General features: G+C 37.1%; 3 protein-coding genes across 3 annotated transcripts; 1 reads left to right on the top strand and 2 right to left on the bottom strand.

Annotated features, from left to right (window-relative positions):
• Positions 1 to 18,487: 18,487 nt before the first annotated feature.
• LOC112779249 (uncharacterized) lies at positions 18,488 to 20,992 on the bottom strand. Its single transcript, XM_025823497.3, has 2 exons — positions 20,787 to 20,992; positions 18,488 to 18,845 (listed from the first exon to the last, which is right to left on the bottom strand). The coding sequence occupies exons 1-2, from the start codon at positions 20,895 to 20,897 to the stop codon at positions 18,711 to 18,713; spliced, it is 246 nt and encodes an 81-aa protein (XP_025679282.1). The 5' UTR covers positions 20,898 to 20,992; the 3' UTR covers positions 18,488 to 18,710.
• A 29,876-nt stretch (positions 20,993 to 50,868) lies between these two features.
• On the bottom strand, positions 50,869 to 59,627 carry LOC112779633 (long chain acyl-CoA synthetase 8). The gene is made up of 12 exons (XM_025823963.3): positions 59,280 to 59,627; positions 57,343 to 57,930; positions 57,154 to 57,234; positions 56,769 to 57,032; positions 54,819 to 54,950; positions 54,573 to 54,746; positions 53,270 to 53,499; positions 52,951 to 53,068; positions 52,632 to 52,763; positions 52,393 to 52,527; positions 52,069 to 52,275; positions 50,869 to 51,398 (listed from the first exon to the last, which is right to left on the bottom strand). Exons 2-12 carry the CDS (start codon positions 57,877 to 57,879, stop codon positions 51,234 to 51,236), a joined length of 2,175 nt encoding a protein of 724 aa, XP_025679748.1. The 5' UTR covers positions 57,880 to 57,930; positions 59,280 to 59,627; the 3' UTR covers positions 50,869 to 51,233.
• A 2,795-nt stretch (positions 59,628 to 62,422) lies between these two features.
• On the top strand, positions 62,423 to 64,212 carry LOC112778027 (protein MAINTENANCE OF MERISTEMS-like). The gene is made up of 6 exons (XM_025822397.1): positions 62,423 to 62,572; positions 62,967 to 63,161; positions 63,250 to 63,420; positions 63,519 to 63,715; positions 63,814 to 63,904; positions 64,045 to 64,212. The coding sequence occupies exons 1-6, from the start codon at positions 62,423 to 62,425 to the stop codon at positions 64,210 to 64,212; spliced, it is 972 nt and encodes a 323-aa protein (XP_025678182.1).
• The last annotated feature ends 7,877 nt before the right edge of the window (positions 64,213 to 72,089 follow it).

Below are 72,089 nucleotides of genomic sequence, written 5' to 3'. Positions count from 1 at the left end.
AATATACCGCAGGTATGCGAGTCAGGCCTCTACCAAGCACTCAGCTTGCAGGGCTGGTACTACTCTACCGCAGCCTGTCTGGGAAGCAACATCTCAATACGGGCGTTCCCGCACAACATTCACAAGCATTGCCCAAAGGCTCATAATTTACATATAACCATACTCTCCATCACTTAGCAATCATCATAAATCAAGCATTAGAACATCACAGAAAGCTCATTTTACAATTCTCTGTTTACTCTGTAAGGTCAGGTACACAGCTATATCACTTTTAACTCCTTTTCTTTTTAACTTAAACATAGGTTTCAAAATCTTATTTCTTTACCTCATATACCTCTATATCTTCTCTTATACCTCTTCTTAGGTGTTTAGTAAAGAAAATTAGAGAATTCTGGACTCAAATCTGCCTTCCTGAGGCTTTCAGGGAAAACTGTCTTTTTATCAATATTTTATTATTATTAATAAAATAATATATTAATATTTTATTATTAAAATAATAATATTTTATTTAACTTTCAAAAATTGCATTTTGACCCCGGACTTCTTGGAAATTGCACTTTGACCCCTATAACTTTTAATATTTGCACTTTAGCCCCTCAACTTTTGATTAATTAATTTTCAACCTCAAACTTTTTAATAATTGCATTTTGACCCCAAAACTCCTTGAATACACATTTTCATGTTCTTCCAAAAACCAAAAATTTTTTTTTTCCAAAAGTTCATCAGATTTCTGCTTGATTTTCAGCTAGTTTTTCAATCTTTTCGGAAACCGATTTGAACCCGATTTTTATCAAACCAAAGAGAAACTTTTCAGACATCAAATACACATCAAATAAGCATCAAAAATCATGATATTCATGGCTGGAATGTCACGTTTTCCAGCAGCACCAACAGCCACTTCAAAACCATCATAAACATGATTTTCAAGCATTAAACAACAAGTTTCTATGATCAAACCCTCACACATACACCCAAAATCAAATCTCAAGAAACAAGATCTGGTTTAACACTTCAAGAACACAGCCAATCATTGATTAATTTACCAAACCTTATCTCCTTTGTTGCTGTCCGAGATTGCACCAAAAACAAGCTTCCAGAAGCACTTTTACGCCTATTTTAACATCAAAAACAACTTTAGAATCTTATGAACCATGAAGGCTGAAGCTTCATGATGATGAAAAGAAGGTTTTCCTCACCTTAAGGTAACTAGAAATCACGTTTTCTTGGAGCTTTTGGTGATTGAATAAGAGATCCTAAGAAAGAACATGAAGAAAACATCATTAACTTAAGGAACCACCATGGCCGAATCTTCAAGGAGGAGGAGCAGCCTTCATACCTTGATTTACTCCATGAAAAGTGACATATAAATGAAGAGGAAGAAGAGGTGAACACTTTGGTAAGATTAGATTTTTGATAGGGGTTTCGGTTTGAGAAAGAACGGAGAAAGTAGCTCAGGTGTTCATGGAAGCTTCATGGTTTTCTTTCATGGTGTTCTAAGCTTTTCCAAGAACAAAAATGATAGCCAAGCTGTCCTAGGGAGGCCGTGGCTTTTGGATGATGATTATCCAAAAGTTACTTGTCAAAATATCTCAGAAAAGGATAATTACTAAAGCTAGATGTATTAGAACTTAAGTAATTACACTACTAATGGATAAACATTAAGTTACTTAGTGTAAATGACACTAGTAACTGGATAATCATAAGAATAAAAGATATATGATGAAGCATTAGCAGTGCTAAGTTCATCTAAGAATGTCGGTATTATCCGTTACCGGTAGATGTCAAGCTCAGTTATTATATTACTAAACATAGATCAACATTAATCACAGTAGATAAGATAATAATATAATATTCTAAATAAAATAATAATATATGAATATTATATTAATATAATTTTTCTCTCGAAATTCGTGACCGGCTCGTCACATAGAGACTAACCACGAAAATCAGAATTTTGAAATTCGGGCCCGAAGTGGCTCAAAAACGCAACTCTTCGCGACGTGCCTACTTAGATTAGGAGAGGTGTCCTGTGCAATCAAGCTGCTGACTTAGCAGCTTGATGACGCAGCACTTGTGCAGTGGAGGTGCTTATATACATAGAAATTCCTAAAAATTCTGTAAAAATTCGTTTGATCCCGAAAAAGCGCCGTTTCTTCGGGGCTAGGCCGTTACATTCTACCCTCCTAAAAGAAAATTTTGTCCTCAAAATTTCAATTACCTGAAAAGAGAAACGGGTAGTCTGTTCTCATCTTGTCTTCCAGCTCCCATGTGTACTCTTCAGTTCCAGTTTGTCCCCATGCTACCTTAACCAATGATACTGTCTTGTCTCTAAGCTGTTTGTCACTTCGTTCCACAATCATGACTGGTAGGGTTTGATATGTCAAGTCGGCTCGCAGCTGTACTGTCTCTGGTTGTAAAACGTGGCTTTCGTCGGGATTATACTTTTTGAGTTGTGAAACATGAAAAACATCATGAAGGTTTGACAAATAAGGAGGGAGAGCTACTTGGTATGCTACTGGACCGACTCTTTTAAGAATTTGAAAAGGACCTAAATATCGTGGATTCAATTTCTTAGTCCTAAGAGCTCTACCTATTCCAGTCGTAGGTGTCACTCTTAAGAAGATATGGTCACCTTCGTTAAATTCTAAGGGCCTACGCCTAATATTTGCATAGCTCTTTTGTCGACTTTGGGCAGTTTGAATCTTCTCTTGAATGTGCTTAATCCGTTCGGTAGTTTCTTGTACCAAGTCTGGCCCCAAAATCCTGCCTTCCTCCTTGTCATACCAGCATAATGGTGATTGACACTTTCTTCCGTAGAGGGCCTCATATGGTGCCATTCCGATACTCTGTTGATAACTGTTGTTGTAAGCAAACTCAATCAATGGCAAGTATTTGTCCCAGTTACCCTGTTGGTCCATTACGCAAGATCTCAACATATCTTCCAAGGTACGAATTGTTCGTTCTATCTGTCCATCAGTCTGTGGGTGATATGCTGTACTTAAGTGCAACTTCGTCCCAAAAGCTTTCTGTAGAGCTCCCCAAAATCTAGAAGTAAACCTTGGATCTCTGTCTGACACAATTGATGAAGGTATTCCATGCAATCGTATTATCTCCTGAATGTATAACCGGGCGAGTTTCTCCAAGCTGTGACCAATTTGAATTGGTAGAAAATGCGCTGATTTTGTCAATCGATCTACAATTACCCAAATTGCATCATGCCCGGCAGAGGTTCTTGGTAACCCAGTAACAAAATCCATCGTAATCTCTTCCCATTTCCATTGCGGTATCTCCAATGGTTGCAGGGTTCCAGGTGGTTTTTGATGTTCCACCTTAATCTTCTGGCAAGTGAGACACTTTGAAACATACGTTGCTATATCTTTCTTCATTCCCGGCCACCAGAACATCTTCTTCAGATCTTGGTACATTTTAGTCGTTTCGGGATGGATAGAAAATCTGCTTTCATGAGCTTCGGTCAGAATGTTCTTTCTCAAGTCCTCCTGAGCAGGTACACAAATTCTGTTCCTATATCTCCATATTCCCTCTTTATCTTGGCGTACCTCTTCCGGCTGATCTGCCTTCATCCGTGTTAACAATGTCAGCATTCCTGAATTCTGGGCTTGAGCTTGCTGGATAGCTATCTTAAAGTCAGATGTTAATTGTAGTCGCGCCATAACAACTCCTCTTGATGTCTCTCTCATTCCTAATTTTAAGTTTTCAAAGGCTGAGATCATTTCTTCTTCCTTGATCATCATCCAGGATATGCCCAAACTCTTTCGACTCAAAGCATCTGCGACTACATTTGCCTTCCCAGGATGATAGCTCAACTTAAAATCATAATCTTTTAAGAATTCCATCCATCGCCTCTACCCCATATTAAGGTCTTTCTGATCAAAGATATACTTCAAACTCTTATGATCAGAGAAGACTTCAAATTGGACTCCGTACAAATAGTGCCTCCAAATCTTAAATTCAAAGACCACTGCTGCTAATTCCAAATCATGTGTCGGATAGTTCCTTTCGTGAGGTCATAGTTGTCTCGAAGCATAAGCTACCACATTCCTATGCTGCATCAATACACATCCAAGTCCCTTAGAAGAAGCATCACAATACACCTCAAAAGGTTCCTGTGGGTCTGGTAACACCAAAACTGGCACCGTCGTCAACTTTTCCTTTAAAGTTTCAAAGCTTTCTTCACACTTCTCTGTCCACTCAAACGGAACTTCCTTCCTAGTAAGGCGAGTCAAAGGTAAAGCTATCTGTGAAAAACCCTTGATAAACCGCCGATAGTATCCTGCGAACCCCAAGAAACTACGAACTTTTGTAACTGTCTTGGGTTGCTTCCATTGTACTACGGCCTCAATCTTTAAAGGATCTACAGTTATTCCATCTCGTGTGATCACATGTCCCAAGAATGCCACTTCTGTCGCCCAAAACTCACATTTCGACAACTTCGCATATAGCTTCCGTGCTCTTAATATTTGCAACACAATCCTCAAATGCTCTCCATGTTCTTCTTTTGTCTTGGAATAGATGAGGATATCATCTATAAAGACTACCACAAACTGATCTAGATACGGACGAAAAATGCGATTCATATAATCCATGAATATAGCAGGAGCATTAGTCAGTCCAAAGGACATAACCGTATACTCATAGTGACCGTACCTAGTTCGAAAGGTAGTCTTAGGTATATATGATTCCTTCACCCTGATTTGATGGTAACCTGACCGCAAATCAATCTTCGAGAATACTGTCGCACCTTTCAGCTGGTCCATCAGATCATCTATCCTTGGGAGTGGATACTTGTTCTTGATTGTGATCTTGTTCAATTGCCGATAATCCAAACATAACCTCATTCCACCATCCTTCTTCTTTACTAGTAACACTGGAGCTCCCCATGGTGATACACTCGGACAAATAAACTTCTTCCCCAGCAATTCATTCAACTGCTTCTTTAACTCTGCTAGTTCCAACGGTGACATCCGATACGGTGCTATAGAAATTGGTCCGGCTCCAGGAACCAGATCAATACTAAACGCTATCTCTCTCTGAGGTGGAAACTCAGGTATATCATCCGGAAAAATATTCACCACTCGGATTTGCTCCAAGTCTTGTTCATTAGTTTCTGAGCTAGCCGATAGTAGAACATAACCCTCTAACCCACTATTACTAGAAATAACTCTTAGGGAATTTAAATAGAAAGTACAAGACTCAACTGGTTCAGTGTGTATTTCAGATGATGGAAATGTAGCAATTCGTTTAAAACAATCAAGGAAAACATGATGCTTGGACAACCAATCTAGACCTAAGATAATATCTAAACCACAAAAAGGCAAACAAACCAAGTCATGTATAAAAGTCCTAGCCTCAATAACAAAAGGCACCTGTTGACATACTTGACTAGTCAAGGCATTTTGAGATGTGGGTGTACGAACAATTAGATTATAATCTAACATGGTGAAATCTAATCCCAACTCATGCGCAACAGTCTCAGAAATAAATGAATGTGATGCACCAGAGTCATACAGTACAGTTAAGAGTCGAGATTTGACATAACACTGACCTTGAATTAGGGAGTCTGATTTCATTGCGTCATCAGCAGTCATAGCAAACACACGTCTTTGCTGTCGCGGCCTATCTATTCCTTGTACTGGCTTTTTCGGACAGTCCTTAGCCATATGTCCAGGCTGACCACAAGAAAAACAGATAACGCCTGTAAGCTGACAAGGTCTACCTCCATGCTCCTTTCCGCATTGCCTACATACTGGTCGCATCTGCGCCTGCTGAGGTCGCTTACCAATATCCTGTCTCATTCTTCCTCCATTCCCTCTTGTAGGACGTGCATGAACATTTCTATTCTGATTGTACCTTCGTGAAGGCATTGCTCCCTGCTTAAAATTCCTTCCCTGAGGAGCTGTATACCGATTATAATTCTGAAAAGAAGATCCTGGGTGATTCATCCGAGCTGCAGCTATCTTCTTAGCACAGTCCTCTACTAGCTGACTCTTATTAACCAACTTCGCAAAATTCCGTATTTCCAATGGAACCACTGAGTTCAACAAATCTTCACGGAGTCCCCCTTCAAATTTCAAACATTTCCACTCTTTGAAATCTGCTGGATTCCCTTGACAAACCTTGGAAAAACGACATAAATCTTCAAACTTCCTTGTATACTCAGCAACAGACATACTTCCCTGTTTTAACTGCATCAACTCCATCTCCTTTGCCTCACGAGTAGCTCTAGGAAAGTACTTCTTATAGAACTCTTCTTTAAAAACATCCCACAAAATATTACCCTCATCTTGCTGCAGTAAACGTTGAATGCCCTGCCACCAGTGCTGAGCATCCCCTTCCAACATATAAGTAGCAAATTCTACATACTGTTCATCCGGGACATGCTGTGCCCTCAAGGACCTTTCTATGCCTCGGAACCAATTATCAGCTTCAGTTGCTACAGTCGTACCCTTGAACTTCAGTGGATTAACTTTCAAGAAAGCAACTAATGTCATAGGCCTATCATGATTCATGTTATCTCCATCACCGTTCCCACCATTCTCACCATTACGGTCATTGTTACGCTCTCCATTACGTTCCCCCAGACGGTTAACTGCTCGGGTAGTAGCAGTCGTCGTTTCACGCACAGCCTCAGCCATAGCGTGAATCGCAGCAAACAGATTATCATCGTTTCATGGCGGATTGTTAACAATAGACCCTTCCCGATCGCTACGTCTCCGTGGAGGCATCCTGATTCTGTTCATACCAAACAATCAATACCAAGGTGATCAGTCTTAATACCTCAAGTTGGGCGTGAACATTATCAGAATGAAAGCACAAAGACATTCATGCAACACATATCACATAGATACCCTATAAGCATGAGACACACCACAGAGCATGCAATAAAGCATGATTCAGTCCATTCACCAGGCTCTAACAGGAAGAACCGCTCTGATACCAAATTGTAACGACCCAACTTCTAGCATGTCTAGATCATACTAGAAATCGAATGTTACCAACTTGTTTTTCCTTTTTGTATTATTAATTAATAAATATAAGCATGTACGTTGTTAAAACCCCGCGAATTTTACAAGTAAATTTTTTTTAAAACAAGAATAATTTAAAGTCGCATACCTTCCATATATCAAGGGATAATTAAACGTTCACATACATAAGACAAAAGATAACAGAATATGGAACAACACACTATAATATACATCATGTTACAAAAGTGGCTCAGTTATATAAGCATAGAGCTATAGTACAGCACCCCTAAGTCAGTGACTCATATAGTATATACATATATGTACATAAGACGCCCCAGGGCCTGGCCTGACCAAAAGCCCCTAAGTTGGCACCCAGGCTAGCCTAACGCTATGATATGCCTATTCCCTCTAATCATGCTAACAAAAGTGAGGGAGACACTCTAATGTACTGAAGTTAGACTAGGCGTCTCAAAAAGTCTCCTCAATCCTGGTCCAGAGTACCTCACGGAAAATCACCGGGCGAATGGTGATGCTCGCCTGCTGGCGCCTCGCCTGGCTCATCGTCATCGCTGTCAGAGGAGATAACTATGAAGTTAGGATCTTCCTCTGGATCTTCTTCTTCCTCGTCCTCTTCTTCTGTCGGAGTGATAGCAGAGGAACCACTGCTGGCCACAGGAACCATAAAAGGATAGCTACCAAACAAAATACAGTCTGGAGAAGGAGGTGGCGCCTCCATGATCTGATCATACTCATGTCCCTGCTGCTCATCAAAGACAGGAGGCTCGATCGGCTCAGGTAAAGGATCAAGCTCGGGTGGCAACACAAGAACACCCCACTCATCAAGGACAAAAAGTGCAGGAGGTGCCTCATGGATAAGCTGGGCAGGTATAGGCTCATCAGGTAGAGGAGGTTCAGGTGGAGGAGGATGGTCAGGTGGAGGTGGCATCTGCTCCTCAGGATGAGGTATCCCAGGTCCGCCGGGGTGTAACCAAGATAAAGGAAAGTCATAGGGTGCATCAGGATTAAAGTATGCTGTCCTAATAGGGTACTGGAAAGGTCTACCACGAACTACATAATTACAGATACGAGGTACCGCACAGTAGATGTAATACTCGCCATGCACCGGGTCCTCGTGGATGTACGGTGGATCAATCTCGTAGAATAGGACTCCCGTGTCCATCTGTAGAGGTGTAAGGGGTAAGAACTGGGGAGTTCTTAGTAAGGTCGGGGTTTACAGTTAAGTTCATTTATAATGTCCGTGGTCATAGAAGTATAAATAAATGTAGAGTAATATGTACATAACAGCAACATAAACTAACACATGAACAAGAGAGAAAATAGGAAATAAATGCACATTCACACATTAATATGCAATCACACAGTTATGCTCAAACAAACAAGGAATAGAACAAGAACACAAGAAGATTAGCAATAAATAATGCACAAACAAGTATGATGCATGTCTGTCCCTACTGCAGGTAATGAGCTCATTTGTCGGTTTCGACCCGCACCCGACGCAATCCGACCCTCCAGGTCAGATAAGGCCTTCCCAGAACTTAATCCCAGATTAAGTACCGCATACCCTCTACCAAGTACTCTCGACTTGCAGGGCTGGTATTTGCTCAAATCTCAATATACCGCAGGTATGCGAGTCAGGCCTCTACCAAGCACTCAGCTTGCAGGGCTGGTACTACTCTACCGCAGCCTGTCTGGGAAGCAACATCTCAATACGGGCGCCCCCGCACAACATTCACAAGCATTGCCTGAAGGCTCATAATTTACATATAACCATACTCTCCATCACTTAGCAATCATCATAAATCAAGCATTAGAACATCACAGAAAGCTCATTTTACAATTCTCTGTTTACTTTGTAAGGTCAGGTACACAGCTATATCACTTTTAACTCCTTTTCTTTTTAACTTAAACACAGGTTTCAAAATCTTATTTCTTTACCTCATATACCTCTATATCTTCTCTTATACCTCTTCTTAGGTGTTTAGTAAAGGAAATTAGAGAACTCTGGACTCAAATCTGCCTTCCTGAGGCTTTCAGGAAAAACTGTCTTTTTATCAATATTTTATTATTATTATTTATTATTATTAAAATAATGTTATTAATAAAATAATATATTAATATTTTATTATTAAAATAATAATATTTTATTTAACTTTCAAAAATTGCATTTTGACCCCCGAACTTCTTGGAAATTGCACTGACCCCTATAACTTTTAATATTTGCACTTTAGCCCCTCAACTTTTGATTAATTAATTTTCAACCACAAAATTTTTAATAATTGCATTTTGACCCCAAAACTCCTTGAATACACATTTTCATGTTCTTCCAAAAACCAAAAACATTTTTTTTTCCAAAAGTTCATCAGATTTCTGCTTGATTTTTAGCTAGTTTTTCAATCTTTTCGGAAACCATTTGAACCCGATTTTTATCAAACCAAAGAGAAACTTTTCAGCCATCAAATACACATCAAATAAGTATCAAAAATCATGATTTTCATGGCTGGAATGTCACGTTTTCCAGCAGCACCAACAGCCACTTCAAAACCATCATAAACATGATTTTCAAGCATTAAACAACAAGTTTCCATGATCAAACCCTCACACATACACCCAAAATCAAATCTCAAGCAACAAGATCTGGTTTAACACTTCAAGAACACAGCCAATCATTGATTAATTTACCAAACCTTACCTCCTTTGCTGCTGTCCGAGATTGCACCAAAAACAAGCTTCCATAAGCACTTTTACGCCTATTTTAACATCAAAAACAACTTTAGAATCTTATGAACCATGAAGGCTGAAGCTTCATGATGATGAAAAGAAGGTTTTCCTCACCTTAAGGTAACTAGAAATCACGTTTTCTTGGAGCTTTTGGTGATTGAATAAGAGATCCTAAGAAAGAAAACATCATTAACTTAAGGAACCACCATGGCCGAATCTTCAAGGAGGAGGAGCAGCCTTCATACCTTGATTTACTCCATGAAAAGTGACATAGAAATGAAGAGGAGGAAGAGGTGAACACTTTGGTAAGATTAGATTTTTGATAGGGGTTTCGGTTTGAGAAAGAACGGAGAAAGTAGCTCAGGTGTTCATGGAAGCTTCATGGTTTTATTTCATGGTGTTCTAAGCTTTTCCAAGAACAAAAATGATAGCCAAGCTGTCCTAGGGAGGCCGTGGCTTTTGGATGATGATTATCCAAAAGTTACTTGTCAAAATATCTCAGAAAAGGATAATTACTAAAGCTAGATGTATTAAAACTTAAGTAATTACACTACTAATGGATAAACATTAAGTTACTTAGTGTAAATGACACTAGTAACTGGATAATCATAAGAATAAAAGATATATGATGAAGCATTAACAGTGCTAAGTTCATCTAAGAATGCCGGTATTATCCGTTACCGGTAGATTTTAAGCTCAGTTATTATATTACTAAACATAGATCAACATTAATCACAGTAGAGAAGATAATAATATAATATTCTGAATAAAATAATAATATATGAATATTATATTAATATAATTTTTCTCTCGAAATTCGTGACCGGCTCGTCACATAGAGACTAACCACGGAAATCAGAATTTTGAAATTCGGGCCCGAAGTGGCTCAAAAACGCAACTCTTCGCGACGTGCCTACTTAGATTAGGAGAGGTGTCCTGTGCAATCAAGCTGCTGACTCAGCAGCTTGATGACGCAGCACCTGTGCAGTGGAGGTGCTTATATGCATAGAAATTTCTAAAAATTCTGTAAAAATTCGTTTGATCCCGAAAAAGCGCCGTTTCTTCGGGGCTAGGCCGTTACACTCTTCATGCAAACATGTTGAAACCTGAAAGTTCAGCAAATGGGGAAGAACATATCAAAATTTACAAACCCTTGGATTTCATTCAATTCCTCAAAACTTTTAGCTCCGAGCTCCGATCGCCGCACTGTTTGTGGCCACGCATCTATCGCGTTGAGCTCTACAAAGTCCAGTAGTCAATTTGGTAAGAAAATTTCAATCTCAATCTTAGTTCTTCCTTCCCTAATTTTTTAAAATTCTATGAATTGGATGTTGAGATTTTGTTAGTTTTAATGTTTAGGATCAAGCTAGCTTAGTGAGCTTGCCAAGTTTTGACCCAATTCTCCATTGATGAGGTGAGAACTCTCAAATCCTATTGAATTCCTTGATTATATGTGTTTGGGTATTGAGTGTGTATGTATGGATATAATGATATGAAATAAGTAGTGTATATATGTGATTTGAAGCATAATTGAGGAGATGGAAGCTTGATTGGGAGCACTGGATGCTGAATTTTGGTGGTGGAGCTTGTAAACTTGCTTAGTTGAGTTGTCTTTGGGTTATACGAGGAAATGGGCCAAGGTATGATTTTGATTTCTTGTATATAATATGTACGGTGTCGTAAAAACTTAGGCTAGACGACTTAGGATAAGTTGAACATTCTGAAATTGATAATGTTAGTGGTTTTGGTGAAAGATTGAATTTGTTATAATGTATAATGATGATTGATGAGAATGACGACTTGCGTTATAGATGTTGCTGTATTTGTTGAATTATATTGTTAATTGAGAATGGGTTGATGATATTGAAATTAGTGAATTATTGATAATGATGAACCATGATGATGATAGCTTGATGAATAATGAAGTATGTTATATAGATTATGGTGTACTTGAGGTGAGAATGATGATAGTTGAGTATATGATTGTGAATTGAATATGAATTTTGAGGTTGAGTTTGATTAATTGTGAGTTGAAGATGTTAAGATTATTGGAGCTGTGTATTGGGGTACTATGAAATGAATTGAGCATTGGAATGTGGATTTTTATGTTTAGATGTTGTTAAAAAGCTTAGAGTTATAAGATTTGTGAAAATAGAGGTTTGATAGATTTTGTGAAAAATCGATTTTTGACCGATCTTCGGCGAGCCATAACCCGGCTTCCGGACTCCAAAACCCTTTCAAACATATTTCGTATGAAAATTGGGTCCAGGAAGTTTACACCATTTGAAGAACGGATGAAAAATATTTTAAAACGAAAAAGTTATATGCGTCGAAAGTTCGGTGCGTAAAACTGAAATTCTGCAACACTTAAAAATTTGGCCTACCCTGCAGAATCCGCGTATGCAGACACTCGCATGCGGCGCGGCCATTCCCTTCGGGTTTGGTGTCTCGCGTACGCGAGCAGGTGTATGCGTACACGAGAACTGAATTTTTGAGGGGTTGTGTACGTGAATGTTAGCACGCAGCGCGGCCAATCCTCTCGGGTTGATACCCCATGTACGCGAGACCATGCCCACGTATGCGGAACCCTTATTTTCAGCAAAATGCATTTTGTATTTTAAAACATAATTTTGAACTTTTAAACCTCTATTTATACTCTTTTAGCCTCTAAACCTTAGTTGTATGCTTAGTGATGAGATGAAGTTAGGAAGGGGTGGTAGCTTGGAAATAAAGTAAGCTTGAAATATGATAAATTATGTATTAGAAGTGCAGAAATATGGTGTATATGTGATGTTTATGGCCATAATGAATGATTATGAATGATTATGACTGAATATAAATGATAATGTGGCTTATGCACTTCTTTTATCTGAGATACGAGTTTTCCTGGGTAAGAGCAGTGGCTTGCCACCACGTGCTCCAGATTGAGACTCGATACTCTGTTGACCTTATGTTGCAAGTGGTGACTGGGCACTTTAACGCCCCGAAAATTCTCCCAATGAGCAGAAATTAATTATGAATGAGAAAAAGCTATGCATAGACCCTTGGGGATGCGCGCACGGGGGACTGTCCAGGGTTTAGCAGCCGAACATGTCAGGTTAGCTTTATAACCGACATCAGACTCATCATTCATAGGACATGCATACATCATATGCATATGTTTGATTTGCTTTTGTGTGCATTAATTGGGAGTGCCTTTGTGTATTAGTATGCCTAATTGCTATATATGCTATCTGCATTACCTGTACTCTAATTGTGTTTGTCTTGTCTATTTGTTTGTCTGTGTGGTTCCACCGGAGTTGGAGGATTGGAGGAAGGTGAAGGATTAAGGGTTTTGGGCTAGAGTTTGGTTAAGTTTAGGAACCTTAGAGAACCACCCATGTTTATGGTTTCCGTTTTAAATCCTTAAGTTTTATGATTTGAGTGTCAAAGTTCTAGGATTACCTCTGGCTTTTCTGGGACCTTATATCTTATATATGTGGGTACCTTTACCATGTTGAGAACCCTCGGTTCTCATTTCATACGGATGTTTGTGTTTTTCAAATGCAAGTCGAGAGGCACCTCACTAGGCGTTTGGAGTTCTCTGCAGCGAAGTGGGACTTTTGGGATATTATATTTTGTTCTGTTTATATATATCCATATGTATAGAATTCTCCTTATAAACTTGTTTTACTTTTGCACCTTATAGAGGTTTTATGGAGAACTAAGGTTTCTTTTTGTGTATTTTGGGACTCAGATTTTATATGTATGTATGTAAATATTCTCCAGCCAACCTTAGCTTTGCAGGTTGAGTTCGGAGCTTGATTATTTCGTATCCTTGACACCCTGTTGCTAGTGTGTGTGTGTGTGTGTGTGTGTGTGTGTATTATTATTATTTTAGAAGTCGTAATACCACACCACCTTTATTTTACAGTTTAAACGTAAAGTTCTGTATGATAGAGTGTTACAGAACGTTTGGAAGAGGAGGTCACTTTTTCAATCAAGGAAATTGACCTCTGTCCCAACTTTGTGGTCGTCAGGGTCATGTGATTCAAACATGTTTTTATCGTATCAATCCTAATTTTCAAGCCTATGGGAATGGATCCCAATTACAACAGTCTGTATATGGCTACTCCAACACACAACCACCACTTCCATCTTCCTAATTTCATCAACCCCGTGCCTACTTCTCCAACCCTAATCCCTATCCAGAATCTGTTTGGTACCCAAACTCAGGGGCAAGCCACCATGTGACACTAGATTTGCTCAATTTACTGACTTTCCACTCCTTCTACTTCTGATTTGAACAATTGTTTGTAGGTAATAGCCAAGTTACACAAATTCTTGCCCAAGGAAAATCTATTATTTGTGATAAAAATTGTAAAATCGGGTTTCTTTTACAAAAATTACTTTATGTTCCTCAAATTACACAGAATTTATTAAGTGTCTCTCAATTTGCTTTAGACAATCATGTGTATTTTGAATCTGGCCTTATGATTGTATTGTCCGTGACCAAAATTCTCAAGAAGTTCTTCTCCAAGGCAAAGCTAAAAATGGAATATACTCCTTTACCAATTTGTTTGTTCCTATTTCTGATCAATCTTTAGTACTTGGTTCTTTGAATAATTCAGTTTTTTGTAATAGCAGTGACACCAAACCCCCTCCTCAAATAGCATTTGTAGCTCAAAGCAATAAGAATGTAACTATTGACCTTTGACATAAACATTTGGGTTACTGTTCAATGCAAACTGTTAATTCTGTTTTGAAAACATGTGGGATTTCGCTTCTTTTGATTCTAATCTTGTTCAAATATGTGAATATTGCACTATGAGCAAAATGCACCAATTGCCTTTTACTAAATTTGAATATGTTTATGCAGCACCTTTAGATCTAGTTTTTGTTGATATTTGGGGATCAACCCCTATGCGTTCTAGAAATGGATTTAGGTATTACATATCATTTATTAATGCTCATACGAAATACACTACTATTTTCTTTCTGAGTCATAAATTACAATCTCTATAAGCTTTGAAAAATTACAAAGTGTTTATGGAAACACAAACAGGATTGTAGCTTAAAGCGTTACAAAGTGATGGGGGTATGGAATTTAGGTCTCATTCCTTTACTCAATTTCTCACTGAACATGGTGTTATGCATTGAATTTCATGTCCTCATACACACACACCAAGAAGGTAGTGTGGAGAGAAGACACAGGCACATAACAGAGGTAGGACTATCTTTATTAGCTACTGCAGCATTGCCAATGTTTCTTTTGGGAAGACTCCTTCACTTCTGCAGTGTTTATTATCAATAGATTACCCAGTTCTACATTAGAAAATAAATCCCCTTTGAAACTCTTTTTGGTAAATTACCAGCTTATCATAATTTGAAAATATTTGAGTGTGCCTGTTTTCCTTACTTAAGACCTTATAATAAAGTTAAATTTGCCTTTAAATAAGAAAAGTGTTTATTTCTTGGCTATGACAATCACTATAGGGCTATAAGTGTATGACTAAGGATGGTAAAGTTCAGCTTTCAAGGCATGTGATTTTTTATGAAAGAGATTTTTCATATATTTCTCTCTTTGGCAATAAATTTACAGCTGCAGATACGACCATCTCTAGTGATCTATCCACTTTCACTTTTAGCATTTCACCACCACCTCAGAACTCCTCTGCAGCTGTGATGGTTCATCCACCAATCCTAACACCCAATCGTTAGACCATACCTCTTCTCATACTAGTCTTAGGTCCAATCCTTCTTTTCCAATTTTTGGCCCTGAAGTGCCCTTACCCTTAGATCTTCCTACAAACACAACTAATACTACACCTTCTAATACTCATAATATGCTAACAAGATCAAAAACCAAAAGTCAAAGACCTCAAGATTTAGTTGCTAGTACAGAAGAACCTTATGATTTGATCAATAACATTCCCAAGAATGTTAGGCAAGATCTTCAGTGGGAACACTGGAAGAGTGCTATGGATGCTAAAATTCAGGCGTTGGCCAGATGTAACACTTGAGATCTAGTTAATTTACCAAAAAATAAAATTGCTATTGGATCTAAATGGGTCTTTGCTATAAAAAAGGACCTTTTGGTAACATAATTAGGTACAAAGTCAAGGTTGTTGCAAAGGGTTTCTCGCAGGTCAAGGGCATCGACTACAGTCAAATATATAGTCCAGTTGTGAGGCCAACAGTATTGAGAATTGTGATTACTGTGGCCCTATCTCTCCCATGGATACTATGGCAATTCAATTTTGACAATGCCTTTCTTAATGGCATTCTTGAAGAAGAGGTATACATGTCTCCACCACTAGGTTATCAATTTAGGAATCCAACTCAGGTTTGCAAGTTAAACAAAGCAATCTATGGATTAAAGCAAGCTCCGAGAGCTTGGTTTAATACATTGACTGCAACTCTATTACAATTTGGCTTTACTAGAACTAAAAGTGATATTTCACTTTTTCTCAAACATACTACTCACAATCTTCCCCTTGACCTATGTCGATGATATTGTTGTCACTGGCAGTGACAGTGGTGAAGTCAATAAACTATTTTCTGATCTAAACAACATATTTCCACTCAAAAATCTTGGTAAACTTAGCTACTTTCTTGGATTAGAATTTTCTTATTTAACAGATGGATCTATCATCGTCTCTCAATAAAAGTATGCTCGGACTTGTTGCAAAAAGCTAATATGGATGCTGTCAATCCAACTCCAACTCCTATGGTCTTATCCTTGAAGCTAACATCTAATGGTGCTGCCCTTTTCAGAATCTGAGACAGTATAAGGAAGTTGTAGGATCCCTTCAGTACTTGCCTATCTGTAGACCTGGCCTTTCCTTTTCTGTTAACAAGGTCTCTTAGTTTATGCATTCATTAACAATTGAATACTGGAAAACGGTGAAAAGAATACTATGATATGTGGCAGGTACAGTGTTAGCAGGTATTAGATTTCAAAAATGTATTAACTTGAGATTGCTTGCCTTTACAGATTCAGATTGGGCAGAGGACTTGGAGGACAGAAAACTGGTTACTGTGTATACTTAAGAAGCAATCTTATGTTATGGAGAAGCAATAAACAAGCCAAGGTTAGCCGCAGCAGCACTAAGGCAAAATACCGAAGCATGGCAACAACTCAGTCAGAATTGGTGTCAATTCAGCAACTTCTAAAGGAACTTAGAGTCCAACAATCAATAGCACCTACCATATATTGTGATAATCAAAGCGCATGTTCATTGGCTGCCAACCCAGTGTTTCATACAAGATGCAAACATTGGAAATTGACCTTCACTGCCTTAGGAAAATGGTGATAAAAAAGAGCTTTATGTTCTTCGTATACCCTCCATAGATCAGATTGGGGATATCTTTGCCAAACCACTTTCAGTTCCTCTGTTTCACAAGTTTAGAGACAAACTTCAAGTGGTTCTTCAACCCACTGCTAAGTTTGAAGGAGGCTATGAGTGAATAAATGTAAAATGATAGTTATAGACCGAAAACTAACTTTCCAATTCTGTTATTTTGTTCTGGTGTTCTGATATTTTTTGTTTTTCTATTGCTATATCCAGCTCTTGTGAACTCTATATATAAAGCAATATGCATGCTTCAATGTACACAATATTCTTCTTTCTAGGTGAATAAACTTCAGTTCTATTTGCTGCATTTCAATTTTTTGTTCTCATAGTCTGAACTTACCTTTATGCATTCAATTCTTGATTCATGTTCCATTGTTATCAAGTATCTGTGCAACTAGTTGAGTATACGAGCAGTGCAGGTTTAAAGTCTCTGGCTCCATCACCCTAACTTCATCTTCTTCCGAAAATTTTACCGTTCATATCAACACTCAAATCACCATCTAATTTACCACTCTTAATTTTATTGTTTATTGTAGATATTTAATGCTAATTGCAATGGTTTCTGAAAATATTATTCTAATTTTCTTTGTTATTATTGTTAGGGCTAGCAAAGATATTCCCTTGCATTTTCACTGTGAGAGTTGAAAAGCATATCTTCCTTCTCAATTTGTAATGACAAAAAGAAGAATCACATATCTAAAGTACTTTTTTTGTTTATTTATTATTAAAAAATATCTTTTTTAAAAAAATATGAATTATAACTTCTTAAAATAGATATTTTTTAATTTTTCTAATATTTTTATTTTTACTGTTAAAATTTTACTAAATACACTAAAAAATAAAACAAAATCTTTTTTATTGAAAAAATATATTTCTTTACCAACTTAATCACACCCAAACAAACACTAAATTAAAAAATGGATAAAGTAATAAAATAATACTTTAATCATCTTTTAATCAATATAATCGAACTAAAATGCTAAAATTACAAATTCAAAAATAATTGAAGTATTACTTTATCATTTTATCATTCTCTTTACTTTAGAAGATTTTTTTCTTTCTTTTTAAATTTTTTAAGCTGCCATTCTATATATGTGCTACACGTCATATTAAGAATCATTTTGGCCAAAACTGAAATACTAATCATTTTTTCATTGAAGTTCACAAACTTCATTAACCATTTTGTGTATCAACCTGTTCAGTGCTTCATGTAATTTTTCGTATCATTTTTCAAATAATAATCTAATTCATGAAATTGATGTTAAATAGCAACAGAAAATACCAATCAATCATAAAGTTGAAAAGTGAAATCAGCAATTCAATGATTTTCTTTTGTTCTACTCTAAGCACCATGAACAACTTATAAAAGTAACTTTTAAAATTCTGTAATTTTCATGGTAGTACAAAGATACGATTTTAACATGAAAGTGAGAAGGGGGAAAAAAATTCTTTACTGCTATAGTTTGAACACAATTTATATTTCAGACATAAATTGCTCCTTAATCAGATTGTGAAGAAGTAAGATAAAATAAAACTAATGCCACCAAGATATGAACATCTAAGAGAACGCCATTCCCAGTACATGCGTAAATGAAGACACTAATTCATAAAACAAGTAATCAAATCATGACCATAAACAGCTTTTGAAACCTTAATAACGTGAGTTATCAAAGACCCACGGCTCATGCAGAAATAGCTCCCTGCCATTCATCTGGACTGTTCCTGCAGCAATATCCTCTGCGCGTTTCCTCGATGCCTCAGCTTTTCTGGCTGATTCAGCTGCATCCTGCAGAAATTTGCATGAATACTATCAGCTTCAACACCATATGGAGGATAAAAAATGAAAAACTCCATGCAACTGAAAAAGGTTCCTCACAAACAACTAGCATAAAAGAATTTCAATCTGTTTTGGCAGTCTTTTCACCTAGGAAGTTCCAATACACCAATGTAATATATTACACATTATCCAATATCAATATTAATAAATAACCATCCCATATGGTTATCCAATTTTCATTTCAATATAAAGTAACCCACGACCTCCCACTCGTGTATATATATATAGAATAGAATAGAATAAATTAATTTGCTCAAGCAGAAGGCCTGACTTTTGAATTGAATGGGGATGGAACCTCTTCTGAATTTTTTACATTGATTTGTTATGCCCATACACCATACATGACATTCAATACTAGAAATTGATGTATCAAAGATTACACGAGTCAAGTCATGTGAAAAATTGACATGAGAGGATCCACTCCAGAATTGAATATATTTGTATTCTAAGTTCCTTGCTTTTTCTCTTTTCATCTCAAAGGTATTATATATCACAAATGCAACCAAAACTTCAGAATACATAATACACATCCACTCTACTGTAACTAAAAGTCTATATCGGCAGCATGTGCCATCTTATCTTAGAAATTAGAAAACAATTTGTTTTAGTACTAATTTCATAAACTTCGGCTATAATACTATAATCTGCCAAACGCAGTTTATCAAACAAATCATATACATAGTGTCCAGATAATACAAAAAGTTAGAAACTAAAAGGAAATCATATGATTCCCTTTGGTCCATCAAGTTTTGTACGCGAGTCATTTTAGTCTCTAATTTTGAAAATAACCTTTCTAACAGAAAGAGTCAAATTAGTCCTTAATTTCATTTTGAGAAAAGGACAAATAGATCCCTGACCTTTTACTCTGTGGACATTTTCGTCCCTGACCATTGAAAAATACTTTTAAGTCCCTGACCTTCACAAAACTTGGACGGATCAGTCCCTCACGGAGGCATTTGGACAGATCAGTCCCTGACGGAGGCATTTGGACGGAGGGACTGATCCGTCCAAATTTTGTGAAGGTCAGGGACTTAAAAGTATTTTTCAATGGTCAGGGACAAAAATGTCTGCGGGACAAAAGGTCAGGGACCTATTTGTCCTTTTCTCTTTCATTTTCATTATTGTGTTGTTGTGTGTTCATTAATATGTCACGTTGGATGACATGGATGCATCCCCAGTGGCTTCTAACATGTCATAGATAACAGACAAGCTAAATTAGATCTTGAAATTCCTGAAAATGTATTACAAGACCATGTGAATCAAGTATGTTGGTAACAAATAAAGGTAATATAGGTGAACTAATCTAAACATATTCTCAATACTATCTTAGTTGTCATCATGTAAGGTAAACTAATCTATATTTTAAAATTTTGAGGATCAAAGTCTGAGACTCAGAATTTGACTAAATTTTTACACTACACATCCTTGAGTTCCCTCTATTCCCCTCTAAAATCCCAACGTGCAAACAACCCCTCAAGTGAACATTTACTGTATCAAAATCAGCGCATAAACTGAAAATCCAGCTGTCCTGAGGAATTTAGTCCCAACCATGCTCAATAACAAGACTACAGAGGCCTCTTATTGCACAGTGGAATTCAAACAGTAATACAAGATGGTTAACCACTTTTCATAATAGTAGCCTAAACCTTCTTTGTTATCACAACTTACTCGCTCCCCACACTAACATGCAAAGAAAGGCTCTCTTATACTTTGTTAATAGCATCATCACTACAATACAAGAAATTTGAACAGTATTTAATCACCTAGGAGTTATGAAAGATTAATTTGTGAATTTAATTTTTTACCTAGAAGTTCATCATAAATTATTGTATGAAAAATAACAACGTCGTAGATCAAGTTTACAAGAAAACCCTAATAGAGAGAGAGAACCTTCTGGCGCTTCCAGGAGAGAAATTGATCTTGTGAGAGGGTAGGAGGTGTTGGCGTTGCTGTTGGCGTTTGTTCGGCGGGGTTGCCGTGTGGCTGTGGTTGTGCTCCCATCGTTAATTCGTTATGCTACCGGCCTACCGCCAAAAACCACAAACACTTTTAACCCCAAGGACTCCCCAGACCCCAACCCCACAAATCTGCAAAGTCCTCAAAACTCTGTCGTTTTTGTGCTGCTGTTATTTTATTTTTTATTTATTTTTTGGGTACATTTCTAGTGTATCCTTTGAAGTAAAATATTTGGAATTGTTGTGACGAATAAGGATGATGGATGCTTATTTATGAGTGGCACATTTTTTCTATGTTAAAAGAAATAAATTTTTAGGATAAAACAAATTTAATGAAGTTTGAAACGTAAACTTTGTGTGTCTATAAATATATGTACGGAGACAAAAAAGTTACACACATGAATAATAAACTTCTCTCTATACAAAACTTTTCTCCTCTTTCTTTATATGTTCCTAATATATATAATAGTAGTAAATATATAAGTGATTTCTATAATGAGATTATTATATTAGTAAATATTAATACTAAGCTTATCTATTTATGTTTCTTTATTTTATATCTATTTCTTCTTCTTTATCTATTTATTTATTCTACAACACGTTATCAGCACGAGACTCTGATCAAATTTTAGGAAGACTCCAGGTAACAAATTTTCATTATATCGAAACTCTCTCATCTTAAATTTAATGCTCTTAATATATTTGGAAACAATTATTTATCATGGATACTAGATGCTAAAATCCATCTTGATTAAATGGATCTTGGAGATACCATTAAGGTTGAAAATAATACATCCCAAAAAGATAAAGCCAAAGCCATAATTTTTCTTCGTCGTCATCTTGACGTATGATTGAAAAATGAATATCCCACATTAAAAGATCCGGTAGATCTGTGGAAAGACCTTGAAAAAAGGTACAATCATCAAAAGACAGTGATACTTCCTCAAACCCGATATGAATAGACGCACTTGCGTCTACAGGATTTTAAATCCACAAATGAATATAATTCAGCAATGTTTTGAATCACCTCACGAATGAAATTATGTGGGAAAAAGATATCTGATAATGATATGTTAGAGAAAACTTTCTCAACCTTCCATGCCTCGAATGTGCTCATGCAGCAGCAGTATCGAGAAAAGGGATTTGAAAAATATTCAGAGTTAATTTCTTGCCTTCTTGTTGCTGAACGCAACAATGAGTTACTCTTAAAAAATCATGAAGCGCACCCAGCTAGTGCCGCCCCATTTCCTGAAGCAAATGCGGCAAATCATAACTCCAGAAGAGGTAAATGGCAAGATTTTGGTAATAAGAAAAATTATGGAAGGAAGAAGAATTATATTTATAAGAAAGGATCTCACCAGAAGTGGGATAAAGAAAGAAACAATGGAAAAAGTAAATCAATTGAGGATAAATACTTCCGTTGTGGTGGAAAGGGCCATTGGTTACGTACCTGTCGTACCCTAAGGCACCTAGTTGATCTTTATAAAGCATCTTTGAAAAAAGAATGACAAAGAAAAGGAAACAAATTTTATTTCAAATAATGAAAATTCCACCACTCATCATTATGATGTATCTAATTTTTTTGAGGATCCTGAAGGAAATATTGGCTATTTGATCAATGATGGAATAGTTTAATATGTGTGTTTGTTAAGTATTCATGCGAATAATTTTACTGTGCATGTACTTTTTCTCATTTTATTATTATTATTATTCGTCTTTGAAGAGAATAGTAAGGATATATAATTAAGATGTATGCCTTGCGGATAGTGCAAGTTCGCACACTATTCTCAAAAGTAATATATATTTTACCCATCTTGTGCCAAAAGAAGAATATGTTAATACTACTATTAGCTCAGGCAATGTGATTGAAGGCTCCGGAAGAGTTATAATTTTGTTTCCCGAAGGAACAAAATTTATAATAAATAATGCACTATTGTCTACCAAGTCTCTAAGAAACTTATTGAGTTTTAAAGATATTTGCCGAAATGGATATCATATCGAGACTATGAATGAGGAAAGTCATGAGTACTTATGTATCACAACTCATGATTTAAATAAAAAGGTTATACTAGAAAAGTTACCCTCACTTTCATCTGGGTTATATTATACCAAGATTAGTGCAATTGAATCACATGCCACTGTAAACCAGAAGTTTACTAACCCAGATGAATTCATAACTTGACACGACCGATTGGGTCATCTGGGAACAACCATGATGTGGAGAATTATTGAAAACTCCCATGGACATTCACTAAAGAACCAGAAGATTCTTAAATCTAGTGAATTTTGTTGTGCTGCATGTTCTCAGAGAAAGTTAATTTTAAGGTCATCACCAGTAAAGATTGGATTTGAGTCCCCTGAATTTCTAGAAAGAATTCAAGGTGATATATGTGAACCTATTCATCCATCATGCGGATCTTTTAGATATTTTATGGTCTTGATAGATGCATCTTCGAGATGGTCACATGTGTGCTTATTGTCTTCTCGCAACCTGGCGTTTGCGAGATTACTGGCTCAAATTATTCGATTAAAAGCACAATTTCCAGAAAATCCAATCAAAGCAATTCGTCTTGATAATGCTGGTGAATTTACTTCCCAAACTTTTGATGCTTATTGTATGGCTAATGGAATAAGTGTTGAACATCCAGTAGCTTATGTTCACATACAAAATGGGTTAGCAGAATCACTTATTAAACGCCTGCAATTAATTGCTAGACCCTTATTTATGAGAACAAATCTCCCAACCTCGGTTTGGGGGCATGCTATGGATGCGTGAGCATCTTTCTTATCTTTTCCTAGTGAATTTACATCTAAATTGTTGAGTTTAATAAAAAATTAATTATAGTTTAGCCAATATGGATGCTACTTTGAGTCTTCTGCAATTTTATTTATTTTAGGTAGCATTCGGCAGAATTTGATGGAGTTTCTGCATCACAAGAATCAAAGGAGATGGCAGCGAGGAGCGACGCGTACGCGTGGCTGACGCGTACGCGTGATTTGGAGCTTTCCATGGCAACGCGTGCGCGTGACTGACGCGTACGCGTGATTTGAAGATTTGCACAGCGACGCGTTCGCATGACCGACGCGTCCGCGTGACTGATGCGTACGCGTGACATGCGCCACGTGCAGAAAAACGTAGAAAACGCTGGGGGCAATTTCTGGGCTGTTTTGACCTAGTTTCCAGCCCAGAAAACACAGATTAGAAGCTGCAGAATGGACAAAACAAGTGGTCCCCACCCATCAATTGAAGACTTGATTATTTAGTTAATTTTGATTTAAATTCAAATTTGAATTCTAGGAAAAGATATTATTTCAATTTTAAAAATTAGATTTAAAATTTATTAGGATTAGTTATAAAAAGGGAGAAACTTTCCTTCCCTGGAAGATCTAGATCCATCAGATTGGAACTTAGTACATTTTACCTAAATTCTTATTTTCTTTCTGAACCATGAGCAACTAAATCGCCACTGTTAAGGTTAGGAGCTCTGTCTATTGTATGGATTGATATTATTATTTTCCTATTTTAATTCATATTTTGATTTATATTTCAATAATTATTTTCGTTCTTCATTTTATGAATTTGGGTGAAACGGAAGTATGACCCATATTCTAATTGAGTTCTTGTATAACTTGGAAAAGTTCCTTACTTGAACAATAGTTTGAAAACATATTATCCTGAATTTCTAATTGTTTGTATTTAACAGGATACGTGACATATAATCCCTTTATTTTTGGATAATTAGGATTCTTGTGGCATATAAACTAGAATTTGATCATCACCCTCTAATTGGAATTAATTGACCAAGGAATTGGCAGTTGATAAATTTTAGAGAAGACTAGGAATGTCTAAGGAATTAGGGTTTAGTCACAAATAGTTTGCCATGAATTAAATCTTACATGATTAAAATTAGTTAATAAGAAAAGTCAATCCAGAAAATAGATAACTCTAAAGCCTTAACTGTTTTCCCATATATATTTCACAACTCATTTGCTGCTTGCTTTCTGAAATTCTTAATTTACTATTTAATGTTTTTTTTGAATACCAAAACACTCTTTTCTGTTTGTCTAACTAATCCTATCAAATACTATTGTTGCTTAATCCATCAATCCTCGTGGGATCGACCCTTACTCACGTAAAGTATTACCTGGTACGACCCGGTGCACTTGCCGATTAGTCTGTGGTAAGAAAATCCGCACCAAATTTTTGGCGTCGTTGCCGGAGATTGACTGTGATTAACAACTATTAGTTGTTTGATTGTTTAGATTAGACGTTTTAATTTTAATTTTATTTAAATATTATTTTATTATATATAAAAAATTTCCCTTGTTTTCTTTTTTTTCGTCCCCCTCCTGTTTCGTTTTTTTTACTCCGTTTTTATTTTTTTTATTTTATTTCATTTTTATTTTATTTTCATTTTTTTCTTTTTTTTTTCTGTTTCCTTCCATTACTTTTTTTTATTTTTTTATATATTCTGTTAGTTTTGTTTTATTTTTGTCTTTAAATTTTTTTATAAAAAAAATTTTAATAAATAAATAGCACTAATATTTTTCTTAATTTCTGAAATTACGTTTGGTGTTTTCTGTTTAGTTTTATTTTAATTTTTCTTATTTTAATTCTTAGAATTCTGTTCTTTCTTCTTTGCTTTCCTATTTACCACATGGTGCGTTTAATTCTTTTTGGTGTGTTGTGCTAAGGAAAAATAATGGAGAGAGATCACATGGGTTACTACTCCCACCCTAGTAATTCATATGATTGTGGATGGAGGAACTACCCGAATTTTGGTTGGCAAAGTCAAAACCAAAGAAACTTCAATGCTCCATGTTCTAACTATCAAGAACCACCATCTCCATATTCATATCAAGAACCATCACCTCTCTATCCATATCAAGAACCATCATCTTTCTACCCATATAAAGAGCCACATCCTCCTTATTCATCTCAAATACCATCAGATCTTGAGATTCTCATGAAAGAATTCTTACATGATATAAAGACAAGTGTCAAAAATGTAGAGAAGCATGTGCAGTCGATTATCAAACCACAGGAAGAGGAGCAAGCAATTTCCTTCCCAAGAGATATAATACAATATCCTATAGAAGAAAGTGAGGAAATCAATCAAAGGAGTTCATACTCCAGTGAATTAGAGAACTTCCCATCCTCACACATGGAAGAAGAGGAAGATGCAAAAACAAAGGAGGAAGATGCACAACCCTCCATGCCCTTGATAAGCAATGAAGAAGAGATTGAATTAGAAGACAGCTACCAAGAGAAATAGGTTGAAATTGAGGAAGCCTGCAAAGAAGTGGAAGATCAGAATTCAAAGAAGAACACAAGGGAGTGGAGCTTGCAAGACCTCTCCCAAAGCCATCACCATCCAATACAACATTCAAGTGGGTAAAATTTCTATCTTTAACCTTTACATTTCCACTTGAATATGGGCTACTGGAGACGGATGGTCAACTTAGAGCTCTTTGTGGCATTAAGAGTGAGAGGAAGATGGTTAGTGGTAAGAGTTGTCAAGCAAGGTTCAATATGGTTGCATGCTCCAAATTGAAGTACAAGGATTGGTGTAGAGCTCAATTGAATGGGTCTAGAAGGTTGTTTGGATGTCTCTGTGAGAATTCAGATCAATTGCCACCCGGTGGGAACAATGGTGATCCACAAGAAGACGGGTGTAAAAGCAAGGTTTGGGACCCTGGAATTCATTCTCACAATCAACACTATTAGGACCTTGTCACTTGCTTCAACTTGCTCGAAGGAGTTATGCGCCTAGTTTAGAATCCCCGTGGCCATTGGATTAACAAACATTGGTGGAGATTCCTGGATCAGTACAAGTACAAGCCACCATGACAAGGAGCTTACCACATGTCCAACTTAAGGACTTTAACTAAAAGTGATAGGAGGGAGACAACCCACCGTAGTGTGATCATTCCTTTTCATTCTTAGCTTTATTTTGTTTTATTTTTATTAGTAGTAGTTTTCTTACTTATTTGATTTTTATTAAGTTCTTACTAATTTTCTGATCATGCAGCTATTTTATCACAGGAACCGAACACTTCAAGCTAAAAAAAAGAGCACATGACGCGCAAGCGTCGCTGACGCGTACGCGTCAGAAGGGTGTGCGTGAAAAAAATAATAAAGTGAACAGAGAGTTGCGCGGGAGTGGCGTAGGAAGTGTGCCTGGCGCACAAATTGGCTCACGTGTATGCGTCTATGACACGTGCGCGTCATTTGCGATTTGGCACTCCACGCGTACGCGTCAAGCACGCGCACGCGTGGATGAGTGAAATCGGCGTAAAAGGTGTTTGGCCAGAGAGTTATACTGGTGTAGGGCTGGAACTATGCTGGTCGCACAAGCCCCACCACGCGTACGCGTCCCTGACGCGTTCGCTTCGTTTTCCCAACCTGGCCGTCTACGCGTACGCGTCCCTGACGTGTTCGCGTCACTTGAAATTCATGCGGTCCACGCGTACGCGTGTCTTACGCGTACGCGTCGCATGCGACGCCTAATTAAATCACCTCAGCGCCTGATTCCAAATCAACCACTCCCCTCAATCCTAATTCTCTCTTGTTCTTTTACCCTTTTATTCTTCTTACCTCATACCCTTTATTTTTGTTTTCAGTTCTTCTTTGCTTGAGGACAAGCAAACCTTTAAGTTTGGTGTTGACGCTTCGCTTAAGGATTTTCTGTTTAATTTTATGGCACTAAGGGAGGTGAATCATCTTCACAAAGGAGCACAACCTAAAGAATAAAATGACCACTATGATAACTAAGGTGGTTGAGTTCCTTTCATTCTATATTCCTTCCCGCTTTTACTATATTATGTTCCGGTTTTCTGCTATTTTGCTTTGTTTGTTGCATGATCCTTTATTAGTTAGAATCCTAGGTCTAGTTTAGTTTTCTCTTTATTGCTTTAATTTTGAAAAGATGTCTTATGTATTACTCATTGAGCTTAAAATCAAATAAAAAAATACAGGAGTGATGTATTGCATGAGAAAGTGGGTCTATATTGAAGAATAGTCTTATTTACTTAAATGTGGTGGTATTTTCTATGATTCTGAATGCATGACATGAACATTGCATATTTTTTATAGTGAAGTTGATGAATGTTAAAATTATTGGCTCTTGAAAGAATGATGAAAAAAAAGAGAAATGTTATTGATAATATGAAAAATCATAAAATTGATTCTTGAAGCAAGAAAAAGCAGTGAAAAATATAAAGCTTGCAAAAAAAAATATAGAAGAAAAAATACAAAGAGAGAAAAAGAAAAAAGCAAGCAGAAAAAGCCAAGAACCCTTTAAAGGCAAAGGGTAAAAAGGATCCAAGGCTTTGAGCATTAATAGATAGGAGGGCCCAAAGGAATAAAATCCTGGCCTAAGCGGCTAAATCAAGCTGTCCCTAACCATGTGCTTGTGGCGTGAAGGTGTCAAGTGAAAAGCTTGAGACTGAGCGGTAAAAGTCGTGATCCAAAGCAAAAAGAGTGTGCTTAAGAACTCTGGGCACCTCTAACTGGGGACTCTAGCAAAACTGAATCACAATCTGAAAAGATTCACCCAGTTATGTGTCTATGACATTTATGTATCCGGTGGTAATACTGGAAAACAAAATGCTTAGGGTCACGGCCAAGACTCATAAAGTACATGTGTTCAAGAATCAACATACTGAACTATGAGAATCAATAACACTATCTGAATTTTGAGCTCCTATGGATGCCAATCATTCTGAACTTCAAAGGATAAAGTGAGATGCCAAAATTGTTTAGGATTGCAGTGTAAACCCTACTATAAGAGGAGACATGGGCTTAAACGAACTCTCATTCTAATGCAAATTCACATCCTAAGCTTATATTAGTTTTGGTTGCTTGAGGACAAGCAACAGTTTAAGTTTGGTGTTGTGATGCGTGAGCATCTTTCCTATCTTTTTCTAGTGAATTTGCATCTAAATTGTTGAGTTTAATAAAAAAATTAATTATATTTTAGCCAATATAGATGCTACTTTGAGTCTTGTGCAATTTTGTTTATTTTAGGCAGCATTCGACAGAATTTGATGGAGTTTCTGCAGCACAAGAATCAAAGAAGATGGCAGCGAGGAGCGACGCGTACGCGTGACTGACGCATACGCGTGATTTGAAGATTTTCACAGCAACGCGTCCGCGTGACTTGTGAAAAAGACCATCGACGCGTACACGTGACATGCGCCACGTGCAGAAAAATACAGAAAACACTAGGGGCGATTTCTGGGCTGTTTTGACCCAGTTTCCAGCCCAGAAAACACAGATTAGAAGCTGCAGAATGGACAAAACAAGTGGTCCCCACCCATCAATTGAAGACTTGATTATTTAGTTAATTTTGATTTAAATTCAAATTTGAATTCTAGGAAAAGATATTATTTCAATTTTAAAAACTAGATTTTAAATTTATTAGGATTAGTTATAAAAAGGGAGAAACTTTCCTTCCCTGGAAGATCTAGATCCATTAGATTGGAACTCAGTACATTTTACCTAAATCCTTATTTTCTTTCTGAACCATGAGCAACTAAACCTCCACTGTTAAGGTTAGGAGCTCTGTCTATTGTATGGATTGATATTATTATTTTCCTATTTTAATTCATGTTTTGATTTATATTTCAATAATTGTTTTCGTTCTTCATTTTATGAATTTGAGTGGAACAGAAGTATGACCCATATTCTAATTGAGTTCTTGTATAACTTGGAAAAGCTCCTTACTTGAATCATAGCTTGAAAACATATTATCCTGAATTTCTAATTATTTGTATTTAACGGGATACGTGACATATAATCCCTTTATTTTTGGATAATTAGGATTCTTGTGGCATATAAACTAGAATTTGATCATCACCCTCTAATTAGAATTAATTGACCAAGGAATTGGCAGTTGATAAATTTTAAAGGAGACTAGGAAGGTCTAAGGAATTAGGGTCTAGTCACAAATAGTTTGCCATGAATTAAATTTTACATGATTAAAATTAGTTAATAAGAAAAGTCAATCCAGAAAATAGATAACTCTGAAGCCTTAACTGTTTTTCCATATATATTTCACAACTCATTTGCTGCTTGCTTTCTGAAATTCTTAATTTACTATTTAATGCTTTTTTTTGAATACCAAAACACTCTTTTCTGTTTGTCTAACTAATCCTATCAAACACTATTATTGCTTAATCCATCAATTCTCGTGGGATCGACCATTACTCATGTAAGGTATTACTTGGTACGACCCGGTGCACTTGCCGGATAGTTCTGTGGTTATAAATATCGCACCAGCTATTTTACATGTCGCAGCACTTATTCGTTTGAGGCCAACAAGTTACCATCAATTCTCTCCTATGAAATTAGTTTTTGGCCAGCAGCCAAATGTTTTCCATTTAAGAATAATCGAGTGTGCGATATATGTTCCCATTGCACCACCTTCTCGCACCAAAATGGGACCCCAAAGAAAATTAGGAATATATGTTGGATATGATTCTCCATCTATAGTAAGGTATCTTGAGATACAAACTGGGGATGTATTTAAAGTCCGATTTGCAGATTGTCATTTTGATGAATCAAAATTTTCAACATTAGGGGGAGAGAATAATCTTCCTGAAAAGGAACTTAATTGGAATGCATCATTGATGAGCGGATGTTTTATACGCTTTTTGGGGATAATTTCATATAGTTTTGAGTATGTTTTAGTTAGTTTTTAGTCTATTTCTAGTAGTTTTTAGGAAAAATTCATATTTCTGGACTTTAATATGAGTTGTGTGTTTTTCTGTAATTTCAGGTAATTTTCTGGCTGAAATTGAAGGAGCTGAGCAAAAATCTGATTCAAGCTGAAAAAGGACTGCGGATGCTGTTGGATTCTGACCTCCCTGCACTCAAATTAGATTTTCTGGAGCTACAGAACTCGAAATGGCATGCTTCCAATTGCATTGGAAAGTAGACATCCAGGGCTTTCCAGCAATATATAATAGTCTATACTTTGCACAAGGATAGACGACGTAAACTGGCGTTCAACGCCAGTTCTCTGTCCAATTCTGGCGTCCAGCGCCAGAAAAGGATAAAAAACTGGAGTTGAACGCCCAAACTGGCATAAAAACTGGCGTTCAACTCCACAAATGGTCTCTGCACGTGACTCACTTAAATCTCAGCCCCAGCACACACCAAGTGGGCCCCAGAAGTGGACCTCTGCATCATCCATCATAGTCCACTCATATTTTGTAACCCTATGCTACTAGTTTAGTATTTAAACAACTTTTAGAGACTTATTTTGTATCTCATGACATTTCAGATCTAAACTTTGTATTCTCTGATGGCATGAGTCTCTAAACCCCATTGTTGGGGGTGAGGAGCTCTGCTGTGTCTCGATGAATTAATGCAAGTATTTCTGTTTTCTATTCAAACACGCTTGTTCCTATCTAAGATGTTCATTCGCGCTTAACTGTGATGGAGGTGATGAGCTGTGACACTCATCACCTTCCTCAAATCATGAACGTGTGCCTCACAACCACCTCCGTTCTATATACGATTGAATGAGTATCTCTTAGATTCCTTAATCAGAATCTCCGTGGTATAAGCTAGAACTGATGGCAGCATTCATGAGAATCCGGAAAGTCTAAACCTTGTCTGTGGTATTCCGAGTAGGATTCAAGGATTGAATGACTGTGACGAGCTTCAAACTCTTGAAGGCTGGGCGTTAGTGACAGACGCAAAAGGATAGTAAATCCTATTCCAACCGGATCGAGAACCAACCGGTGATTAGCCGTGCTGTGACAGAGCGCGTGAGCGTAATTTTCACTGGGAGGACGGAAGGTAGCCATTGACAACGGTGATCCACCAACACACAGCTTGCCATAGGAGGACGTGCGTGCGTGAATCAGAAGACAGAGGAAAGCAGAGATTCAGAAGACAAAGCATCTCCAAAACTCCAACATATTCTCCATCACTGCACAACAAGTAACCTTTAATCTATGCTCTCTTGGTTATTCGTAATTCAACTGATAAACATAATTGACTTCCTGACTAAGATTTACAAGATAACCATAGATTGCTTCAAACCAACAATCTCCGTGGGATTCGACCCTTACTCACGTGAGGTATTACTTGGACGACCCAGTGCACTTGCTGGTTAGTGGTACGCGTTGTGAAAAGTGTGATTCACAATTCGTGCACCAAGTTTTTGGCGCCGTTGCCGGGGATTGTTCGTGTTTGGACAACTAACGGTTTATTTTGTTGCTTAGATTAGGAAAAATCTTTCTTTTTTTTTGGTTTAGAGTCTTTTATTATTTATCCCTTGTTAAAACACTTTAAATTTATAGCTCAATTAGTTAGAACGTGGTGTTTATGTTCATGGTAATTGGCTATCATATTTTTTAAAATCTTTTTCAAAAATAATTTTTTCTATTAAATCCTGCGCCAAACTTTAAGTTTGGTGTTTTCTTGTTGAATCCCCCTTGGTTTTCGAAAATTTTGGTGGTTTTCTAAAAAATTTTTAAGTTTGGTGTTCTTTCTTCATGTTCTTGCGTTCTTGTGAATCTTCAAAGTGTTCTTGAGTTTTCCTTGTGTCTTGATCTTAAAATTTTTAAGTTTGGTGTTCCTTGGTGTTTTCCCTCCAAAATTTTCAAAAACAAGGAGCATTAGATCTAAAAATTTTAAATCTTGTACTATCTTATTGTTTTTCTCTCTCCTCACTAAATTCAAAAATATATTTTCAAAATATCTCTTCTAACTTCCTAACTTCTTATCTTTTCAAAATTTGTTTCAACTAACTAACTAACTTTTTGTTTGTTTCTTAACTTTTTCAAAACTACCTAACTAACTCTCTCTCTCTCTCTAATTTTCGAAAATATCTTCCCTCTTTTTCAAAAATTTCTGTTTTTTTTAACTAATTATTTTTATCTTTTTTTTTTACGAAAAAAAAAATTTTAATTTCAAAATTCAAATTCTTTTTAGTTATTTTATTTTATTTAAGTGTTTACTTCTTATAAAATAAAATAAATAAAAAGATAAATCAGTCCAAGTTATATCCATACATCCATCATGGACATAAGTGGAAATGAACAGTCCAGGAGGACTCTGGGGTCATATTCTAACCCCTCTACTGCTTCATATGGGAGTAGCATATGCATACCTTCCATTGGAGTTAGTAGCTTTGAGTTGAATCCTCAGCTCATTATCATGGTGCAGCAAAGTTGCCAGTATTCCGGTCTTCCACAGGAAGAACCTACAGAGTTTCTGGCACAATTTTTACAAATTGCTGACACAGTACATGATAAGGAAATAGATCAGGATGTCTACAGACTATTACTGTTTCCATTTGCTGTAAAAGATCGAGCTAAGAGGTGGTTAAATAACCAACCTAAGGCCAGCATAAGAACATGGAAACAGCTGACAGAAAAATTCCTGAATCAGTATTTCCCTCCAAAAAGGATGACACAGCTAAGGCTGGACATCCAAGGCTTTAAGCAAGGAGATAATGAATCTTTTTATGATGCCTGGGAGAGATACAGAGAGATGCTACGAAAATGCCCCTCTGAAATATTTTCAGAGTGGGTTCAGTTAGACATCTTCTACTATGGGCTTGCAGAAGGAGCTCAGATGTCTCTAGATTACTCAGCTGGTGGATCTATCCATATGAGAAAGACAATTGAAGAGGCTCAAGAGCTCATTGATACAGTTGCCAGGAATCAGCATCTGTATCTAAGCAGTAATCCTTCCATGAATGAAGAGGTTAAAACAGTAACTGCTGAATTCAGTACTGTAAAACAAGCTGCTGAATTCAATCAGCAATTGGATTTTCTAACAAAGCAGCTAGCTGAATTCAAGGACAGGCTACAGGAGACAAGGATAGCTAATATACATATGGACGAACAGTTTAAGCAAACAAAGAAGCAGCTATCAAGGCAAATAGCAGAAGAATGCCAAGCGGTTCAATTAAGAAGTGGGAAAACATTAAATACCCCACCTCAAGGCATCAAAAATTCAAGAAATGAGCGACCCACCAAAGATTCACCTGAGGACAGTAAGAGCCCAGAGAAAAATAATTCTGGCACTAAAATGCCAGAAAATGGGTGGAAGGCTGGCGCTGAACGCCCAGACCATGCCCAAAACTGGCGTTCAGCGCCAGAAACAAGGCAGGATTGGCGTTCAACGCCAGAAATGGGCAAGAATCTGGCGTTGAACGCCCAAATGGGGGCATAATCCAGCGTTGAACGCCCAAAATGGGCACATTTCTGGCGTTCAGGCGCCAGGAACAGACAGTGAGTTGGCGTCTAACGTCACTCCAGCTTCTGACTCTGGTACTCAATTGCCAGTGAGGGATCAGACACACACAAGTGCTGATAACAACCCCTCTAAGAAGGCTTCTTTAACCACTAAGGTTGAGGAATATAAAGCCAAGATACCTTATCCTCAAAAACTCCGGAAAGAGGAGCAGGATAAGCAATTTGCTCGCTTTGCAGATTATCTAAGGACTCTTGAAATAAAGATTCCATTTGCAGAGGCACTTGAGCAAATACATTCTTATGCCAAGTTCATGAAAGAGATCTTGAGTCATAAAAAGGAGTGGAGAGAAACAGAAAGAGTTCTCCTCACTGAAGAATGCAGTGCAGTCATTCTGAAAAGCTTTCCTGAAAAGCTTAAAGACCCTGGGAGTTTTCTGATACCATGCATATTGGAAGGTGATTGCACCAAGACAGCCTTATGCGATCTTGGGGCAAGCATCAACCTAATACCTGCATCCACTATCAGGAAGCTTGGCTTAACTGAAGAAGTTAAACCAACCCGGATATGTCTCCAACTTGCTGATGGTTCCACTAAATACCCATCAGGCGTGATTGAGGACATGATTGTCAGAGTTGGGCCATTCGCCTTTCCCACTGACTTTGTTGTGCTGGAAATGGAAGAGCACAAGAGTGCCACTCTCATTCTAGGAAGACCCTTCCTAGCAACTGGACGATCCCTCATTGACGTCCAACAGGGGGAAATAACCCTGAGAGTCAACAATGACGAGTTCAAGTTGAACGCTGTCAAAGCCATGCAGCATCCAGACACATCAACAGACTGCATGAAAGTTGATCTCATTGACTCTTTGGTAGAAGAGATCAACATGGCTGAGAGTCTCGAATCAGAGTTGGAAGACATCTTTAAAGATGTTCAGCCTGATTTGGAGGATTCAGAGGACATGAAAGAGCCTCTGAACTTTCTTCTGAAAGAGGAAAAACCTCATAAACCCGAGCTCAAGCCACTACCACCATCCTTGAAATACGCATTTCTGGGAGAAGGTGACACTTTTCCAGTGATCATAAGCTCTGCTTTAAATTCACAGGAAGAGGAAGCACTTATTCAAGTGCTTAGGACACACAAGACAGCTCTTGGGTGGTCCATAGGTGACCTTAAGGGCATAAGCCCAGCTAGATGCATGCACAAAATCCTATTGGAGGATAATGCCAAACCAGTGGTTCAACCACAGAGGCGGCTAAATCCAGCCATGAAGGAAGTGGTGCAGAAAGAGGTCACCAAATTACTAGAGGCTGGGATTATTTATCCCATTTCTGATAGCCCCTGGGTGAGCCCTGTTCAAGTCGTCCCAAAAAAGGGAGGCATGACAGTGATTCATAATGAAAAAAATGAACTGGTTCCTACAAGAACAGTTACAGGGTGGCGCATGTGTATTGACTACAAAAGGCTCAATACAGCCACCAGAAAGGATCATTTTCCTTTACCATTCATAGACCAGATGCTAGAGAGACTAGCAGGTCATGATTATTACTGCTTTTTGGATGGCTATTCAGGCTATAACCAGATTGCAGTGGATCCCCAGGATCAAGAGAAAACAGCATTCACATGTCCATCTGGAGTGTTTGCTTATAGAAGGATGCCATTTGGGCTATGTAATGCGCCTGCAACCTTCCAGAGATGCATGCTCTCTATTTTCTCTGACATGGTGGAAAAATTTCTGGAAGTCTTCATGGATGACTTCTCAGTATATGGAGACTCATTCAGCTCCTGTCTTGATCACCTGAAACTTGTTCTGAAAAGATGCCAAGAAACCAACCTAGTTTTAAACTGGGAAAAGTGTCACTTCATGGTGACTGAAGGAATTGTTCTTGGGCATAAAATCTCAAACAAGGGAATAGAGGTGGATCAAGCAAAAATAGAGGTAATTGAAAAATTACCACCACCTGCCAATGTTAAGGCAATCAGAAGCTTTCTGGGGCATGCAGGATTCTATAGGAGGTTTATAAAGGATTTTTCAAAAATCGCAAAACCTCTAAGCAACCTGCTAGCTGCTGACACGCCATTTGTGTTTGACACAGCATGCCTGCAGGCGTTTGAAACGCTGAAAGCTAAGCTGGTCACAGCACCAGTCATTTCTGCACCAGACTGGACATTACCATTTGAGCTAATGTGTGATGCCAGTGATCATGCCATTGGTGCAGTATTGGGACAGAGGCATGACAAGCTTCTGCATGTCATTTATTATGCCAGTCGCATTTTAAATGATGCCCAGAAAAATTACACAACCACAGAAAAGGAATTACTTGCAGTGGTTTACGCCATTGACAAGTTCAGATCCTACTTAGTAGGATCAAAGGTGATTGTGTACACTGACCATGCTGCTCTTAAGTATCTACTCACAAAGCAGGATTCAAAACCTAGGCTCATCAGATGGGTATTGCTTCTGCAAGAGTTTGATATAGAAATAAGAGACAGAAAAGGGACAGAGAACCAAGTAGCTGATCATCTGTCCCGGATAGAGCCAGTGGAAGGGACGTCCCTCCCCTTCCTTGAGATCTCTGAGACGTTCCCTGATGAGCATCTATTTGCCATTCAGGAAGCACCATGGTTTGCCGATATTGCAAACTATAAAGCTGCAAGGTTCATACCCAAGGAGTACAATAGAATACAAAAAAAAAAACTAATTACTGATGCAAAGTACTACTTGTGGGATGAGCCCTATCTCTTTAAGAGATGTGCAGACGGAATTATCCGTAGGTGTGTCCCCAGAGAGGAAGCACAGAGAATCCTATGGCATTGCCATGGATCTCAATATGGAGGCCATTTCGGAGGTGAGCGAACAGCCACCAAGGTCCTCCAATGTGGCTTCTATTGGCCCACACTCTATAAAGATTCCCGAGAGTTTGTACGTAATTGTGACAGTTGCCAAAGAGCTGGTAATCTGCCTCATGGTTACGCCATGCCTCAACAAGGAATCTTGGAAATAGAGTTGTTTGATGTATGGGGAATTGACTTCATGGGACCTTTCCCACCATCATACTCAAACACTTATATTTTGGTGGCAGTTGACTATGTATCAAAATGGGTTGAGGCTATTGCCACACCCACCAATGATACTAAAACAGTGCTGAAGTTCCTCCAGAAACATATCTTTAGCAGGTTTGGTGTCCCTAGAGTGTTAATCAGTGATGGGGGCACTCACTTCTGCAATAAACAGCTTTACTTTGCCATGGTTCGGTATGGAATTCGCCACAAAGTGGCCGCTCCATATCATCCACAAACCAACGGGCAAGCTGAAGTCTCTAACAGAGAATTAAAGAGAATCCTGGAATGGACAGTAAATACCCGTAGAAAGGATTGGGCAAGGAGCTTGGATGATGCTCTGTGGGCTTACAGAACAGCATTCAAGACCCCTATAGGGACCTCTCCATCGTGTATGGTAAGGCATGCCACTTGCCCGTGGAACTGGAACATAAGGCCTACTGGGCAACCAGATTCCTAAACTTAGATGCCAAATTAGCAGGAGAAAAACGATTGCTCCAGCTAAATGAGCTAGAGGAATTCAGATTCACAGCTTTCGAAAATGCCAAGCTTTATAAAGAAAAATAAAAAAAAATGGCATGACAGAAAGCTGTCATCTAGAATCTTTGAACCAGGACAGAAGGTCCTGTTGTTTAACTCTAGACTCAGGCTATTCCCCGGGAAACTGAAATCCCGGTGGAGGGGACCATACGTGATTACAAGTGTGTCACCATATGGTTACGTGGAGCTTCAAGATATTGATTCTGATAAGAAGTTCATTGTCAATGGACAAAGAATCAAGCATTATCTTGAAGGCAACATTGAGCAAGAATGCTCAAGGCTGAAGCTAGATTAAAAGCTCAGCAAGGTCCAGCTAAAGACAATAAAGAAGCGCTTTCTGGGAGGCAACCCAGCCATGGGGCATTAATCCTCTAAGCATTTTGCCCTATTTTTCTTTTTTATTTGTTTATATAAAGTTTACTGACACTAAGGTAAAGGATCAATTGTATAAGTTTACAGGGTTACAGAAGGAATTTGCACACAAAACAGAGATTGGAAGCTCAATGGCAAGAAAACGCCAGTAATGGCAGCAATTGGGCGTTCAACGCCAGAAATGGCCACCCACTGGGCGTTGAACGCCAGGAATGGCAGCAACTGGGCGCTGAACGCCCAGGAGATCAGCATTTGGGCGCTGAACGCCCAAAACAGGCAGTGTTTGGGCGTTCAAACGCCAGGAGGACAGGGAGGAGCCAAATCCAGTAATCCCACACGTATTTCCATTTTAATTTCAAATTTTATGCTTCAATGCATGATTTTTACATGAACATATCAAGAACCCTGGTTTCTAAAATCCCTAATTTCTAAAAATCCATCTTTCCAAATTCAATCCAACTCTTTTCAAAATCTTTTCTGAAAACAAATCTATCTTTTTCACTCAAAAATCTTTTCAACTAATCCATATCTTTTTCAAATATCCATATTATCTTTTTCAAAATTCAGAGTTATCTTTTTCAAAAATCTATCATATCTTTTCAAAATTAAACTCTATCTTCTATCTTATCTTTTTCAACTCAATCTTTTTATCTTATCTCTTCTTTTTTTTTTTCGAAAAGCCACCCCCCTACCCCTTTAAAATTGGGTTCGGCCTCCCCCCTCCTCCATCACCAAGTGCACCTCGATCTCCTTCTATCCCTCTCCTTTCTTTTCTTTTGCTTGAGGGCAAGCAAACCTCTAAGTTTGGTGTGTTTTTCCGAGATCACTAAGATCATGGCTCCCAAAGGGAAACAATACACTCCAAGAGGCAAGAAAGAGAGCGTTCCAAAACCACTTTGGAATCAAGGGAAGTTCTTATCTAAAGAACATTCAGACCATTATCTTAAAGTAATGGGTCTGAGATCAGTGATCCCGGAAGTTAGATTCGATCTGAAAGAAGACGAATATCCGGAGATCCAGGAGCAAATTCGAATCAGGAACTGGGAAGTCCTAGCTAATCCTGAAACGAAAGTAGGAAGGAACATGGTCCAGGAGTTCTATGCTAATATGTGGCAGACTGACAAGCAAAGACTATCTGGAACTGCCTGCTACGAATTTCGGACCATGGTCAGGGGAAAAATTGTTCATACCACCCCTGACAAGATCAGAGAGATACTAAAGCTACCTCAGCTAAAGGATGATCCAGACTCCTTCAACAGGAGGATGATGAGAGCAGACATTGGCCTGGATAAGATTCTAGAGGACATATGTATCCCTGGAGCCAGGTGGACCACCAACACAAAGGGCGTCCCAAATCAACTCAAGAGAGAGGATCTCAAGCCAGCTGCCAGAGGATGGCTGGACTTCATTGGGCGTTCTCTGTTGCCCACTAGCAACCGTTCTGAAGTCACAGTTAAAAGAGCAGTGATGATTCATTGCATCATGATGGGAAAGGAAGTGGAGGTTCATCAGCTGATTTCAACTGAGCTCTATAAGATTGCTAATAAAAATTCAAAAGAGGCCAGGTTGGCTTATCCAAGCGTGATTTCTCTGCTCTGCAAGGACGCTGGAGTCAAGATGGGAATAACTGAATATATCCTAATTGAAAAGTCAATCACCAAAGCATCAATGGAGAGACAACAGGCACAGGAGGATCCCATCAAGAAGAGAGCACAGGAATTCCTTCCAGAGATACCTCAAGCTGAATACTGGGAATATCTTGAGACATCCATCACCAAGATGCAGGAAGCTATGGAGCAAATAATAAAACAACAGAAGGAACACAGTCAAATGCTGACCCATATGCTTAAAGAACAAGAGGAGCAGGGACGTGACTTAAGGGAACTGAAGCGCCAAAAGTCTTCTGTAATACCAAGCCTCCCAAGGATCAGAGGAACCCCCATACCCCCAGAATAAAGGTTGTTAATTTCCAATTTCTGCCTTAACTCTGTGACAGTGTCCTTATAAAAAGTTTACCTTATAAGTCATATAATAGTAATTAGTATTTATTTGATTTTATCTCCAATTAAGCTATAGTTTATTTTTCTCATCATCATTAAACATGAATAAAATAGTAGATCTTTTGAATAAGAAGCAATAAAATTTCGAGTTTAATAAAAAAAATTCTAATTGGTTAAATGTGGTGGCAATGCTTTCTGTCTTCTGAATGAATGCTTGAACAGTGCATATGTCTTTTGAATTTGTTGTTTAAGACTGTTAAATATGTTGGCTCTTGAAAGAATGATGAACATGAGACATGTTATTGATAATCTGAAAATCATAAAAATGATTCTTGAAGCAAGAAAAAGCAGCAAAGAACAAAGCTTGCAGAAAAAAAAAAAAGCAAGCAGAAAAAGCCAAAAGCTCTTAAAACCAAAAGGCAAGGGCAAATAAAAAGGATCCCAAGGCTTTGAGCATCAGTGGATAGGAGGGCCTAAAGGACTAAAATCCTGGTCTAAGCGGCTAAACCAAGCTGTCCCTAACCATGTGCTTGTGGCGTGCAGGTGTCAAGTGAAAACTTGAGACTGAGCGGTTAAAGTCAAGATCCAAAGCAAAAAGAAGAGTGTGCTTAAGAACTCTGGACACCTCTAATTGGGGACTTTAGCAAAGCTGAGTCACAATCTGAAAAGGTTCACCCAGTTATGTGTCTGTGGCATTTATGTATCCGGTAGTAATACTGGAAAACAAAGTGCTTAGGGCCACGGCCAAGACTCATAAAGAAGCTGTGTTCAAGAATCATCACACTGAACTAAGAGAATCAATAACACTATCTAAATTCTGAGTTCCTATAGATGCCAATCACTCTGAGCTTCAATGGATAAAGTGAGATGCCAAAACTGTTCAGAAGCAAAAAGCTACTAGTCCCGCTCATCTAATTAGGATCTGAGCTTCAATCAAAAACTCTGAGATATTATTGCTTCTCAACCTATTAGTCTTCTATTTTATTTGTCTAGTTGCTTGAGGACAAGCAACAATTTAAGTTTGGTGTTGTGATGAGCGGATGTTTTATACGCTTTTTGGGGATAATTTCATATAGTTTTGAGTATGTTTTAGTTAGTTTTTAGTCTATTTCTAGTAGTTTTTAGGAAAAATTCATATTTCTGGACTTTACTATGAGTTGTGTGTTTTTCTGTAATTTCAGGTATTTTTCTGGCTGAAATTGAAGGAGCTGAGCAAAAATCTGATTCAGGCTGAAAAAGGACTGCTGATGCTGTTGGATTCTGACCTCCCTGCACTCAAATTGGATTTTCTGGAGCTACAGAACTCGAAATGGCATGATTCCAATTGAATTGGAAAGTGGACATCCAGGGCTTTCCAGCAATATATAATAGTCTATACTTTGCACAAGGATAGACGACGTAAACTGGCGTTCAACGCCAGTTCTCTGTCCAATTATGGCGTCCAGCGCCAGAAAAGGATAAAAAACTGGAGTTGAACGCCCAAACTGGCATAAAAACTGGCGTTCAACTCCACAAATGGCCTCTGCACATGACTCACTTAAATCTCAGCCCCAGCACACACCAAGTGGGCCCCAGAAGTGGACCTCTGCATCATCCATCATAGTCCACTCATATTTTGTAACCCTAGGCTACTAATTTAGTATTTAAACAACTTTTAGAGACTTATTTTGTATCTCATGACATTTCAGATCTAAACTTTGTATTCTCTGACGGCATGAGTCTCTAAACCCCATTGTTGGGGGTGAGGAGCTCTGCTGTGTCTCGATGAATTAATGCAAGTATTTCTGTTTTCCATTCAAACACGCTTGTTCCTATCTAAGATGTTCATTCGCGCTTAACTGTGATGGAGGTGATGAGCTGTGACACTCATCACCTTCCTCAAATCATGAACGTGTGCCTCACAACCACCTCCGTTCTATATACGATTGAATGAGTATCTCTTAGATTCCTTAATCAGAATCTCCGTGGTATAAGCTAGAACTGATGGCAGCATTCATGAGAATCCGGAAAGTCTAAACCTTGTCTGTGGTATTCCGAGTAGGATTCAAGGATTGAATGACTGTGACGAGCTTCAAACTCTTGAAGGCTGGGCGTTAGTGACAGACGCAAAAGGATAGTAAATCCTATTCCAACCGGATCGAGAACCAACCGGTGATTAGCCGTGCTGTGACAGAGCGCGTGAGCGTAATTTTCACTGGGAGGACGGAAGGTAGCCATTGACAACGGTGATCCACCAACACACAGCTTGCCATAGGAGGACGTGCGTGCGTGAATCAGAAGACAGAGGAAAGCAGAGATTCAGAAGACAAAGCATCTCCAAAACTCCAACATATTCTCCATCACTGCACAACAAGTAACCTTTAATCTATGCTCTCTTGGTTATTCGTAATTCAACTGATAAAAATAATTGACTTCCTGACTAAGATTTACAAGATAACCATAGATTGCTTCAAACCAACAATCTCCGTGGGATTCGACCCTTACTCACGTGAGGTATTACTTGGACGACCCAGTGCACTTGCTGGTTAGTGGTACGCGTTGTGAAAAGTGTGATTCACAATTCGTGCACCAATCATTGTTGATGCATTTAGATCTTCGATCAAGGCAATGTGAACTAGAAGTTCAAAAGATTATACATTTGCAAAGAATAGCAAATAAATTGCCGGATGCATTTTCTGATACAAAGAGGATAACCAAGTCTTATATACCAGCAAAAAATACCCCAATTCAAATTGATGTCCGAGTTGGACAAATTACCACCGAAGCAATACACGCCAGAAGCGTGGCTGGCCTGTCGGTTCCAAAGACAAAAATCCTCGAAAAATAAAAGAGGTAAATATGATTACTGTTGGAAAAGACATAGTAGAGACACCTGCAGTTGTCCAAAATTCTAATATAGTTTTAACGCCAGAAGACTGTAAAATTCCTAAAATACCCTTACTTCTCTTTTTCCAAATCAGAAACCCTAGTTTCCTAATTGGGAAACCCTGACCTTAAAACCCTTTACCCAGCCACCAGCCACACACACACGAAGAACAGAGATTTCTGACGGGAGGGGGAAACCCCGCAGCTCGCTGCCGCCGCACTGCTCAGGGTTGTCGCATCGCCGTCGCCGGGATGAGGGGAGGCCAAGGCTGCTATCCGAGAAGTCGTCTTCATCACGGATCAGAACTGAGGCGAGAGAGAGGACCGCGATGGAGGAAGGAATCGCGCTGCCCAGTCGCCGTCCGTGGGTAGTCGTCACCGGCGTTGTCGCGAGAAGGAGAGAGCCCGCGTCGGAGAAGAGCCGTCGCGTTCAACCATCACTGAGGGACCAGTCTCTGTTAGAACTATCACTGCTGTTGTGTTCCGTCACTGCTACTATAGCTGCCATCATCTGTTACGTGTGCAAAAGGAGAGAGGGGCCATGAGAACAAGGAAAGGAGTCGTGTGAGGCTTGTGCTGAGAGGCAGAGGGCTGTTCAGCCGCCACTGCTGCTGCCATGATCACCGTTGCAGTTAAAAAAAAAGGGATGCCGTCGAAGTACCTCTGATATGGTCTAGATCCCTTCCTCTAATTTGCTCTGTTTTCATTCTTGCTCTGCTGCTATTTCATTTGTTACCCTATTCTTGTTTTATTTCATTTCAGCCCCTATAGCTATGATTATTGATAATGTTATTGCTGGTTTTAAAGTCGCTATTGTCATTGGAGTTACATGATTGGAGGAAACCGTCAATGATGGAACTGCTGCTGCCATGGCAGCCGTGCCTCTACCGCCAATAAATGCCTAGCCGCAGCCGTCAAAGCCAGCCTTGCCGCCGTTGTCGTAGTTGCAGATTTGGAGCTTCGAAGAGAGAGGAGTTCCCGGAGAGAGAGAAACGCCAAGGAGGAAGGACCATCCGCTGCTGCGCTGTTCCTGTCACCGTTCGGATGTACCTAAGCCAAGCCATCGTCCTTGCCGCCGGAGTTGTTGGTGTTGCTAGAGCTGAACCGCTCCTATCATTATCCCGGTCTAGCCTTTTCCCTTGATTCTGCTCTAGCTTTCATGTCCTATTATGCCAACATTTAATATATCTTGTCCTTGTTTTAATTCGATTTTAGTTTTGCCTGTTTTAGATTCTCAAAACTATCGCCAGCTCCATCATGTCGCTACCCCGGTCCAAATTCTGCACAGTTTTGTACCCTTTAATTCGACACTCCGGGTTTGGTCTCTTTGGTCCGTTAGGACCATGCTGTGAGTAGGCTTTACATTTATAACCGTTAAGTTTTTGGTTTATGCTATTATGAGTTTTTAATTATATTTATAGAACTATTATTGAAGAACTTTGATTTGATTAGAATAATTGATTTATTATAGCTGAATAATTATTTTTATGAAATTCATACTTTAGAAATTTTACATGAGACTATATATATGTTTGATAAAGTTTTATATTATTTTAGAATATTAATTTTTATTCGAATATATACTTTTGAAATATTAAAGTATTTGTTGGCACACACTTTGAAATTATGAAATATGTTTTTGATGAGTGAGAAAATATGATTTGAAAAGATTTCTGATATGAAGGTATTATCTGATTAATTTGATTCGATACCTTATATATTTGAGAGATTAAAGATTTATTGTATTTGAAACTATATGTTTTGAATTGGTTTGGGAGGCTCGTATTAGAAAACCGTAGTTAACGGCGGTTATGACGTTAACTTAGATGCATCTAACTCAGACTCCAGCTAGCAGGGGTGTTGCTAGCCTAACGTGTAGGCCACACGTTAGATCTGTTATTCTGTTAGGACACACAAGAGGAAAAGGCTACCCATAGAGGTGGAGCCGCCCATGTGTGGACTTTTGATTTGATTTCTGTATGAGAACTCCCTTGTTGATTCACCTATTATTATCAACTATTATTTTCTAATTAAAAATTACTTTAATAATGATGTTTATATGGTCTCATGTCGATTATAGATGTATTGTCTAGTCACTGAGTTGCAAAACTCACCCTATTTTCTAAAAATATTTTTCAGGATTAAATATTTGATTATGTGAGCCTTTCGATCCAAGAGTAATGATCTGCAATGGGTATCTGTTCTTTGTTGAGTTCTTAGACGTCATGTGTTCCATATGTCACAGGCAGGATTCATCCATATTTATTTTATTTATTTATTTTTTTAATATGTAATTATTCATTTTAGAAACTGTAAATTTATTTAAGATATTTGAAAAAATTTTTTATTCAACTTATATTTGAGTCGGTTAGGCTTGCTTAAGGATTATTTTCCCGAGCGCCAGTCATGGTTTGTTTTCGGCCATGACAAAGACGTTCAGGTACCTGAAAATTGGGAAAATAACGAGATCTCGATAAATTATGTCTTTACAGGAGAGAAATGGGACCGAAATAAGACAATTGTCAATGAAATATTTGCATATAATGTGGCATTAAATATCATGCATGAAAATAAGGATCTTGAGCTAAGATCAGTCGAAGAATGTCGACAAAGAAATGATTGGCTAGAATGGAAAGAAGCTATGAAGGCTGAATTAGACTCACTTGCAAAACGTGAAGTCTTTGGACCTGTAGTCCGTACACTAGAAGATGTAAAACCTGTTGGATACAAATGGGTATTTGTGAAAAAACGAAATGAGAAAAATAAAGTTGTGTGCTATAAAGTCTGACTTGTGGCACAAGGTTTTTCACAAAAGCCCGGTATAGATTATGAAGAAACGTATTCCCATGTAGTGGATGCGATAATATTGCGTTATTTGGTCAGTTTATCCGCATATCATAAACTACATATGCATTTAATGGATGTACTTATACGAATCATTAGATCGTGATATCTATATGAAAGTCCCTGAAGGACTGAAGATATCTAAACCATCTAATGAATATTTGCATGGATTATACTCAGTCAAATTGCAAAGATCTTTATATGGTCTGAAACAATCTGGACGAATGTGGTATAATCGTCTTACTGAGTATCTGGCCAAAAACGGATTCAAGAATGATGATATCTACCCGTGTGTTTTCATAAAGAAAACTGCATCTAGATTCATTATAATTGCTGTGTACGTTGATAATTTAAATATCATTGGGACTCCTGAAAAGATTCCAACAATTATAAAAATTCTAAAAGAAGAGTTTGAGATGAAAGATCTTGGAAGGAATAAATTTTGTCTCGGCCTGTAGATCGAGCATATAAAAAATGGGATCTTTATTCATCAAACAACATACACAGAAAAGATCTTTAAGAGATTTTATATGGATAAGTCACATCCATTAAGTACCCCCAATGATTGTAAGATCTTTGGATGTGGAAAAGGATCAATTCCTTCCTAAAGAAGAGTATGAAGATATCCTTGGTCATGAAGTATCATATCTTAGTGCCATTAGAGCGCTAATGTATCTTGCTAATAACACACGACCCACTATATCATTTGTTGTGAACTTACTAGCAAGGTATAGTTCCTCTCCAACCAGAAGACATTGAAGTGGAATCAAACAAATCTTTCGATATCTTCATGGAATGATTGATATGAGATTATTTTATCCCTATGGATCCAAGTCATTATTAGTTGGCTATGCAGATGCTGAGTACTTGTCTGATCCACATAAATGGAGATCTCAAATAGGATATCTGTTCACATATGGTGGTACAGCTATATCATGGAGGTCCACAAAACAGACGATAGTAGTAACCTCCTCTAATCATGCTGAAATACTAGCGATACATGAAGCAAGTTGCGAGTGTTTTTGGCTCAAGATTTTGATCCAATATATCATGTATTGATCATAAGATAGCTCTAACTGTCCTGTTTGAAGATAATATAGCATGCATTGCTCAACTTAAAGGCGGATACATCAAAGGTGATAGAACAAAGTATATTTCTCCCAAATTCTTCTTCACTCATGATCTTCAAAATCAAGGGACAATTGATATCCAACAGATCCGCTCATGTGACAATCTAGCAGATTTATTTATAAAGTCACTCCCAAAATCCTCCTTTGAAAGATTGGTATATGAAATTGGGATGCGCCGATTTCAAGACATTAAATGATGTCGACAAGAGGGGGAGACTGTACTCTTTTTTCCTTGGTCAGGTTTTTTTCCATTGGATTTTTCTTGACAAGGTTTTTAATGAGGCAGTCCTCATCACAAAGAATTTTGTACTCTTTTTCCTTCACTAAAATTTTTTTCCCATTGGATTTTTCTTTTGTAAGGTTTTAACGAGGCATAATCCTAAATGGTCATCCAAGGGAGAGTGTTGTGACGAGGATGGATAAGGATGATGGATGCCCATTTATGAGTGGCACATTTTCCCTATGTTGAAAGAAATAAATTTTTAGGATAAAGCAAACTTAATGAAGTTTGAAATATAAACTTTGTGTGCCTATAAATACATGTAACGAGGCAAAGGAGTTACACACACATGAATAATAAACTTCTCTCTCTTTATACAAAATTTTTCTCCTCTTTCTTTATATGTTCCTAATATATATAATAGTAGTAAATATATAAATTATTTCTATAGTGAGATTATTATATTGGTAAATATTAATACTAAGGCTATCTATTTATGTTTCTTTATTTTATATCTATTTCCTCTTCCTTATTTATTTATTTATTCTACAACAGGAATATATTTGTTAGCCTTCTATACAAATTGGACATTATTTCGTACTACTTTATTCTATAAAAGAAGGGTAAATTATTTTTTTATTCACAAATATCTAAAATACTAATAAATTTATGTAAAAAAATAAAATTAATATTGTATCTATAAAAAATGAAATTTAGATGACGACTCTATTAGAATCACAAAATTAATATTGTATTTATTTTTTGTCGGTACAATAATAATTTTATTTTTTATAGATAGATTTATCAGTATTTTAAATATCGGGGATGCTACACATCCATATAACCATGTAACCAAGTTGCCTCAACACCAAAAATACCCAATACCATTAAATAAAACGTGAAATACATGCGCCCAATAATCGCCCAACGCTTCTTCTCTTCTTCTTTTCTTTTCACGCTCGTTTACGCACGGAGCGTCTTCTTCTTCTTCGCCTTCTTCTTCGCGTTCCTCCTTCTCCTTTTTCGCGTTCCTTCTTCTTCACGTGTTTTCTCCTTATCGTCATTCTTTTGTTGTTGTTGCTGCTGCATTTTTTTGTCTTTTCCTCCTTCTCTCTAGTGAAGAAGCAGTAGAAGGTGAGGAAGAAGAGTTTTGAATAGTGCAGAATGAACCGAACACAGTACTCATGGTAAACCGAACACAGTACTCATGGTGAACCGAAACCAATACAATTGTATAGTACTGAGTGAACGAAACACAATCCATTATATAAAATCAAATTCAAACAGCTTTCTGCAGAATGAACCGAACACAGTACTCATGGTGAAGCGAACACAGTACTCATGATGAACCGAAAATAATACAATTGTATAGTACTGAGTGAACGAAACATAATCCATTATATACAATCAAATTCAAATAACTCTACCTACAATTTGCATATTATCAATTCAATTCGATTCAATTCAATACACCTTCGTCCATTTAATTCAATTCAAATCAGCAATTGCATTCCATTCAATTCGATTCAAAATTGAATAATCCAAACTTTGTCAGTTTGATTCGTTTCAGAAGAGTAATCCAAATTGCTCTCCAGTTTACCAAAAAATTATGAACCCCTAAACACTGAACCCTAAACCCTAAACCCTAAACACTAAAACCAGAACCCTGAACACTAAACCCTGAACCCATAAACCCTAAATCCTACACCCTAAATCCTAAACCCTAAACTCTGAACCCTAAATCCTAAACCCTACCGTAAACCCTAAACCCCTAAAACCCTGAACCCTGAACCCTAAATCCTAGACCATAAACCCTCAACCATGGACATGGTGAACCAAAATTAATACACGGGGCAAACCGAAAGTTTGAAACACACTGAACCCCTGTACACTGAACCCTGAACCCATAAACCCTAAACCCTAAAACCCTATCGTCATTCTTTTGTTGTTGTTGCTGCTGTATTTTTTTGTCTTTTCCTCCTTCTCTCTCTGGTGAAGAAGCAGTAGAAGGTGAGAAAAAAGAGTTTTGAATAATGCAGAATGAACCGAACACAGTACTCATGGTGAACCGAAATCTTAGTTATGGTGAATCAAAATCTTAATTACGGTGAAACAATTATATAGTGCTTAGGGAAGAAAACAGAACATATTGGTCTAATTTTTGTTAGACTCCATCTGCGAACCGAACCGAAAAGTTACTCACATTTACTCAGAGTTACTTACAATTACTCACAGTTACATATTATCAATATAATTAAATTCAATTCAGATGTAGATCACCTCAGTCCATTCAATTCACTTCAAATAAAATTAGAAATTTCATTCTATTAAATTCGTTTCAGAATTCAATAATCCAAACCTCATCAAATTGATGCGTTTGAGAAGAATCATCAAAATCGCACTCATTTAACTAATTTGAAGTTGATTCATTCATTGTTTCAATTCAAAAGTGCAGATCGAAGAAGAAAACGAAGAAGAAGATGAACGACGAAGATAATTGCGTTGAATCAATCCAGATCCATAATGCAGAGAAGAAAAACGCGAAAGAGGAGAACAACGAATTTAATTAGGTTGAAGAATAACATGAAGAAGAACGCGAAAGAGGTTTACGTTTTATGAAAAAGTTTACGTTGAGAAACGTTGATAACGCAAAATAAAGATTCGTTATCTAGGTTATAAGAGGCGCGTGTAAAACAAGCGAGGGTGTGAGGCGTGGAGTGAAAGTTACATAGATACCATCCATGTAATTTTTACATGGATGTAGAACTTTTCCCTTTAAATATTTATGTGTAAAAAATCCATCATAAAAGAATCATATTAAGATCAAAATTCTTTATGCGGCTATTTTGAAATGATTAAATGGACATTATTGATTCTTCTTGCGTTTAAAGTAATAACAATAGCAATTCAATAATGCTAGACTTATTATCTTGGTACATAAAAGTAATATATTCTTAAAATAAAGATAAATTTAGTGAGATAATTGATAATTTTATACGATATCGCTTTTTATACAAATAAATGTTAAAAATAGATTAATTTCCAATATATGTGCCAAGAAAAAAACTTTGTACTCAACATTTTATGATGTTAAAGAAAAATGTTAAAAAACTATTAAAATTTATATTTTGGCATTTTGGCCATCAGTTAACCATCAATATTTAAAAATAGAATTTATCTATCTTGCGTTCTAAAAGCATATATTAAAATTTCAAATTGAGTATATTTTTATTAAAAATACAAAAAATTTAAGTTTTCAATGTATTTATTTTGTATCTATTAAATAATAAAAATTAAAAACTTTTTACTAATAATAAATTTATCATGTACCTTTGGAACACATATTAGCCAAACCCTTGAAAGTATAGGATAAAGTATATTGTTAGAATTAATTGAGTTGAAAACTAAATTATGACAAAAACAATAAATTCTAATAATCCCCTAACATTTCTCAATGTTAAATAGTCTGAAATCAAATGTTGAAAATCCTATGTCAAAATCTATACTTCTTTTGGAGGACTATATGATAGAAATACTTTTTTGAAATACAAATTCTGGGTAAAGATTTTTTTGGTGTCAATGAATTAAAGAATGACATGGTTAAACTTTACAGAAGGACATAGCAAGCAAACAAATAAGTGAAATATATATCCCTTTAAAGGGCCAAGAAATAATAACTTTTCCTCTGAATCTTTAAATCCGAGCTGACTGTTCTTTTTTATGCCAAGAAAGTTGTGATGATGGACATGTTATTTTAACACCAAATCTGTGCAAGGAATTGTGGATATTTTAAATTAGTTGCAGCCTTGCAGGTCATACGTTACAGTGCCGTCCATAATTCTTATTGACATGAACATAATGGTATAGTACCATAATAAGAGCCTTTATAAGGCGTCACAAAATAGTTCCTCCTCCTCCATTCACTCGAACAAGGGAGAGCCTAAACATCAAACAAAATGTCATCGGAATCACAACCGAACCGTTCAATGAAATGCTTGCTCATAAATTGCTCATTTTTCGAAGCAAGCCAGGTGTTATGGGTTGTAAAGCCAGAACAGTTGGATATCACATACAGTGAAAAGACAGTCAAGAAACGTGGTAAGATACTGATGCCCAAAAAATGCTATATGCTTCATTCATACAGCTTCTTCAGATCATCTTTGAATTTAGCTTTCAGCTGTTCTCTCTTTATCTTGAGAGCAGCAGTGACTAATCCAGATTCTGGTGTCCATGGATCTGGAAGCAACTTTATCTTTGCTGGGATTTCAGATTTCTGCAGCTTTCCAGCTTTTGCAACCTGCAAAATAAATATAAATAAACAAAATGAAAGGGATTTAGTGATTTACGCAATGAAAAGATAAATAGAAGATAAGCCTTGTCACAGCAGCAACAGGCCAACCAAAACAATACAAACACGGCGACACCACTGGAATAGTTTGTCAACTCAACATGAAGCTATGGCAACTTAGGCATGAATGAACATTTAAATGGTTAATATTTTATTTATTTTTCATTTCTTTTATGCTTGAGCTAAAAAAGATAAAGAAAAAGAACAAGAAGACATGACAGAGAGAGAGAGACATGGCAAATGCAGACTTCATCTATCTAACAGTTGTCTGGAACTACTACTAACAAGCAATAATTCATAACTTATGAACGGATATTTTTGGGTTTTGAGAAAGAGAGACAAAGTGAGTTCTGGATTCTGAAATTTATTGAACCAATGAGTTATAGTGTATGTTCATGTATTTATATGCAGAGCATATAGCTTCTGCAACACGCGAGTCTAGCGGTAGTTTAGAGAATCATATTCTTATGTTAGTTACTGGCAGCTGTGGCAGTTAACCAAGCTGGCATAGATATGGTCAACTCAAACTATCTTAGTTTCACTCTATTAAATGGATAATCAGCTAATCTAGACAACTCCCTATAGCAGCAAAACAAGCAGTCATCAATTATTAGCTCACCTTGTTAATGGCCTGCAGGACTTCATTGGTACTTTCAGTTTTGCTACACAGTTCAGGAAAATCTTTGTATTCAGTACCAGCTTGCTGAGCCCAATTCTCCAGAGACTTGCGTGATGGAACAATAAGAGCAACACAGTAATTATGAAAGGGATCTGCATGAACCATGACACTGTCCACATAATTACAAGTAGATAGCACTGCTTCAACCTGCAATTGAGTGAAAGTGGAATATAATTTTAAAACCCAGCAAAATACTGTAAAACTTGTATCAGCACTTAATTTTGGAATCCAGAAGAATTAAGGTATAGCATTAGCTTAAGTCACCTTTCCAAGAGAGAGATATTCTCCATGTTGAAGTTTGACGATATCCTTCTTCCTATCTATGATTTCAAGACAACCATCTGGATGGAATTGCCCAATGTCGCCAGTATAAAACCAGCGTAAGCCATTTTCATCAACCTATTAGAAGTTAAAATTTGTGAAATGCAGTTTAAGCAACAGTAGGAGATCCAAAGCAGGAAATATTGAGAAAATGACATGCATATGTGCATGATTGAACATACCTTGTACACTTCATTAGTTTTCTCTTGATTCTTAAAGTAACCACCAGTAACACTGAATCCACCAACTACAACCTCTCCTCGTGGCATTGGTTTGTCTGAAGTCTTGTACCCTCCTTCTTCCCAAGAAACTAGCTATACAACCAAATTAATACAGATTAAAATTTCCCCATTTAAAGCTCTTTGCTGTCAATAGCAGGAAGTTCTATTGCAGCAAGACACTATAATAATTAATCAACATTACCATAATAGAAAGCAACATTTACAAATAGAAGTCGGTTGTTCAACACTAAAATTCTCATTGACAGGATAGATAGCATACCTTAATGTAAGCACAAGGAAGAGGTGGACCAACACGCCCCACACTGTCATCATCCCACTCAGAGAAGGCAGCCCCAGCAAATGTTTCGGTCAACCCATATCCTTGCCCAATAGGAGCTCTGTAGTGTTTCGACAAATACAAGTATAAATCAGAAAAAAGTATAAGCATGTTGACTATAACATGTTCAATGATAAGGTAGAGATTAAAATAGAACCACATTCCCCTAAAGGTACAGATGTATGGTAGAACACACATGGAAGCACATGTATAAAGATGACTAGTTGAATGAAGTATATAGTACAAAGAAAGGAATCATCACCCTATGCAGATATTGATAAAGTGCTGTGAATCTCCGGATAAAGGGGCTCCACCACAAAGCATAAATCGTATACGGCCTCCTAGTAAAAGGCGAATTTTTTTAAAGACAATGGTATCCCACACCAATTTCTCTATTCCCCAAGCCCCTAGCCAGCTTCCCTTAACTGCAGCCAGTCGGCGATTGTATGCTATCTGGAAAAGATTTTTCACAATTCCCCCCTTTTCCTCAACCTAAATTACAATATAAAGAAGAGTAAGGAAGAATAATAACTATTTACCTAGTAGTTTAAATCATTGAATATCCATGGGTGGATAGAGAAAATCAGAGTTAATGCAATTACTGACAGCTGTTAAAATCCATGATTAACAAGAAAAATAATAGATTAAAGAATAACTCAACAAATGAGAGAGAGAATATATTACTCTTATGTGATTTGTTATACGAGAGGAATTCTAACCTCTACTTATAATACTAATAGTAAAACTGTAATGCTATATAATTATATATTGGTGAATATTGAACAGCGAAGTTCTAGTTAGGAGCCAAAGCCAGTGTAATAGTGATGACAGATGAGACGGTCAAGATAAATAACATTATCAACAACGTTGTTTGTGGACAGAGTTTAAACTTGTTTAATAGTTTGCTTATGTGAGAACAATATAAACCAGAAAATAAAAGATAAACTAAAGGAAGATATTCACATTAAAAATGATGGACAGAGGTCTAAAAGTTGTTGGTAGAAATCATTAGGAAGACCATACATTAAGTGTAGTTATTGAAAAACTTAGTTTTAGTACAATTTCCTCCTCTATTATGAAAAACCTACCAAAACTCTTTGATTTTCGCACTATTAAATTGTAACAAAGAAACCAAATAACATAACCACTAAGTACAAAATATTCACTCGCATAAGAATCACCAATCGCACCATTATCTTGTCAAACTCAATTCCTGTTGTTGTTTATAGCCTTAAATGATCAAAAAAGGGAAATATGATTAAATGTTAACAAAGAAACAAATAACATCACAACTGAGTGCGAAATATTGACTAGCCTTAAATAATCATCAAACGAATCACTATCTCATCGTTCAGTGGCCAAAATCAATTTCTATTGTTGTTTAGCCTTTTATATTGAACAAAAAAAAATGTGAAAATCAAATTCATTTGGAGTTGCTAATAAAGAAAAAATAATAGGGGGATTTTGTGCAGTAAAGACAAATAGAATACAGAGGGAGGAGTAAATTGTTTAAAAAATTGTAAATTTACAAGCAAAAGATCTACCAGAATGAGTTTAGTTCAAACCTTTGAAACAACTCCTTCTCGAATACGATCAAGAATAGCTGGTACAGCTGTCAGAAGAGTGGGCTTCAATACACTAACATCTCCCTTGGTTCCTTTCTTGATTTTATTAGATGTGTCTGTGAGAGTCAAAGGAGAGCCATAACCAATTGCAATCCCGGTAGCCAGCATAACAGACTGGACAATCACTTTAACTTAGGGTTAACAACATCAATTATTGAGACAACTATAAGGTTAAGAAGATATTACCTCTGCAGCCATTTCAAAAACATGTGCAAGGGGCAAATAGGCTAAATATACATCCTTGGTACCCAGATTTGGAATCACCGTGATAACAGCCGCTGTAGTGGCTACGATGTTACCATGAGTAATCATAACACCCTACACAAGTGCAAATAATTAGCACATCATCAGATTACGGTGGAAGATATATTGAGCATATGGAGATCATATTGGCTCAACAATGTTAATATACAACAAATGTTCTACTGGAGACCCAGAGATTGATATTATGATATGCAAGAGGAATCAGGTAGATGAAGCAATGGACGTGGTGTCACAGCTGCACAGGCTAAAATGGATTATATAAGGTAAATCCCATTTCTAGTGCTGGCACATGCTTGGAGGAAAAGAAAGTTTACGATCAAGATATATGTGATCAAGCTGTTGTTTGCCAGAGAATTGTCAAAAATTAACTGACTCAAGAACAGGAAATATCTCCTTAGGAAGAAAGTGCACTCTTTAAGCAATGGAACCAACGTCAACATAGCTACACTATAAGAATTTTTTCCTCCCAAGTTTCATGGTTTGTCACCTAGGAGGAAATCTTTTCAGCAAAAACATTGGCTTTTCACTCCACACCTTGAGGACAAGGAGATATTTTAGGGAGGGAGGTGGAAGTATTGATCCCAAGTTTGATAGTAGTTATCAGTATGAGCAGAGGAACTAGATGGGTCTAATGGAGCAAGAAAGTGGGGAGAAGGAAGGGGGGGGGGGGGGAGGGGGCTAGTTTTGTTGACATGGCATACAAGAGAAAATGTGCAAAAGAATTTGCGGTTTGGGTAGGAAACAGTTACGGACTTTGGTATTATAAAATGTCCAAAGTACCACATCAGTAGCAGTATGGGATGCTTAATATTGTATTTAAGGAGGATGGTTCTTCTCCCTTTGCAGCTAGCTTTCAAAATGTGATTTTCCCACTTTCCTTACTTACTCAACAATGGTATCAGAGGCAGACTGTCAGTGGCACAGAGAGGGCTAAGGAGACAAGATGAGGCTTCTGATTGACAACAGGCTAAATAAAGTACCACAGATGCAGGGATGCTTGGTGTTGTATTTAAAAAGTGATTCTTCCCCGTTACTAGCTAGATTGGTATATGAATGAGGGAATGTATATTACATAAAGCAGGCCTAGGAAGGTGAAAGGCCCTTCTACCACCCAGGAGTATGTTTGTTTGAAGCATTTTTTATTTTCTATACCATACTTGTTAGTCCATTTGGACTGTATTTCACCTTGGGATCTTAGTATCATACCAATCTACAAGAAATGATTCAGCTGAACGATACAAATTAATAATGTTAAAAAGTAGAAGGTACATGAATGTTAAGGTCAAAGAACGGCCAAACTAGCTTACTGACTCAGCAGGGAGTGAAGGTCAAAGAGGGGTAGGCTTCATTTCGGTGACACTAGAAAGTGGGATTGCTTAGCTCCCTTAATTGTTTACACATTTTCTTGCATTTTTGTTTCTGTTCTTCTCTACCTAAGCTGATATCACTCTGATAAAACCAAAGAGAGTGATGATATACAGAGTTTTTCTTCATTTCTTGTGTAAATTCAGTGGCTTTTTCCCCAGTCAATATACAGAGCATATTTTTTATTTCTTCACTGATACCAGTTTTAACAATAGAGTTTTACCCCATGGTACAGATCTTGTGCATATTTACCACCTAAACCAGCATATAATAAGTCATAGCAAGACCCCAGTCAGAATACCAAGGTCTCTAGACTACATGCTTTAACAAGAACATGGTTTTTGAGAGTTGATACATTTATTAAGCATCATTCTGCAAATATAATAACATTTAGCACACCCACAGAAAACTAGAAAGAGAAATATAAGATTTTACATATGATATGCACACACACATACACACAAAAAGGAATAATAACATGCAAGAAAACTTGAAGAAGAAACCAACCTTTGGCAGCCCTGTACTACCACTTGTATACATCACAACAGCAATAGCATCCTTGGAAGGAAAGCTCGGTTCAACGGGACTTTCTTTCCCAAGTTTCTCAACTTCACTAAAAGATGCAGTTTTCCAGTTGCCCAAACTTCCCGAGGAAGCATCTTTGTCTTCATCTTCAAAGTAAATAATGTTCTGAATAGATGGTAGCTTAGAACTTATTGCATCCAACATCTTCAACTTCTTTGAGTCGCATATCAGGGTTGAAACTTGGGTCTGTGGATATTCCAAGCAAGGACATGCCATACCACTTATATTATTAGATCATATACTTTTCTTATGACTACTATAATCTAACTACACACTGTATAACTATGCAAGAGATAACTTTTCCTACCTCATTTAGTGAGTGAATTAGGGCATCCTCCCCTAAAGTAGCATAAATAGTAACAACTGTTATACTCTGTCGGAAGCAACCCTGCAATCAGCATGACTTCTGTTAAAAATTTATGAACAAAACCATTATTTATCCTCAAGGCTACAAATGAAATAACACACAGAAATGAAGCTGATAAAGCAAACTTACCTGAAGGGAAATGAGCCACTCAGATCGAGTATCAGCGAAAATTGCAACACGGCTATCTATATTATGGCCAAATCTAAGGATACCAGATGCAAAGTTGCACACACGAGCAAAAACCTGTCCATATGTTTCCCATTCATACTCTCCTAAGTGTACTTTCTCAAACTTCCGGCCATCACTAGATGTAACAAAATCCTTTCCGATTAGCTTTCTTGTTCCTAGACATTGATTGTTGGTATATTTCTTACAAGATTGTTCAAATAGATGAGCCATGGTTGTAGCTCCTTTCCAAGGAACTTCAACCAACTCCTTTTCCTGAGCATTACGCACTGCGTAACCTGCCTCACCACCAACCTTTACTGGAACACCTCGTACCTTTCCTCTTCTCTTTCCCAAGAAAAGAGTTGAAAACAAGATAGGAACTAGGATGCCTATGACTATAGCAGCTACAACTCCATATTCTCCATGATCTTTCATGAAATATATATTGTTGATATTAAGACTTTTTAACCAGGAGGGCATAGCATTTTGGTTGGCCATTTATTATTTTTGATGATTTACGGGTCCTTCTTAAGCAGCACACAAACTTACCTAAAAGCAGTAAAAGAAATTCAACATGAAGTGAGAAAAATGCAGAAGGATTGGCGGAAAAGGAATCCATTTCGGCAAGAGTATAAAACAGAATATAGCATTCAAATATAAATGAATCAATAAATAGATAAATAAAAAGAACATGATATGAAGTTTATGTACGGAATAAGGACAAAACATGCTCTCGTTACATGTATGAAATTCTTCAACTTCAATAACTGAAACACTTACAATTACAACAGCATAACCAGTCTGCCAAATTCTTTATGTTAAAGCTGTCAAGAAATTCAAATAATAGAAACTAGAAACCGGATGCACACAAATATCATAGGATGGGAAGATAAAAAAAATTAAGTTTCTAACTAAAACCCGATTCCCAAAAGGAAACATATTTTGTAAATGTAGATTAGGAATTAACGCAATCAAATTTCAGAAAATTGGTGACTTGATTTTCTGTTAAGTGTAGTCATAACTTCCTTTTACCCACAAAAGCTAGAGTTCTAGATTAGGGAATCCATATCGGTCTATGAAAAGAGCTACATATAGGTCGGATTAATTAAGGTGCAGCGGGGAATATAATACAGAATATTGAGAGATGACTGAATCTCCTGTAAGACTTGCGCTGCAATTTTTTTCCTTATTTAGAAGAATTTGAAGTTTTATTCACTTTTCATCATGCTTCACAAAAAATATTACAAGTTTTGAGGAATGTGGAAACCATTAAACGAATTTCAGGTTTCAAAATCCATTTTGAAATCGGATATCAGTTATATAACTTATATCTCACCGCAACTTTGAGATTAAAACAAAATAAACAGCAGTTTCAAGCGATATTGAGAACTAAATCCGCTCAAAGATAATAGGCACAAACCACTACACATAAAATAAGGCATATAGATAACAAGGGATCTAAGTTAAATAGAACAAGAATTAAACAAAAAATATACATGTCTCTCAATTCATCGCAGTAAAAATTAAGGTCAAGGCAGTAAACCCTTTTAGCAGGATAAGTTCAATCAGATAAAAATAAAATAAAATAAAATAATAAAAAAGTAATCTGATCAAAATCAACGATTCACCCATAAAATACAGAAAGCAAGGTTCATGTAACTTCAGCATTAGCTACAACAAGACCTAAGGCATTTTCCCCCAAATGAAATAAATCGACCCTTCTTCCCGTGAGGTGAAACTTTTCCCAATGAAAAAATATCAAAGCAGAACTCAACGCCTCAGTAACAAAATCACGGAATTAATTTTGGTATAGAATACAAAGCACTATGGACGATTTGACTATATCAACAATGGAACTGACAGAACTCGCGAGTGGCGATGACGTGGACAAGAAGTACCTGAACAACAGAATGGCAGACTTGCAACGTCAGCCTTCTGTGCAATGGCCAGGGAATCTCGCCGGCGATTGAGATTTCTGAGTCCAGCGGTGGTTGATCGATTCACGAGGTTCGGCGGTGGTGGGGGTAACGGAAAAGAAACGAAATGAAGAGAAGAGAAGAGAAGAAAGTGGGCAGTGGACAAATGGAAAAGAAGATGTTCGAATAATCAAATGTTGATTTCTTTATTCTGTTTCGTGTGTAGAGGAATCCACACTAAGGGGACGGGTGTCCCTAGTTACACGTAATCAATCACCTTGTCATTTTCACACAAGTGCAACTCCAGTTTTACTGTTTTAGTTTCAGTGTACGAGTGTAAGTACTATGTTTTCTATGAATAAAGGGTTTTTTCCGGAAAAATAAAGGATTTATGATATATATTCTATAATAATATATATTTATATTATAATGTAGAATATTATTCAAAAGAGTAAGGTTAAGTAATTAATTTTTTTAATTATTTTTATTTATTTTAATTTTTAGACTCTAAATTATAATTTTTTTTATTTTATATCTTAAATTATAAATACTAATTATTAAAATTGGTTAATATAAAATAACTAGAAATTGGGTTTTTAAACTTTCTCTACATAAAAACCACACATATTTATGTGGTATTTGGTGGGTAGTTGTATAGTATTTATGACTTTAAACTCTCATTTTTAGTATTTAATATTTAATTACAAAGCTAAACAATTTAGAATTTGGTTATTGATTTGGTAGTAGACCAAACTTGACCAAATTTAAGCCAAATTTTTTGTTGCATTAAATTTCATAAAAATTTGCATATTTTTGTCGTAATGGATACAAAATATATTAATTTAATATTTTTAGATATAATATATTTATCTATATCTCATTTATCAAATACGATTTTGTATTTTTATATCTCTGTCTTAGTGTCTCATGCCTAACTAAAAACGAAAAGTACATTCTAGGGTTAATCACTAAAAACGCTTTTGAAATATTCCTGCATTCACAAAAATAACCCAAATTTTTATTATCGATAAAAATACTCTTAATTAATTTAAAAACATGCCAAAATTGTTCATCCATAAAGAAAGAGTTTTTTCGTTAACAAAAATGAATAATGTGACAAACAGGATAGTTACGTGGAAAATTTTGGACATCTCTCTCCTAACTAACACTCTCTCTTTCACAAATCCTAATTCACACAAAACATACACTGAAACAGAGAGAAGATGAACGAACAGAAAGGAAAAAGTGGTTGAGAACGGAATGAAGAGAAAGAAAAAAAAGGAGGAGGAAGATGCGATGTCGGAAAGGCTAAGGACCGCCGTCAGAGAGAGAGAGAGAGAGAGAGAGAGAGAGAGAGAGAGAGAGAGAGAGAGAGAGAGAGAGAGAGAGAGAGAGAGAGAGAGAGAGAGAGAGAGAGAGAGAGAGAGAGAGAGAGAGAGAGAGAGAGAGAGAGAGACGCTTCAGGTGAAGAAGATGTGATGGAGGAGAGGAAGGAGGGGTTAGGTTGTTCCTGTCGTTGTCAAGCCTCGTTCATTGCTGGTGTCGATTGGACTACTTCCACTATTGGATTCCAAGGGAGAGAGGGCTCGCCGGAGGGAGGCCACTGGGAAGAGTGAGATGCAAGGCAAGAAGTCACAGTCATCTTTGCTGGTGTCATCGTCGTTGAGTCATGCATCCTCCATTACATCTTCTCTCTTCTTTATTCTCGAATCTTCTCTTCTTCTTTTTATGTGTTTTTCACTTTTTGTTGATGGTTATTGTGTTGTGGTGGTTGTTGGCCGTTGTACAATAGCTTCTGGCATTAGGAAGAGAAGAAGACGAAGCTCTGGCAGCGACGGTGGCTATGGCGCCACGAAAGTGGAGGGATGGAAGTTGAGAGAAAAGTAATTTCAAATCAGGTTATGTTTAATTTGGGAATAGAGTTCTATAATTGAGATAGTAGCGTTGGTTCTTTTTTTTTTTTTTTTTGCAGCCCCAACGTCATTGTTGTCCTCTTCCTTTCCTCCGAGTATTCTATGCAAACACTCTAACGAAATATGATGACTTGGGATATGAGAAATTGATTACTTTTGGTTAAGAAGAAGGTTCTATAAGGTGAGGATAAGAGTGTTGATGGTCGTGTTAGTGGTTAGGATTTGAGAGAAGAAAAGTAAGTGTGGGAAAATGAAAGAAGAAGAAGAAGTGCTAGTTCGCCAACGACTCTGTCACGACTGACAAAAATGTTGCGGATGGTAAGTTAGAGGGTATGTGAGAAGAGAAGGAGGAGGGCGAGAGGAATTTGGGAAGAGATAGGAGAAGAGAGTATGGGCTACATCATTGTTCCGTTTGCCACATAAGTTACTTTGTTTGCCACATCACTCAAACGTTTACATGCCATGTCTATCTTAAGTAGTTTTGACATATTTTAAAATTATTTAAGAATATTTTTGTTGATAATAAAATTTGGAGACATTATAGTTGGTTAATCCCTCCTAATAATAATATTTAAGATATCAAAGTCTACGTCTAATTTTATGTAACAAATTTTTAACAAAAGATATCAGAAGTAATTTTGTTAATAAATCTATCAAATTATCACTTGAGTAATTTGTTGAACATCAATTCCCATTTACGGGAATCAAAAAAATGTATTGCATTTGCATAAGTTGTTGAACATCAATTCCCATTTACGGGAATCAAAAAAATGTATTGCATTTGCATAACTATTTGTTACTGGGATTCATACAAGTGAAATAATTCTATATCAACTTTTTTAGGAAGATAATGAAAAACTTCCTTGATTTTATTACAATGTATTCTAGGGATTTTTTGTTTTAATAAATAAAATAAATATAATAATTACGAAAATAAATATTTTTTAGAGAATTTACCGATTTAAATTTTCTTGCCATATCTCGTTTACAGTGTAAACGAGATATGACACATCAGCGTGACACGTGTATATCTCGTTTACAGTGTAAACGAAATATACGCATTGTCATCTTATTTACACTGTAAACGATATATGACCTGTGTACGCCTCTATATAGTTGTTTACAGCTGACTTGCGGGCTCCAATTTGACTTTGTCAACATCTTTCTCCCCTCTTTTAACCCTTTTTGACTATACATTTGACCCAAACGGTGATGGCGCGCCAAGTGGAGAATGACGTGGACATAAACAGGCTGAACGAGACGACACATTACGCCGGAGCGGCCGACTTCGAGGTTAGTTTCGTCATGGTTGTTAAATTTAATGATGTTGCCATTGTTAGGCTAGTCATGAAGATCTGGAACGTTGGTATATGAGTTAGGAGTTAGGTCTGTAGGCTTAATTTAGAACTCTATCCGCTTGTGCTAGGTTGGTATGACATAAATATTATTAGTTTGGAACTCTGTTATTCATGTGCTATGTTGTTAGTATTTATAAATTTAATGCCATTATAGTATAACACTGTTTACATTAATAAATTTTGATATTTTTATTTTATTAGAAATTTAAGATTTTATTTTGTTGTATTATATTATTTAATTTGTAATAAAAGTAATAATAAAAATAATTAATCTTGAGACTTTTGAGAGATAAATATTATCAAAAGTAAAATTAATTTTTTAAAATGTTAAAAAATAATTTATAAGTTATAATTGATTTTATATAATTTAAATATTATTTTTGGTTGTCATTATTTAGAGGCCTCGCCTCCTACTGCCTCGGCGAGTGAGCCATACTTTACCTCCACCGGACGCCATCGTCCCGTATCTGGTTGAGGCCGGATTCGGCGACACCGTGCCCCTCAGGAATTTTATTTTTGACAATTCCTTGATTTCAGCACTGGTGGAGCGATGGCGTCCAGAGACGCACATGTTTCATCTCCCGTGGGGTGAGGTCACTATCACCCTGTAGGATGTGGCGTACCACCTAGGCCTACGCGCACACGGTATCTCCGTCAGGGGTGCCTCCGTGACTTTGGTAGGTGGTACCATACAGAGACGTAGGCATTGGTGGAGCAGCTCCTCGGTGTCAGGCCTCCCGTGGCAGCACAGGAGGTGGCATAGAGGAAGGAGTCGTTCACGCTGAAGCTTGTGTGGCTACGGGATCGTGTCCACCAGATGCCCCAGACAGAGGATCCCGAGTCCTTCCGACAGTACGCTAGGTGTTATATCATGTTACTGATCGGAGGGTATCTGATAACCGACAAGTCCAACAAATCTGGTGCACCTTCGTTGGCTACCGTTGCTTTAGGACTTTGCGGAGTGTAGAGCGTTTTTCTGGGGCTCGGCTGTGCTGGTCTGGATGTATCAATCCCTTTCTTTGGCGGCTCAGCGGGACGTCACGGATATCAATGGCTGCACTCCGTTGTTGATGTCTTGGATTTATCAGAGATTCCCCCAGTGGTGTCCACCAGATAGAGGCGTCTACCAGTATCCGTTGGCTACGAGGTGAGAAATGTCTTTGTATGTATTTGAGTTAAATAATGTTGTTAAATCTTTTGTTATGTTACTTAACGAGCCCTTTATGCTCTCCTTCGATGTGTTAGGTTGGTTAGATTGCCGCAACAGAGTAGGGATCAGCATGAGGCCAGGGTCCTGCGTTGGAGGGTTTCCCTCGACCGGCTACGTTTCGACGAGGTTAGTTGTAAAATACATATGTTTTTATTTTGGATAATTAGATAGATATCGTATGCTTTAGTATGCTTGTTATATGGATAATTCGAGAGATTTCGTATAATAATTGTATTTGTGTTATGTTGAAAACTTTCTTTCTTCAGTTTGCATGGAAAGTCTACGATGACCCTGCCCTGCAGGCTTTGTGTCCGCCCTGGTTTCGTGAGGAGGAGGAGTGGGGGACATGGTTGTCAGCCGTTCCCCTATTGTGCTTCAATATCGTCCGATTTCACCATGTAGATCGGGTGAAACAGCAGTTCATTGGAGAGTAGCAGGTACCAGGGACTCCGATAAATCTTGATAGGTGAGATTGATGCTATATTTCTACTTACTTATCTGTTAAAAGATTTCAGTTATTATGACTTAAAGGAGGTATTTAACACACCATCTTCATTGACAGGTACCTGACTACTATTGGTCGAGGTGAGGATGTATGGTGGCCGCTCAAGGTGAAGGAGTGGTACGATAGATGGCACCATGAGGTGTCCTTCGTAGTACGGTTTAACGCGTATGTCACATATGGTGCTGGAGAAACAGCTCTACAGTGTCTGAAGCAGTTTCGGCACCTTGTTGTACGACTCTTTCCAATCACCGTAGATCCGTTCAATTGCCTTCTGCTTTGCCATCCACACCTTTCTGTATGACGGTTTGAAGTGATAGCTTGCCTGGACCGCACCCTGCAACACCAGGATACTCACAGACGAGTTGGACTAAATCAAGGGCAATATGACTCTGCAGATGAGACTGCTATCTAACTGACGATGGTCTTGAGACATGGTGGGTACCAGACAACTGTGTGGTCCACCAAACATCCGAACCTCCCTAATCACAACAAAAAATTTATTCTTACACAACATCTATAACCAAAATAACATATCATACAAAACTACTCAAATTCACAATTAAAGTTGAAATTACCAGTATCCGAGATTCTGACAAAGGGCCACACGGAGGCTCCATTGACACCCACTGTCGGCTTGACAGCACTGCACATGGTACTTTAACCGGTCGGACTCGATCACCCGGTACTCAGCACTCCTGCGAATACTGTAGTTCTTCACACCTTGAAGCACCGCCTCTCGGCTTCTGAACCTGTGTCCGACCCGAAACTCCACACCACCGTCTAGGTTGTAATCCACTCCACAGGTGTCAGAAATTGGGATCCTCTCATGCATGGCATCCAGATCTAGACTGTGATAGTGACTTGGCACAACCGATAGCGCCGAAATCGGGTGAGGTGGAGGCAGCACATGGCGCGGCACAGCCCCTGCAGGTGTCTCCGGCACAAACTCATCTTCATCTCCACCATCGGAAGACTCTCTGTCTCCACTGTCTGCCACATAATCCGCATCCGACTCCTCCTTACCCTCCTTTGCCTCATGCTCCGGAATCGCGACATGAATGGGCGGTGGTGCAAGAGGTCGGTCGTCCTGCACATAGGTTTCGTGTGCAGAACCCCACTACCACCGTGACCCACCTCAGCGGACAGCTCCATTACCTGTTCACACATGATCCTCCTATGAATGTCGAACATTAGTCGCACATGCTCGTCCCCGTGCAGTCGGAATAGTCGAAACCGAAAGACTCCATTTCCCATGGGTGCCAGCAACCTATACGACACCCTTCTGATTTTCCTCGCTTGTGTCCCACCAACCTTGCTCAATATCAAACTCTTCAAATCCGATAACGTCTCCACACGCTGAGTGTGAAATAATATCGGATCCTGACACTCAAATGTCACCCCGTTGTCGCCATTTCTCATACGATAATTCAGACAAAGAAGTACAATTACGAATGGATTGTTACTGGTCATTCAGCTTTGTTTTTGAGACAAAGAGAAGATAGAAAAAGGATATAGATGTGTGTGAAGAATACCAATGGTTACATATCTTTTTATAGATGCTGAATATTTGTCTTATATATATATATATACATGTGCCAGCCTTACTTTCCGTATCTCGTTTACACTGTAAACGAGATACGTGAAAAATCATCTCGTTTACAGTGTAAACGAGATACGGCAAGAAAATTTAAATCGATAAATTCTCTAAAAAAATATTTATTTTCGTAAATATTACATTTATTTTATTTATTAAAATAAAAAATCATGTATTCTAGTAGGAGAGAAATTATAGTAAGCTAATAAATTTATAACAATGATATATTGGGTTGTGTATTATTAGCAAGATATATTAGTTCTCTTATGATGCCAAAATATTAAGATGCATTTGGATTGAATTTTTATTTTCAATGTTTTCTATTTTTTAAATTTTGTAAAAATAACAATAATAAAATTCTATTTTCTATTTTTTATTTTCACTTCTTGTTTTCTCTTTTCGCACAAAATTCTAAAAATAATAAAAATAAAAACAGAAAATAAAAACAGTTCTTATATTTTAAGACCAAAGACATCTTCATTTTCTTTAAAGAATATTTTTCTTTCACACAAAAAAAAATCTAACAACTATTGTCCATGTATAAATTGAGATAAAATGTAATTTTTCAATGCCTTTCATCTCAAATTTTTCTTTTCTTTCAAGACATTTGTACTTTTGTGATTGTGAGATCATTTTAGACTTTCAGAAATTTCAGCGATATTCAAATTATTGACATACACAACAATTACGATGAATTCATATCTAAATTCTTTATATTAAGTTATTAGCATACCAACTACTATCATTTTTTAATTTTTTTAAGTAAGATACTCAATTAGACAATTATACCATATTTGCCTAAATTGTTGTACAAAAATATTTACAATTTAACTTAATATAATTCCTAAGACAATTCATTATATGATTTATATATCTTTTAATCGCTTGAAATTTTTTTATACAGATATTACAATCTAATGATTTATATAAATAAATTTTAACTATATTTATTAATCAACTAATATAATAATTAAAGCTTTTATCATAGAATAACCAAACTTTTTTTATAACAAAAATGTGCTGCATCTAAGTGATTTCACTAACCAAGTCCAACCAAGTGATTTAAAATTACGCGCTACTTATAACAGACTTTTAATGTAAACCTCCCCTTATTTGTTCTTCTTCAACGTAAACGTTCCATTTTTTTCTGATTTCTCTATGTTTTCGTTTGATTATCATCTCTTTCTCTTCAGATTTTCGTTTTTTTCTTCGATTTTCTTGTGTTCTCCTTGGATTTTATTCTCTTTTTCTCTTCAGATTTTCGATATGCGTTTGTTTTTTTTTTAATCGAATAGTATAATTAAAATCGTTTTGTTTTTGCGTGTTCTAAAATAATGAATTATTCAAGTTCAAATCAGTTGAATGAGGGCGATTTGGATTATTCTTCTGAATCGAATTAAGTGGACGAGGTTTGGATCGTTTTTAATTTTATCTAATTTCATTCTTCAACAATTTTGAATTGAACAGAATGTAATGGAATCTAATGTAATTGAATAAAGTGATAATGAATAATTTTATTCTTCTTTGCTAAAATCAGTGTTGTTTATGAATTTGAATTTGGATAGAATGCAGGAGTTTTTGAATTTATAAAATGCACAATTTTTTGTTCATTTGTTATTACATAATGGTGTGTTATAATCATATGTCAGTTTATTTGCAGTCCAGGTGTGTTGTCGATGAACAATTTGTTCCAAAGGTTGGGATGACTTTCAAGACAAATTGAATGGAATATTATAATGGAATGGAATTTAATGCAATTAAATAAAGTGATAACGAATAATTTCATTTTTCTTTGCTGAAATCTGTGTTGTTTATGAATTTGAATTTGGATAGAATGTAGGAGTTTCTGAATTTATAGAATGCACAATTTCCGATTCATTTGTTATTAGACAATGGTGTTGCTATAATCATATTTTGGTTCATTGGTGCGTTATCGATGAACAATTTGTCCCAAAGGTAGAATGCACAATTTTCGGTTCATTTGTTATTAGACAATGGCGTTATTATAAACTTATAATCATATTTCGGTTCATTTACAGTCTAGGTGTGTTGTCGATGAATAATTTATCCCAAAGGTTGGGATGACTTTCAAGACAAATTAAGTTGGAATTTAGTTCATTTGAGTTTTACTCATATAATGTGTTTCCTTTACTGAAAATGAGGATTAATTTCTGATTTGTGTTATATTTTATTGAATAGTTACTTTTTGGTTTTTCAAATTAGTTTCTGTAATTGTGTTGTGGTAAACAGTTTAGGTGTTTATTAGAATAAATTTCGGTTCATTTGTGTCTGAATTTCGGTTCATTTGTATTTTTGTCGCTGTTAAAGTTTGATAAATACATTCAATCTATTTAGTGTGAATCTAGATTCATTCAAATGAATGTAATCTCAATACATCCAAACATTTTTAACAAATAAATCAAAAGGAACTTAAGAAACAATTTTCAAATATATATATTGATGAGTTTGGAAAACTCTAAATTAATATTTGTGATGACTAAACATTATTAAAATTAATTAATTGCAAAATTAACTGATCTGAATTTTTATTCAATACATTGATGTTATAATTTTGCTGCAGGTTTTATCATGGGCCGAAAACAAACTTATCATGCTAGCCCAATTTGCATTCAGCCTTGGTTTTGATAATAAATAATGAAAGTGGCTGATTTAATGTTACTTGGGCCCAAATGATTTTGATTACTCTAAGCCCAAATGGGTTACATGCTTTCCATTTGTTTTATGCATGCTCCAAATTTTATCAAGAAAGCAAATGTTATCAATGGGTCAAGAAACTTATTTATTATTGCAACCAAGCCCATATTTTATAAGAGTTCCTCATACATGATCCGAAACCAAAGAAGGAAGAAAGCAAAATTGCTTTCAACGGATCCAAAGATTCAAACATTAGATGGATTCCAAAATTCATTTAATTGCAATGTGTTGCATGGGAACTATGAGAGAGAACATGAGTGACTTTGATTTGATGGACATTATTGAGGCTACACGTTACTCAGTAAAGGGAAGTAAACATTTACTTTGCTTTATCAAACCACTTTAGTTAATGTCCATATTCTCTTTCTTCTCTCTCACAACTCTTTCTCTCTTCGGTCATTACTCAGGAAATATTGGCAGCCATGGAAGCAAAAGTAAGCTACCGAGATGAAGAGAAAGCAAGCCTAAAGACCATCACAATGATGGCAAGAAAACATACTAAAATAAAAATGAGCTGTGGCTAAGATATTCACCAAATGTGGTTAGATTTGGTGAGGTTATCTTGAGTCTTTCATGCTCAAAATGGAAGAAGAAGATTCGGCCAGCTGGAAGAGATTCTTGAAGCATGGCTTGTCTTCGATTCTGCTCAACCACCACAGGAAGTAGCTAGAGTGGCGAAGTGATGGTTGAAGGCAGAGATTGAAGCAGATGAAGTCATCATCATCATGAAGCATCAAGGGCCAGAATTTCATCTTGGAGAGCAAGCCAAGGATGGAGAGCTCGGATTGATGAAGGGTGATGATCAAGAAAGGACTAGAGGTAATTGCATGTTGGTTATTGCATGGTTATCTCTTCTCTCTCTATGTGGCCGAACCAGTTTTGTTGAAGGAAGAAGAAGTTGGTTCAGTTTTGGCTTCAATAAGTGGAGGCTCCCCTCTTCTATATTAAGGGTGGACAGCCACTGTTTGAAGCAAGGAGAAAAATTGAGAGTGCAAGGCACAGTGTTCTCAGAGCTACCTGAGCTAACAGTTTTCTCTTCTCCTTCAATGTATTCTGTTTTGTATTTTTCTGTTTAATTTTGTCATGTCTTGAGTCTCATGGTAAAAGGCAAACAGTGAGGTTTGTAATGAAAAAGCCATAGAGCGGAAAAAGGCAGAGAGTGCAAAATTAAAAGAAAAAGCCATAGATGTCTTAGAGTTCCTTTGTTCATCTATGTTGTGTTTCATGATTCTGTGGGAATCCCCTTGTAAGTTGGGTTAGCACTTTACAAGTTGTAATCTGTTCGATTATAGTGAAATTCCATCATTGTTGTGATGGAGACTGGATGTAGGCTGCACTGCACTTAGCAGCCGAACCAGGATATATCTTGGTGTAATTTTCTTCCTCTCCTACTCCATTTTTGTTTTCTACTGCACAGGAGCAAAAACAAAAATGTCTCGTGCCAAGTGACGAGACAAAATGAAAATGTCTCGTGGCTAGGGACGAGCTAAAAACAGAAAAGTCTCCTCTGAATCCAGCAAGTGTTAGCAAGCAAAAAAGGGGCTAAGATTCAACCCCCCCTTCTCTTAGCCACTGAAACCATCAATTGGTATCAGAGCTTGGTCTCAAAGAGATCAAGCTTTGCAGCTTGGAGTAAAGATCCTCATGGCAGAAAACAGTGGCGCAAATGTGGTGTCTTATAATCTAACTGAAGGACAATCAAGCAACAGACCCCCTCTTTTCAATGGGAAAAATTATACCTATTGGAAGGAGAGGATGAAAATATTCGTACAAGCAGTGGATTACAGACTTTGGAAGATTATTCTCGAAGGGCCTCAATATCCAACTACCACAAGTGCAGAAGGAGTTGTTTCTCTCAAACCAGAAGCAAGATGGACCGAGGAAGATAGGAAGAAGGTGGAGTTAAATGCCAAGGCAATAAATCTGCTCAATTGTGCTATCAGCTTTGAGGAGTACCGACGGGTATCAAGATGCACAACGGCAAAGGAAATCTGGGACAAATTGCAAATCACCCATGAAGGAACCACCATTGTCAAGAAGACTCGGACAGATATGCTAAATAGAGAATATGAAATGTTTGCAATGAAGGAAGGAGAGTCCATTGATGAACTGTTCGAACGGTTCAATGCTATCATTGTTGGCTTAGATGCTCTGGGAATTACACATTCTGATTCTGTGCTAGTGAGAAGAGTGTTGAGATGTCTCACAAAAGAGTGGGAAACTAAAGCCTTAATTATTTCTGAGAGCAGTAGCTTAGACTCTATGACTCTTGATGATTTGAGAGGAAATCTTCTTGCTTTTGAAAATACCTATTTAAAAAAAGATACAAAAAAGAAAGGAATTGCATTTTCTTCTGTGACTAACCCTCTGGATGATGAATCCAGTGATAACTCTTCTGAAAATGAGTTTGTTTTATTTGCAAAAAAATTCAGGAAAATGGCTAAGCTCAGAGGCAAAGGCAGCAGCACAAGGAAAATAAAGAAAGACCTTAGCAAGGTAACTTGCTATAATTGCAAGGAAATGGGGCATTTCAAATCTGATTGTCCCAAGCTGAAAAAGGAGGAAAAGCCGAAAAGAGGAAAGAAGAAAGGATTGATGGCCACATGGGAAGACTTGGAGAATGACTCTGATGATGATGATGATGAAGAAACCGAGACCAAGTCACAAACATGTCTCATGGCAGACCACATAGATCAGGTAGTCTTTCATAACCCTAACACTGAAGATCTCCATCTTATGATAGACCACCTTTCTGAAAAAATAAGATATTTTCTGCTGGAAAATCAAGAACTTGAACAGCAAATTACCATTCTTAAGGCCGAAAACAGTTTTCTAAAAGAAAAAGTGAGAGAGGCCGAAACTGCTTGTGATCTTGTTGAAGAAAATAAGCAGTTAAGAGCCCAAGTTAGGAGCTGTGAAAGTAACCATTGTGTTCTTGCATATGTGGACTGTTTTAAACAAAATGAAGAGTTGCTTAAAAAGGTTAAAAGACTTGAGGAAGACTTGGCCAAATTTACACAAAGTTCTGAAAGTTTAAATCACATCTTGGCTAGTCAAAAACCTCTTTATGATAAGGCTGGGTTGGGATTTCATAAATCTGAAAATTCACATTTTGAAAATATTGCTTCATCTTCTAATGACACAAGATTTCAAGATCCCACCTACTTTAACAAAAAGGCAACTCCAAGGTTTTGTAGACTATGCAATCGGAATGGACACTTTCCCATTCAATGCTTTTTCGGTGAAAGAATGGTTGGTGACAAAGTTTATAAAATTGTTTTTGATTACAATGGCTTAGGACATAGAAGATGGTTTAACGTAAAAGGATCCAAAATGATTTGGATACCTAAGGTTACTTAAGCATTGTTTTGTAGGTGTGCCTAGCATCCAAAAGGAAGGAAAATGTGTGGTATATGGACAGCGGATGCTCTAGGCATATGACCGGAAAGGCAACCTTCTTCATAAAGCTTGATGACTATGATGGAGGACTTGTCACT

This window comes from Arachis hypogaea, chromosome 19 (genome assembly GCF_003086295.3).
Source record: "Arachis hypogaea cultivar Tifrunner chromosome 19, arahy.Tifrunner.gnm2.J5K5, whole genome shotgun sequence".
Classification (NCBI taxonomy): domain Eukaryota; kingdom Viridiplantae; phylum Streptophyta; class Magnoliopsida; order Fabales; family Fabaceae; genus Arachis; species Arachis hypogaea.
The sequence above is the reverse complement of the archived record's forward strand: the minus strand, read 5'-3'. Positions and strand labels throughout refer to the sequence as shown.

Excerpts from the sequence above, each read along its gene's own strand:
- LOC112779249 (XM_025823497.3), bottom strand. The coding sequence starts at position 20,897 with ATGGGAGCACAACCACAGCCACACGGCAACCCCGCCGAACAAACGCCA. Across the intron at positions 18,846-20,786 it reads TCTCCTGGAAGCGCCAGAAG|GATGCAGCTGAATCAGCCAG; the intron begins GTTCTCTCTCTC and ends AAATTTCTGCAG.
- LOC112779633 (XM_025823963.3), bottom strand. The coding sequence starts at position 57,879 with ATGGCCAACCAAAATGCTATGCCCTCCTGGTTAAAAAGTCTTAATATC. Across the intron at positions 53,069-53,269 it reads TTTATCAATATCTGCATAGG|AGCTCCTATTGGGCAAGGAT; the intron begins GTGATGATTCCT and ends GAAACACTACAG. Across the intron at positions 52,528-52,631 it reads AAACTAATGAAGTGTACAAG|GTTGATGAAAATGGCTTACG; the intron begins GTATGTTCAATC and ends AACTTCTAATAG.
- LOC112778027 (XM_025822397.1), top strand. The coding sequence starts at position 62,423 with ATGGCGCGCCAAGTGGAGAATGACGTGGACATAAACAGGCTGAACGAG. Across the intron at positions 62,573-62,966 it reads TAGTCATGAAGATCTGGAAC|AGGCCTCGCCTCCTACTGCC; the intron begins GTTGGTATATGA and ends GTCATTATTTAG. Across the intron at positions 63,905-64,044 it reads ACCGGCTACGTTTCGACGAG|TTTGCATGGAAAGTCTACGA; the intron begins GTTAGTTGTAAA and ends TTCTTTCTTCAG.